Source organism: Lacerta agilis, chromosome 14, assembly GCF_009819535.1.
Source record: "Lacerta agilis isolate rLacAgi1 chromosome 14, rLacAgi1.pri, whole genome shotgun sequence".
Taxonomy (NCBI): domain Eukaryota; kingdom Metazoa; phylum Chordata; class Lepidosauria; order Squamata; family Lacertidae; genus Lacerta; species Lacerta agilis.
Window position 1 is genome coordinate 7727627 of NC_046325.1, and position 71401 is coordinate 7799027.

General features: G+C 43.3%; 3 protein-coding genes and 1 gene segment (V, D, J or C); 2 read left to right on the forward strand and 2 right to left on the reverse strand.

Annotated features, from left to right (window-relative positions):
• Positions 1–17500: 17500 nt before the first annotated feature.
• LOC117058966 (vomeronasal type-2 receptor 26-like) lies at positions 17501–31954 on the reverse strand. Its single transcript, XM_033170394.1, has 8 exons — positions 31664–31954; positions 27358–27585; positions 26939–27065; positions 24793–25691; positions 20649–20745; positions 20211–20540; positions 18713–18793; positions 17501–17826 (listed from the first exon to the last, which is right to left on the reverse strand). Exons 1-8 carry the CDS (start codon positions 31952–31954, stop codon positions 17501–17503), a joined length of 2379 nt encoding a protein of 792 aa, XP_033026285.1.
• Positions 31955–38205: 6251 nt separating this feature from the next.
• LOC117058967 (vomeronasal type-2 receptor 26-like) lies at positions 38206–45616 on the forward strand. Its single transcript, XM_033170395.1, has 5 exons — positions 38206–38496; positions 41106–41969; positions 42265–42492; positions 43609–43735; positions 44715–45616. Exons 1-5 carry the CDS (start codon positions 38206–38208, stop codon positions 45614–45616), a joined length of 2412 nt encoding a protein of 803 aa, XP_033026286.1.
• A 3093-nt stretch (positions 45617–48709) lies between these two features.
• LOC117058968 (vomeronasal type-2 receptor 26-like) lies at positions 48710–55756 on the forward strand. Its single transcript, XM_033170396.1, has 5 exons — positions 48710–49000; positions 50409–51272; positions 51568–51795; positions 52953–53079; positions 54855–55756. Exons 1-5 carry the CDS (start codon positions 48710–48712, stop codon positions 55754–55756), a joined length of 2412 nt encoding a protein of 803 aa, XP_033026287.1.
• A 5586-nt stretch (positions 55757–61342) lies between these two features.
• On the reverse strand, positions 61343–61901 carry LOC117058970. The segment is given in 2 exon segments: positions 61343–61731; positions 61808–61901. Coding segments are annotated over 2 exon segments (435 nt in total).
• Between the last annotated feature and the right edge of the window lie 9500 nt (positions 61902–71401).

Below are 71401 nucleotides of genomic sequence, written 5' to 3' on the forward strand. Positions count from 1 at the left end.
ACATGAAAATATATATATATATATATATATATATATATATATATATATATATATATATATATGAAGTATCTTATGAGGAAAGGTCTTGAACACCATTGAAATGCCCACAAAAATTATGCTATATCAAGTACATTTGTATAGTTTAAATGTATACATTTGTGCATTCTTTCACAAAATATGTACAGAAATCAAGAGGGGACAAACCTGTGACTGTGCAGAAGAAGAATAGGAGAGAACCAGGCCACAGTCCCTTTCTGGGCAGGAATGGGAGAAGCAATACTGTATGTATCCTGTTCACATATAACCTTCTCCTCAGATGAAGGAACAAAAGTTCATATGCTCAAGCCCTTTATCCAATTTCCATATCCTGGATTTTATGCTGCCTTTATTTATTGGCTGATTTTGGGGACCAGGGCAAGGTCTGGGCCCTGCACATATGCTGCACTATGTGTGCAAGAGATCTTCCAAAGGCAGCTGAAAGGCAAAAAAAGTAAAAAAAAAGTGGTGATGCTGTTTGCTGTTCCATGCAAAGGACTGCTACTTCTGCATGGTTAGGGTCACCATATTCCCCAAAGTGAAAACCTGGACAAAGTTGTTTGAGGGAACATCTCCCAAAGATAATGACATTTTAGGGCTTTTCCAGGATTTTTAAAGCATTTAAAAAGAAAAAAAGCCCAACTTGCCATAGGTCTGTGTTTTCCTGGACATTTTGCCGATTCAGCAAAAATCCGCCCAGATGCTATTTTGCAGCCTGATTCCCAGATATGTCTGGGAAAACGAGGACATTTGGCAGCTCTGTGCATGGTGCCACCTGTTTCTGGAGGCATCATGAGAAAGATGAAGTGGACCCATATATTGTAAATCTACCAAGGAACCAAATCAGGATTAAGGGGGTTTCCCGGGGTGGTGGAGGGTGTGTGTGCTGTTTACTGTTGGGGTATAGAAAATGCTTGGAATGGAGAGACCCAAAAAATGGGGAGTCAAGTTGGCGGGGAGTGAGAAATGTCCCTATTTTCATTTGAGGAATGTTGGAGAGTATGGCTCTAGCAATGGGGTTGTGCCTTTGGGACAAGGCACTGGCATATTCCTGGGGATGCACTGATACAAGGTCCATGTTGCTGGCCTCTCTTCCAGATCCACATGTGCAAGGAATTCAGCCCTACTCAAGCATTCAGATGAATGTGTGTGGGTTTAAACTATTTAGGGGGAATACAGATGTTTGTGAAGCCCACCTCCATGCCCTTGGTCTCCACCACCTTTGTGCTTTGGAAAAGGGCAGTGGCGTAGCAAGGGTGGGGCGATGGGGGCGGGGCGCCCCGTGTTTCAAGGGAGGGGGTGACACTTGGCGTCCCCTCCCACCACTCCCTGCCACCCGTGCTGCTCCACGGACGGACGGGGCAGCCCCATGAGCCGCTGCTTGCCCGCCGGCTCCCCCAGGCACAACAGGAGCAGCAGCGCCGGGCAGGATGCACTGCGCATGCCCAGAAATTCTAGGCATGCGCAGTGCATCTGAGTCGGTGGCGCTGCTCCTGCGGCGACTGAGTGAACAGCAAAGCGAGCGGCGGCTTGTGGGGCTGCCCCGTCTGTGCTACTTTGCGGACGGGGCAGACCAAAAGCCGCCGCCCGCCCAGCAGCCTGCCCAGTCACCGCGGGAGCAGCAGCGCCAGGCCAGATGCACTGCGCATGCCCGCAAATTCCGGGCGTGTGCAGTGCATCCGAGTTAGCGCCGCTGCTCCTGCAGCGACCGAGCAAGCTGCTGAGCGAGCGGCGGCCCGCCGGGATGGGGCAGCCTCACGCCCCGCTGCCTGCTTGGCGGGTCGCCGAAGAGGGTCACTGTGTCTCTCACAACTGGTCCACTCTACTCCAAGAGCACAGTTCAAATCCAAAGATAAAAAACAGGGCCATTTTCCAATTAAGGATTTTGCTTGAACTAACCACTTCATTCGCTGCAACCAGGAATGTTTTTTATCTAATAAGTTTGCAAAGGAAAGTTTTTGTCTGAGGTTAGATTTACTTCCTCTCATTGTGTCTCTTGCACAGTAATAAACAGCCGTGTCCTCTGGTTTCAAGTTGTTCATTTGCAAAGACAGCTGGCTGCTTGAATCATCCCGTGAAATTGTGAATCTTCCTTTGACAGAATCCAAGTAGTAAATGGGAGTTGAAGATGTACCTATAAGGGCCACCCATTCCAGGCCCTTTCCAGGAGCTTGTCTCACCCAGTTCATTTCATAGCCTCTGAAGGTGAACCCAGAGGCTTGGCAGGAGAGGCGGAGGGAATCCCCAGGCCTTTTGACGCCCCCTCCTGATTCTTTGAGCTGGATTTGTGACTGGACACCTGAAAGAAAGACCTACAATTAAAATCTGTGTTCATTATCCACTACAATATAGCAATTCTCCTATATGAAAGAAGAACAAATACCTTCAAATATTACTAAAAGGAAAACACCTGGAAACCAAGGTTTCATTTTTCCTTCTTTTACTATGAGGGGGGGTTAAGAAGAAAGTGGCAACCCAGGCAGGGACACTCAGTGGTTGTTTGAGTGGGTATCACAGGGGCAGGGAACGTATATGGCAGGTTTGAACAGGAAGCTGCCTATGAATTTGCATACCTGTTGGAATAAAAGAGCAGCGCAGGCCTTCAGCAACCCAATCTCAATACAGTGATACCTCGGGTTACATACGCTTCAGGTTACATACTCTGCTAACCCAGAAATAACGCTTTAGGTTAAGAATTTTGCTTCAGGATAAGGACAGAAATTGTACTCTGGCAGTGAAGTGGCAGCGGAAGGTCCCATTAGCTAAAGTGGTGCTTCAGGTTAAGAACAGTTTCAGGTTAAGAACGGACCTCCAGAATGAATTAACCCGAGGTACCACTGTAGTCATATGTGTAACTATGGGGTGTCAAAGAATTGCTGCTGATTTGCATGGTGAGGAACAGAGTGGGGAAGCTGCTTCAAGGTATTTAAGTAAAATTAAATGGAATCTAGCTAGGAATGAAACTGCTTGCATAATCTCTACTCCTGGTGCTTTTAACCAAATGGTGGAGTGGACACTCATTAAAGATAGTTTAACATCCAGCCTTGGGACATAATATTCCAAGAGACTAAGATCAACATCCGTCAAGCTGGTCCCCATTAATCATTGTGGACTTTAATTCCCATCAGCCCCAGCCAACTCAACCCACCCCCCCTCAAAACAAAGGGAAGTTTGGCTCATGTTACATTGAATAAGCTTCTGCTGGAGAACATCTGGGAGATGACAAGGAAGTGCCTTGGCTGAATTTTTATCAGTTTTTTTTTCCATTTTGGTGATTGAATTATCATTCCATATTGTTTTTACGAACTTATTCATTTATTGCCATTAAAAACACCTTACATTAGAACTATTGCTCAGTATTGTCAGTGCTCCCTCCCCCCCTAAAAATAATGTTTAGGGATACTCTCATTTTCCTACTGATATTGAAATACTGCCCCTCAATGAGGCCAAACTTAGATTCACAAAATGTTTAGGGGTATGCATTCCCCCGGGGAAAAAAGTGCCACGTATTGTTGATAGTTATTGCATAATATCATTTTTAGTTATGTCTGCTTTGTGGGTTTCTGATTCATGGTTCTCTGCTGCCCCCTCTGGGATCTCTTTACTAACGTGAATGCAGGGAACAGGTTTTTCCCCCCCTGCTGAGGTCTGCTAGGATATCTCATACTGTTGCCTCTCCCACACTTCCACTTGTTTCACCACTTTCCCCCAGAACTACCTGCTGTTTATTGCTGAATAGGAGCAAACGTCAATGGGGTTTTCTTCTGTAGAATGACATTTGTGATACACAACGGGCTTTCTTTGGGAAAGCGGTGCCGCAAACCAGAAACCCCTTCGTCCTATGCCTAGAAAGCACGGGACATGCAGAAAACCACTTAGACCCATCCTTGCTAAGTGCTGGACAAACAGAATTGTGGACAAGCCCCATGTCTCTCACATAGTAGTACAAGGCTGTGTCTTCTGCTCTCAGGCTGTTCATTTGCAAATGGAGGTTGGAGTCACCTTTGTTGTTTTTTTGTCATTTAGTTGTGTCCGACTCTTCGTGATCCCATGGACCAGAGCACAACAGGCACTCCTGTCTTCCACTGCCTCCTGCAGTTTGGCCAAACTCATGTTAGTAGCTTCGAGAACACTGTCCAACCATCTCATCCTCTGTCACCTCCTTCTCCTTGTGCCCTCAATCTTTCACAACATCAGGGTCTTTTCCGGGAGTCTTCTCTTCTCACAAGGTGACGAAAGTATTGGAGCCTCAACTTCAGGATCTGTCCTTCCAGTGAGCACTCATGGCTGATTTCCTTAAGAATGGATAGGTTTGATCTTCTTGCAGTCCATGGGACTCTCAAGAGTCTCCTCCAGCACCATAATTCAAAAGCAATCAGCCTTCTTTATGGTCTATAAAGGAGTCACCTTTAGAGGCCCATAATTGCCCTTGCATTGTAGAAGAATAAAAACTATACCCAGGAGTGGGATTATAATACCAAATAAACCATTCCATTCCTTTGCCAGATTATTTCCAACATCTGCTCTGAAGGGGCTTCTGGGGTTTTTGTAGAAGCAGGAAAGCAGAAGTTGTCACTGTGTGTCTTGCACAGTAATACACGGCAGAGTCTTCAGGCTTCAAGCTGCTCATTTGCAAATAGGCTGAGGTTTGAGAATTGTCTCTGGAGATGGTGAATCGTCCCTGAACCTTGGAATTATACCATTGGGTGCTTCCTGAAGGTTGGCTAATTCCAGCCACCCACTCTAATCCTTTCCCGGGAGCCTGACGAATCCAATGCATAACATAACTAGCAAAGGTGAATCCTGAAGCCTTGCAGGAGAGGCGGAGGGAGCCTCCGGGAGCTACAACACCTCCTCCAGTCTCCACCAACTGAACCTCTGAGTGACATCCTTAAAAAATGGAAGAAAGAGAGTCAGGGGAAACCTGTGTAGAAAAGTGTGCAAGTCCCCAGAGTTTCCAGTGAGAGAATTATTACCTGGGAGAGCTGTCAAGAAGAGAAGGAGGTTTAACAAAAGAATCATGTTTGTTTCGATCACCTTCTTGACTGGCTCAGTCTTATCTGGCTGGAGGTTGCAGGACTGAATTGGAAAGGGCAGGTTTTAAGGCAGTGAAGTGGTTCAACTGATTTGCATGTCCATCATATAATAACCTCCTTTCCTCTGAAGTCTTAATTCACAATTCTTTCCCAGCTAAAGCGCCACATAGAAGAAGAGGAGCAATTTGCATGTAGAGGTGCTGCTTCCCCACAGCCCTGCAGGTCACCGCTGACCAAAAGACCACTCAGGACTACATTGTATGGTTTAAATTGGGTGACAACCTTATTGAATGCAACTGGAAGAGGTTTGACAAAGGCACTAGGTTTCAACCAATATGATCCATAGAATCATAGAGTTGGAAGAGACCACAAGGGCCATCCAGTCCAAACCCCTGCCAAGCAGGAAACACCATAAAAGCATTCCTGACAGATGGCTGTCAAGCCTCTGCTTAAAGACCTCCAAAGAAGGAGACTCCACCACACTCCTTGGTAGCAAATTCCACTGCCGAACAGCTCTCACTGTCAGGAAGTTCTTCCTAATGTTTAGGTGGAATCTTCTTTCTGACTGTTGGATGATCAACCCAGGGGTCAAACCAATGTTGAGGAGGCCCTATCACATACATCAAATAGGTGCCACCTCACAAGGACCATCAACTCAAGAAGTGTTATTTCCCTTAGCCCCCATCCCCATGATACACCCAGAAATGCATTTATCTTGGGATACTTTGTGTCATAATGGCAATAAACAAACAAACAAACAAACAAACAAACACATTATTTTAAGGGGGAACACTTTGCATATACCGGTAGGCTAAATTGCATACATAAATGTATATATTGGAGGAAAATTGCACCAAGATGCTGAAAATTTTTCATGAGAACAAATAAAATATTGCAAACAAACCTTTAGTGCAGCTGGGACAAACTGATTCCCTCTGTTAAAGAAGAAACGGGTGATAGCCATTGCTAGAGTATCCGTTCCATTAAGTGTGAGCTTACAATGGTATTTCCAGGAATCGTTATATTGGAAGTGCATGCCTAGACATTTAATTTTTTTTTAACTGTTCCTACTGGTTTCCACTGATCTCCCATCTATGAGATTTCCAAGATCTTGAGAAAACAACATTGGCTATACAATATTCCTGGCAGTGGCACAGAAGCCACTTCAAGCCAACCCTTTTGCAAGACAAGATGACTGTGTCATCGGCATATAGTAATTTAGGAACGTGGATGGAGCTGAGCTTTGGGCAATCGCCACCCACCCCGTGTAAACAGGGTGCAAGGTCATTTAAGAAGAGTTTGAATAAATTCAGGGCTAAGATGCAATCCTGTTTCGCCCCTTTGTTGGCAATTATTTTGTTGGTGAGTTTGCCTGACTGAGTGCATCTCACCTGGCTGCATGTGGAGGTGTGTAGTTTTCTGATGAGAAAGAGTAACCTTTCATTGATGTTCAATATGGGCAGTTTGTTCCAGAGCAACTCCCTCAGGATTGAGTCAAAGGCTCCTTTTAGGTCCAGAAATGCTGTATAAAGTTTTTAATTAGGAACTCTAGAGTATTTATTCACGAGGTGGGAAAGTACGACACCATGATCCAAGGTGGTTTTGCCCTGGCAAAAGCCTACCTGCTCAGGGCCTGGTAACGCAAATTGGGATATCCACTCGGTAAGCTTTCCGAGAAGTTGTTTAGCATATAGCTTTCCCACTATAGAGAGGAGCTTTATTTGTCTGTAGGGACCCAGGTGGCGCTGTGGGTTAAACCACAGAGTCTAGGGCTTGCTGATCAGAAGGTCGGCGGTTCGAATCCCTGCCACGGGGTGAGCTCCCGTTGCTCGGTCCCAGCTCCTGCCCACCTAGCAGTTCGAAAGCACGTCAAAGTGCAAGTAGATAAATAGGGACCGCTCCAGCGGGAAGGTAAACGGCATTTCCGTGCGCTGCTCTGGTTCGCCAGAAGCGGCTTTGTCATGCTGGCCACATGACCCGGAAGCTGTCTGCGGACAAACGCCGGTTCCCTTGGCCTATAGAGCGAGATGAGCGCCGCAACCCCAGAGTCGGACACAACTGGACCTGATGGTCAGGGGGCCCTTTACCTTTACCTTATTTGTCTGTAGTTGGATGGTAATGTGCACTCTCCCTTTTTGTATATTGGAACGATGATTGCATTTGTCCATGCCTCTGGTGTAAGTCCAGACATATCTGTCTTTGTGAATCAGGGTCTAGTTTAAGAAAACTGGGACCTATGCCATCTGGGCCAGTGGCTTTCACGTGCTTTCACTGGCCTATTGAAATTTTTATTTCATATGATGAAACTGGAGGCCATTCAGGGGCATCGATTTGCATAAAATGATAACAAGCTGTCCCACTGGAAAGATTTCCATGCAAGGCACTTGAAAAACAGGGGCACCAACCACTAGACGAAATAGGTGGAGAGGAGAGGTCATAGGTGTTAAATGCCACAGAAACTAAGGACCAGAATTTCTTTCATTGAGGTTATGACATAGTGGAGTTGTTCCCATTGTTTGTTGGTATGTTCGGATCGCTCTCTTTTTTATAAGATGCTGCAGTAAGTTTTTAGACCGGAAATGTTCTAGGGGTAGGGTGGTACTCTCTTCCTAACAGTGTTGTTGGAAGATATTCCAGATGTGTGCTTTGATATCTCTGCATTCCTTATCAAAGCACATCTCAGCAAAGGGCTCCCTGGATTGTTTTCACATTTTGAATTGTTGTTTTGTAAAGTCATTCAGAGATGTTATTAGGATTTCAAATGATGCCGCAAAGCATCTGACACTTCTCTGCTCAATTTGCATGTTCAAAAGTGGTTTCCAGATTGTGAGGAAATCTCTTGAGAAGTGAAACTCTCAAGGGACCAGTACAAATGAAGCAGAGGAGAAAACAATTGTCTTTGTGGTAGAAAACACAAACCAACATACTGTTACACAGCACCCCAATCTCAGGGTGGTGCAAGATTCCAAGGGTTTCAGGCACTCACACAGGGTCCGTATTTCCTTTGGGAAATGAGGCACTGCAGAGACTATGGTGTCTTTATGATATATGGTTTATTTAAACATATATACACAACCTGAGCCTGTGATGGAGGGGCTCACAGCATTGACACCTGAATAGGATATTACTTCCCCCATAACTGTATGGAATCTAATCCATCATCCCAGTTGATGTTTACCTTCATACATACATAGGGGAACATGAGAACCTTTTCCCAGCAAATGCTTTCGCTCAATTTTTTGCAGTACCACTTTATTATTCTCATTGAATTCTTAATATCCATTGGGTTTCAAAACTTATTTATTTATTTATTGTGGTTGAATAGAACCAACTATCTTTTCACAGACAAGTTAGGTTCCATCATGGAAGCATCTCATACATTTTCATCGTTGCTGAGGAAGCAAAACCGTGATATTTGGCTGGATGCACAGAACCATAGAGCTGGAATAGACTGACACAGGAATTGAGTCCACCATCATGATTAGCTGCATACATACAGAAAAGAACCTGAGAATCTGTTACCTAGAAAATGCCTCAGTGCCTCTTTATTTTTCTCATTGAATTCTTTTGCATTGCGTTTGCTAAGTAATTTATGCAGGGGAAGGAGGAGAGGGATGGGGACAGAGGAGACTTCTTCTCCATCTCTTCTTGGAATCTGCATCCCGGCTGGGGGGGGGGGCTTCATCCATGCTTGCATAGTTCAGCTCAGCCTTTCCTTCCACGCATGGCATGAAGCAAGGTGGGGCCACCCCAGGGAGTTCAGAACGGGGACTCAATCCTGTTGCTTTTGCTCGAGCCACCATGGTCTGATGTGCATGTAAGGCCTTCAAACATCTCAGCAGTGCTTCTGCCAGTAAGCCAATGACAGTGATTGCTCCCCACATCAAATGGGGGGTGACATTTGCATGGTCGCGCACAGCCCCTTGAGTTCCTACGCAACACCTGGTAGTTTGGACTGGCTGCACCTTCCCCCAGGAGGGATTCCTGGGGTCTCCGCCTACCCCAGCTAAGCGCCCAATCCCGCCTGGGGGAGGCGTTGCCAGGGGATTGGTCAGGTAAGGGGAGGGACTACCTAGCTCACACTATAGAAGGTGGAGCTTACCAGGAAGCAGCAGTCAGGCTCCAGAGCTTCTCCCACCCTCCACTCCCTCAATTAATGCTTCTTTTTGCAGGTTAACCTATTCTCCACGGGTACGCAGGCGCTGCTATGTCAAGGCCGCTTTTGAAGGGCTGGAAAGGAATTTCCCTGCATTGGCAGGTTTTGCCTTTCCTGTAGCAATTAGTCACAACTTTGGCAGTATCATGCCTTGGACGGAATCATTTAGTCATCTTCCTAAATGGGGGGGGGGCATGGGGCTGTGACTCCACACCCCCATTGTGGCAGTGATACCAGGGTTCCCTGTTAAAGGGGTATTGGGGGGAGGCATTGATCATACGCCGAGAGCTTGTAATTGCTCTCCCACCAGTGCCGGCAAATAGGGAGGGGGTGTCTCTCTGCTTGAATGTATGTTCTCCAGATCCAGCCAAATCCCCACACATTCTGGATAATCCTGAAGTTTCCCAGATCCCCAGCTGGGGGCTGGGAAGGATAAACGCCCAATGCCTCAGCCAAGGTCTCCCTACAGCTGAATCTTAATAAAGTTGTGGCTAGTCTTAATCCCATAGCATGTTGTCTTGTGTCATTATTCCACTCAGGGGTCGCCTGGGGTTTGGGGGACTCCGCCTGTCCACCAATGGATTTATCAAGTTGGATTTGTTGCCTGTCTACAAAGATGGTTTGAAGAGCATGTCAAACATGAAAGCATTGACCGTATGAACCTTTCTCACCATACATGCTTTTTGTTGTTGTTCATTTATCCACCATCATTATTATATATGGAACATATATAACATACATACATACATGCATACATACATACATACATACATAGTTATGTATGGAAGCCTCATAGAATCAAGAAAAAATGCTTTCCCCTCCCCTAAGTAGTTTCTCTTAGGGATAAAGAGACCTCGAGTGGAAAGGGAATTTCCCTGTGAGCTGCTCAAGAAAGGAATGGTCAGTGATGAAGGCTTGTATTTTGTTCTGTGGAACAAATAAGAAATATTCAATATTGCACAAAGTACATATTTTGCGACTGTGGCGTTTGCCCACTCATTATGGAGATGTCGTACCGGGGGAGAGAGAGAAAGGGTTAATAGGCTGACCAATAAAAAAGCCCGGGGCGGAGCATAATTGTGTTTAAGGCTCAACACAGGGGTCTGGGCAGTTAATTGGAGCCATAGGAGCCAGAGTGATTTAGAAACAGAGGGGAGATAGAGAGCGTGAATCTGATTACAGTGTTTCAAATTTTAAAAACTTGTTTGAGTTCACAATAAACTGGAATCTTTGTTAATACATTACAACCTGACTGAGTCTGAATGTATTACTGGGGAAATCTGGTTGGTGGCAGTAAAAGCGGTAAGCCGTGGTGGTGCAGGGTCAATAGTACATGGAATGTCCGGGGGCTCTGTGTGAACGCCACAGCGAGCAAGCACACTGCTTTGACCCCACGATTGAGACATAGAAGAAGAGTTTGGATTTGATATCCCGCTTTATCACTAATGTAACGGACCAACCCTGTGCCTGGGTGTGAGCAGGTGCCCAGCACTCGAAGAGTTAACACCCACTCTAGATGACTGGCAGCACAATCGCAGAGGCGGGTCTTTTCCACCTTTTAAAAGGGGAGAATGGCAGTTGGGGCGGTTGTTTGTGGGTTGTGGGTCAGGGAGTGAGGGTGAGAGGGAGAGCGGGGCTGGAGGTTAGGCTTAGGTTAGGAAAGGAAAACGTTTATCTGATTTCAAGTTGTATCCAAGCTTATGTACCTAAATGAAAAACATTGTAACCGCATTCTACCTTAACATCCTTGATTTAAATGTTACCTCAATAAACATATTTTGTTTTGTTTAACGTTCGTGGACTCTGGCAGTGTGTCAGTACCTCTAGAGGTGTGGTTGAGGGGATAAGCACTAGAGGTTTCCTTGAGGAAAAGGGGACGGGTGGCTTATTTACCTAACACACAGAGGACTGGGCAGGGAAGCCAAAGGTGCCACGCAGTTGCCAGAAAGGAAAGGGCAAGCTGCAGGAGTTTGGGAACCCAGGGTGGGAGAATCCCAAGGTGTCAGGAGTTTCACCTTAAGAACGTGGAGAACTGAGGTACCCCGAGGACTTCTCTCATAACATCATTGTGGGGATTCATTTTAGTCGTCGGTGAACCCTAGGGAGAGACACAGTCAGGGGAAACGTTTTACAGTTGTGAGGGCTCTTGGTGGGACACTGAAAGGGCTCGTCACAATTAATTGGTGGCAGCGTCGCGATTCGAATTCAACACCCACACGCCTGTGTAGTTGAGAATCAGACGACTGTATTTTTTCTGTCAGAAAAATGGCTCACCTAAGGAAAGCTAGGGAAGCTAAGGGTGATGAGAGAGCCGATGAGGCAGAAACCAGAGAGAATCCTAACGCAGAGTTAGAGATGATGAAAATGAAATTAGAGATGGCCAGAATTGAAGCCGAAAAAGAGAAAAATAAATTAGAAGCTGAAAAGGAACGAATCGCTTCAGAAGAACGGGTACAATTAGCTAAAGTAGAGGCCGAAAAGGAAAAAGAGAAAAATAAATTGGAAGCTGAGAAAGAAAAAGAGAGATTGGCAGCTGAGGAACGAATGCAGTCAGAGAAATTTAAAATTGATGCCGAAAGAGAACTTCAGTTACGTAGATTGCAGGTTGAGGAATTGAGAGTGAGGTCAGAATTGCCTCAAAGTCAAGCCTCAACTGACGTTGCTTCGGTTAACCAGAAACGTTTTCCTAAGTTTGTGAAAGGAGACGATGTCGAAGCCTTTCTTTTTAGTTTTGAAAGAGTGTGTGCTGAGTTCAAGATTAGTGAAAATAACTGGATGATGTACCTCAGACCACAATTATGTGGGATTCTAAGTGAAATCTACTCTGACATGAGGGAGGATGAGTTATCTGACTATGATAAGTTTAAGCAATTGGTAAAAGTGAGATGTGGGTTAACGGCCGAACAGAGCCGAAGGGCGTTTCGTGAGGTAAAACGCAACCCTAAGGAAACATTCTCTCAGTTAGCCAGCCGGCTTGATAGATTACTGGAAAGGTGGATCCAGGGGAGTGGAGTAACGAAGTTTGAGGAGCTCAGGCAGTTAATTGGCTTAGAACAATTTTTTAAACAAGTTCCCGCCAATTTACGTTGGTTTTTGAGGGACAAGAAGTTACGAACAGTCTCTCAAGCTGCCGAGGTTCTAGATGAACTAGAGGTTGATTTTAATGAAATACCTTACACAAAATCACCTCAGAAGTTCAAACCGTGGAAATCTGGTGAAGGCAAAAATAAACCAGAAAATTTTCCTGTCAGAGAAGTTGGTGTTGACAAGACAGGGAACAAAAAAATCGTTTGCTATCAGTGCAACAGGGAGGGGCACATTCGCTCCAAATGCCCTCTACTGGCCAAAGCGCAAAGTACACCATCTACAGCAAAGCCAGTAAAATTGTTAATGCAGGCAGAGCCTGGAAATGGCCCTCAGTCCGTTTCAGAGGAGGCGAATAACTTGTCAGAGTCCGCCTCCAGAGTCATGCAGGTCTGGAGTGCTGAACCAAATACAACCCAAGATTATTTGGAGCCTATACGATTGAATGGCAAAGATATGTTTGGGTTGAGAGACACTGGCGCGCAGGTTTCTCTTGTCAAATCCCAATTTATTGAACCTCATCAGTACTTACCAGGACAAACTTTCAGTCTGAGAGGAATATGGGGTCCTGAGTTCGAAGTCCCCACAGCAGAGGTTTTAGTTCAATACAAGAATTATCAGGGCAAGTGGAAAGTGGGTGTATGGGATCGTTTGGAAAATCCAGTTTTGATTGGGAACGATCTGGCAAACCCCACACCACAAGTTAAGGTCATTACCAGAGCACAAGCTCAGGAAATGGCTAATCAAACACCTGCCTGTACTGAGACACCTCTGATTGCTGAGGAGAGTGACATGCTATTGGAGATACCCATTGCTCAAGAACACAGTGCCAAGTTCTTAGAGGAACAGAAAGAGGATGTTACCCTTAAAGAATTATGGGAGAAAGCCCAAACCTCAGACACAGAAGTATCCATTGAAAACCCCTGTGTTTTTAAAATTATTGAGGACAAGCTTTATAGGGTAGCCAAATGAAGGAAATCAACTGCTAGGTGGGAGGAGCAAAATCAATTAGTATTGCCCATGAAGTACAGGATGCAGGTACTTCAGATGGCGCATGATGCCCCTACCGCGGCTCATTTGGGCATAAACAAGACCCGAGATCGAATCCAGGCAAGATTTTATTGGCCTCGGATGGGAAAGAACATCAAAGAATATTGCAGGTCCTGTTTGAACTGTCAACTAGCTGGGAAGAGAGGGGATAAGACAAAGGGTTTGTTGCAACCCATACCTGTAATACAGGAACCTTATTCGCGTTTGGCAGTGGACATACTTGGACCCCTGTCTAAAGCACCACAGAGGGGAAATGGTTTAAAGGAAGATGAGGAAGAGTCTGAGATAAAATGTTGGGAGGTGACAGGGAAGCAGCAATGTACCATTCAGGAAATAAAAATGGCTCCTACCCTAACCCAACAGCAGCAGGAAGAGGCATTTACAAACCTGCAAGAATATGCCAGATCTTTCAGTAACCCCCCAGGAAAAGCCATGGGAGTGGTGCATTGTATAGACACAGGAGAGGCCAAGCCAATAATAATAAACCCCTATCGAATAACTGGGGAGTATATGTATTTAGTAAACAGTTTGAATTCCGGGATCCTGTGGGATGAGGAACGGGAAGCCCCATGTTTGGAATACGAGGTTTTTATATTTGACATTGAGGGGCAGGCCTGGATAGTTTATGACTGGTCACATATCACCACAGTGGCGATTTTTGGAAAATATGACCCAGAGCTTATGGGTTACGCCCATTCAAAAGGAGTCAGAGTTGTTTTAGAAAGTGAACTATCTGTGAGATCAGTTAGAACAACAATTCAAAGTTATGATAAACCATTTATCAGTTGGAAATATAGAAAGAAAAACATACTGATAGTTGTAGTTGCCCTGGTGTCCCATCAACTTTCTATGAAAGTGAGAGACTTTCCTACACTGGAGGTTGTGTGGTGGGAAGATGGGTACCATGCAACACAAATAAATGCCCAAGATGAACGTGGTTACACAGCATTAACGTGGCCACCACAACAAAGACATAAAAGAGTCGTCTTCAAATTGTTTGAAGTGGGAACTGATAATTCAATACAGACCAAATATGGACTGACAGCAAGGGAGATTGCTAACAGCAATAGGCAATCAAAACTTTTTAGTCTACTTTCATTAAGTAAACCCGGTTGTCCAAAAAGCTTCAGCAAGCTGACTAAAAAAGCAGCTATCCACAGACTTCTGAAAGCAGTTCCCAATGAATTCAAAAGCCAGACAACCAGTTCTTATGCAGCTTTTGATGACATGGAGATGTTTGTGCAAGGCATCGAGCTTGAGCACGTAACAGAGATCCTGAAAGAGGGAGAGGTGGATCCAAGAGAACTTTCGACCCAGAGAAACAAAGACTCTACACAGCTTGGAATCCACAATCGTTACAGACGTGTCGACTGCAGGGACAGGATTTGGACTGTGTCATCCGGCAGTGGAAGACAACCTACATCCCATCACGTGTGGCAGAGAAAAGACTGGTGCCCAGAGAAAGACACTTCTTGTGGCGGTTAAAGATAGTAAAAGGGACCTTGAACATCGTGGCTGTTACTTTGTCCAGGAGACCAGAGGAAGAAGACTGTTGGTGCATTAATAAATTGTTTATTAATAGTATGCTTATTTAATGCATTTAACAGAGGTATTTAAATAATCAATGTTATTGCTGATGCATTATCTCGTTTCTTTTAAAGAAGAAAGTTATTTGTTTGTGTATATTTCAGTTATAAAACAAGTATTTTGATCCTTTGCTGGTATAAAGAGGGCAAAGCCTAAGGGGGAACGTTTGTTTCTATTGTGTTATTAAAGTAACCTTGTTATTGAGACTCTTTGCACCGGCATTACTATCCTTCAGGTAGTGAATGCCTATGCAAATTCTCAGAGGTGGGGAGAAATGTAACGGACCAACCCTGTGCCTGGGTGTGAGCAGGTGCCCAGCACTCGAAGAGTTAACACCCACTCTAGATGACTGGCAGCACAATCGCAGAGGCGGGTCTTTTCCACCTTTTAAAAGGGGAGAATGGCAGTTGGGGCGGTTGTTTGTGGGTTGTGGGTCAGGGAGTGAGGGTGAGAGGGAGAGCGGGGCTGGAGGTTAGGCTTAGGTTAGGAAAGGAAAACGTTTATCTGATTTCAAGTTGTATCCAAGCTTATGTACCTAAATGAAGAACATTGTAACCGCATTCTACCTTAACATCCTTGATTTAAATGTTACCTCAATAAACATATTTTGTTTTGTTTAACGTTCGTGGACTCTGGCAGTGTGTCAGTACCTCTAGAGGTGTGGTTGAGGGGATAAGCACTAGAGGTTTCCTTGAGGAAAAGGGGACGGGTGGCTTATTTACCTAACACACAGAGGACTGGGCAGGGAAGCCAAAGGTGCCACGCAGTTGCCAGAAAGGAAAGGGCAAGCTGCAGCAGTTTGGGAACCCAGGGTGGGAGGAGGAGTTTCACCTTAAGAACGTGGAGAACTGAGGTACCCCGAGGACTTCTCTCATAACATCATTGTGGGGATTCATTTTAGTCGTCGGTGAACCCTAGGGAGAGACACAGTCAGGGGAAACGTTTTACAGTTGTGAGGGCTCTTGGTGGGACACTGAAAGGGCTCGTCACAACTACCCAAAAGAGTCTCAAAGCGGCTAACATTCTCCTTTCCCTTCCTCCCCCACAACAAACACTGTGAGGTGAGTGGGGCTGAGAGACTTCAAAGAAGTGTGACTAGACCAAGGTCACCCAGCAGCTGCATGTGGAGGAGCAGAGAAGTGAACCCGATTCCCCAGATTACGAGTCTACCGCTCTTAACCACTACACCACACTGGCTCTCCAGAGAGGGCCGGGGCCACCCAGTCTAAGCACGCCATTCACCCATGATGTGGGGCATGCTGACATCACTTACTGCCCCAGGGGCAAAGACGCGGAGAGCAGGCAGCAGCTTCCCCAACACTCTTTGGCTGTGCTGCATGTTCTATAATTATTTGCTTATATTAGCAGCAGCGGGCTGACCTTCTTTCGGTCACTCACGATTTGGGTCCACGCGCTTCCTCCTGTGCATTCGTCTCACAGAGCAGAGCAGCGCAGCCTAGTCCCTGATAATAAGGCTTCTGGAGTCTGGAGTCTTTCATCTACAAACTACTTTATTAATTACAAGCTATGTACAGATAAGCCTGGAGCACACTCCTCTTGCATGGTGCTCACAGAAACGAAACCGAAAGAAGAATGGTACAGACAATAGCTTCAATACATCATAAGTACATATCCAGTTGTGGGACATCACATCCTTTCCAGGCTTAACCCTGTGTTAACCTGATAGTACAACACTGCAGGGCATGATGGAGCTGCCAAGGCAGTTTCCTCACACCTGGCCGCAGCCTCCAAACCTAGGTCAGTCCTGGCCTGGCAGCAGAGACGAGGAGTGTTGGCTGCAGGGATAGGCAATTGTTACTGTGTCGTCTGCTGTGTCCACCCACAACTTAACAGTTTCCCCTTACATAAAGATATAAGTATGCAATAAACTTATGGAATTGCATATAATGCTAGAAATACTCAAAGTAGACAGGGCTGTGACAAACAATGTTTCCCCTGAGTCTCAGCAGGAGCTTTCTTTACAACTCTTCTTAAATGAACCTTTCACTGGACATGGAGAATGAGGATGGGAAGCTCCGCTGGATCAGTTGTGAGGCATCTCCTTGGTACCATATATCAAATTGAGACAAACTTTAAAATGGGGGCATTCACTAGGTAGAGGGACAAGCAAAAAGAAAGCAGGGAACAAAACTTAATCAGGACAGTAGACTGTCAGGCATGTTCATGGAAAGAAAGCTGCAGTAACAGGAAATTGCTTCCCCCTTTCATTGGAGATCCTGAAGAATGAGGAGGGTACATTCTGCACACAAAACATGTGTTCTATGGTTAATCCTCCTCACCAACATGCCCCAATGAATGTCCAAACATATATAATGTTTGAGAATTCCTGTGATATGTCTGTCTTCATATATATCACCCAGGTTGCCATTAAGACCGATTGATCAGGAGGTTAGGCTGAATGGAACTCAATGTTCAAGAGATCAGCTTCCTCTCTATGCAATTTAACATCTTTCTGCATACAGAGTAGAGTCAGAAATGTGTGTTCTAAATCAGTTTCCTCTTTTTGTACACATCCCCAGTCGGCCTTGTCTCACTGTGTATGTCGGGCACAGAAATACACAGCGGTGTCAGCAGCTGTCATGGAGTTTAGCTGGAGATAGAACTCATTCTTGGAGGCATCTGACGAAATGGTTGTTCGGCTTTTTAGAGAAGGGGCATACCATTTGCCCCCAGAGTTGTGATTTATTGCTGCAATCCATTCTAGACCTTTCCCAGGAGGCTGACGGAACCAGTCCCAAGCATAAGAAGCAGAAGTAGAAATAGAGAAACCTGTCACTTTACAGACAAAGCTCAGATTCTCTCCAGGTCTCACTGTTCCTGGTCCAGAAGATGCAAGCTGAATGTCCGAGAAGGCCCCTTGGGAAAGAGAGAAGATTGCAATGAGCATCGGAAACCATCTAATTCATACATTAAGTAAACAGAGATGTCTTAATCTTCCCCAGAAGGCATGCTTACATCTTTGAACAGCCGCAAAAGAAAACAAGAAGAGAATGAACTTCATAATTTGTATGGGTGGCCTATTGAGGAAAGATGATCTTTTGAACGGGAGAAAAGATCACAATCTTTATTGTGTTGAGTTTCCTTTTGAAGAGGAATTCTGTCTGCCCCCATATTTGCATGAGCCTCTCCTCCAATGACAGATGGAATATAAATTGGCTCTTATAAGCAATATCGTGCAGGCTTTTCCAGGTCTTCCTTATTTGTCATTGAGAATGCCTGGACAGAGAGATGGTTTCCCTTCCCCAGCACTTGCTCTTTGGTACATCATTGCTGTGGGCATTTCTTCAGGCATGTCTGCAAAGGTTCTGTCCCACAAACTTGATTCAGCAGAAAGAGGGGTGGCTCCAAATCCCTTTATCCTGCCTGCTGGGACTGCATAAATTGAGGGGGAGGGTGAAGCTCCTGAAAGCACAGAGTATATGATTGCATACCCTCCAAAATTCCTCAGATGAAAATAAGGACATCCATCACTCCCCAACCCCACAATTGACCCTCCTTGATCTCCTTTTTATTCTCCCCTATGCAGTGCATTTCCTAATCAAGAACAGTGAGGGCCACCACACAGCACACCCACCCTCCACTGTCATGAGAATGCCCCTTAATCCCATTTTTTATTTTATTCTTTGACATATTTACAAAAAGAAAAACACAACCAATGAATAATTTTTTAGAAAGTGGCAAGATTAGAAGCGGACACACATTACCATTTTGGTCACCTTCCCGTGCACACATTCTATCTTACCAACATCCCTCTTAAACTGTTTTGCCCAGAACTGGCAGGGGAGATAAAGACCTGCACTGGGAACAAGTGAGGAATAAAGATCTGCATCAGGAATAAGCGGGGAGGGAGTCTAGTTAACCTTATCCAATGGTTGACACGTATACTGTGTGTGTGTGTGTGTGTGTGTGTGTGTGTGTGTGTGTGTGTGTGCTGAGTTTCTTCTTTCTGTTCACAGTCCCAATTACCGTGTCTCACTGTTAAATCTCGAGCACCGAAATACACAACTGAGTCTGCAGCTGTCAGGGAGTTCAGTTGGAGGGAGAACTCATTCTTGGAGATGTTTTAAGAAATGGTTACACGTCTCTGAAGAGAAGCAGCAAAACATTTTCTCCCATCGTGGGGGTATATTCATTTCCTAATTTCTTAGTTCTTTCTGCTGACCTGCAGGCTCTCTCAGTGCACATTCCTTCCACAATGGTAACTTGACCATATAGAATGACAAGACTTTTACTCAGGTTCCATGTGCAGGTTCTGTTTGGTTGCCAAAAGGGTTTCTCCATTGAACACAGGCTGGCTGTGTAATTAATAAAGCAGCATTTACACCCAAGCCAAGGCAACCTGAGCGTTTTTTGTTCACTCCTCAGGCTGGAAAGTGAGGAGTCCAGCTGCGTCAGGTTTCAAGAATAAATCGTAGGGAAATCTCTTGGGGAGTCAAGCTCCTGAGAGATTACACAACACTGGTTCTGGGGTAAACGGTTGCAGAATTAGTCAGCTTTACATTTGAAACCACAAACTAATACTGTCAGGTGTCAGTTTCATTTCCCTCCTGGCCAATGGTCAAAGGTATTCTCTTTATACTCTGCTGCCCTCCTGTGAGGAGAAGCAGTAACAGCAGGAGTTTCTGAGGCCTGGCTTTACCAAGAGATGCTTGTGTAAGTAACATGGGATGAACTGAGTTCTGGAAAAGAGCTATGAGATTGATATTACATGGAATCCCTAGATATTGCTAAGTGCTTCAAATCTAAGAAGAGGCATGGTATTGAGAATGGTAGTTTTCCCACCAGAACTCCTTGCACACTTAAGAAACTGCAGATACATCTACACAACCGTCACAGCTGGGAGGGGCTGGATACGCATGTCCTGGTCCTTGCCTGGTCTACAAGTGTCACTTTAAAGAATTTTCACAGAAAATATTGGTTCCAGCATGGAAGCTTCTCGTGCATTTTCTTCCTTGCTGAGGAAGCAAAACCAAGATATTTGGTTGGATGCACAGAACCATAGAGCTGGAATAGACAGATTGTCACGGGAATCGAGTGCAACATTGTGGTTGATGATTACCTGCATACATACAGAAAAGAACATGAGAACCTTTACCTAGAAAATGCCTCAGTACCTCTTTATTTTTCTCATTGAATTCTTTTGCAATGTGTTTGCTAAGTAATTTATGCGTTGTGATTGAATACAGCCAACTTTCTGCATTCAGAATCAGTTTCTTCTTTTTGTTCAGAGCCCCAATTACCATGTGTCACTGTGCCATCTCGAGCACAGAAATACACGGCTGAGTCGGCAGCTGTCAGGGAGTTCAGCTGGAGGGAGAATTCGTTCTTGGAGTTGTCTGAAGAAATGGTCACACGGCTCTGAAGAGAAGCAGCAAACCATTTCCCCCCATTATAGGGGTATATTCTTGCAACCCACTCTAGACCTTTGCCAGAAGGCTGTCGGATCCAGTTCCAAGCATAAGTTGAATCAGTGATGGAGACACCAGTAACTTTACAGAGCAGACGGAGGTTCTCTCCAGGTCTCACTGTTCCTGGCCCAGAAGATACAAGCTGAACATTGGAAAGGACCCCTTGAAAAGAGAGAACAATAATGAATTGAGCATCACCTAATGAACATCATCTAATCACTGCATGAAATAAACTTATATTTTTGAACTTCTCATAGAATATACACTTACATTTTTCAAAGGCCACCAAAGGAAACAAGAACAGCAGGAACTTCATGGTTTTAACAAAGAAGTGTCCTACTGAGGCAGAAAAGAGGAGGGCATGGACCTGGAAGAAAGTCAGGAGTTTATATTGAGGGGGCAAGAGGGTTCCTCAAGACCACCTCCAGCCTTCTTGAGTGATTTGCATGTGTCCTTCCAATGGTAAGTTATGTTATATATAAGGAGACTGTGAGAAACTGGGCTGAGATCAGGGTTGGCCTGCTTTGCCTTCAAAGTCTGTTTCCAGTATGTAAACAAGCATGTTAACTGTAAAGTCAGTATTATAGATTATGAGGAACATAAATTTCAAGAAATCATGATTTGGATGTCTGCCTTGCATTCTGAACCATTTTCTAAGCTACATTTTAATGTGAACTGTGTGTTTACCTCAAAAGAAAAGTCCAGTCAATTTCCTTTCACATAAAACAGGCTTTATAATATCACTTTCTAGGTTTCCAGTCCAAATTCTACTCTGAAGGAAATGAAGGACAAGGCTCCTCTATCCAGCCCGTGTTTCAGCCAGTAAAGTTGAACACAGCCAGAAACTTTCACAGGAACATGAAATCCCTTCTGAAATTTCCTGATGCTTTCTTCCAATTCCTTCACCTAAGCCTGCATCTGGGCTTCAGGAATTCTGGATAGACAAATCACAATATTTCCAGTATGTCTCACTGTCAGAAGAACATTCTATTCTCTTTCCTGTGATGATGTTAATAATTATCAACTGCACAAGATTTCACATTTGAACATTTGACATTTCTGTATTCATTAGCCCTAAAATGAGTCTGCCAGAGAATTCATTATGATCAGAATGACCCTGGAGCCACATATCATGTTGGAATGGGCCAAAGAATAGCAGCTGTTCTTAATAGCTCTTGTATAATATCAATCCTTGTTATATCCGCTTGTCTCATTTGTGGTTGTCTTCTGCCCCCTTTGGTAGGTCTCTGCTAAAATTCATTCAGTGTTGAGGTTTTTTCTGAGGTCTAATTAGATCTCTCTCACTGTGTCTCTTGTTACAGATGGGTGTTGGTCTGCCATAGTCGAAACCTAATAGAAAATTCTTTCCAGTAGCACCTTAGAGACCAACTGAGTTTGTTCTTGGTATGAGCTTTCGTCTGCATGAAGTGTGCATGCACATGAAAGCTCATACCAAGAACAAACTTAGTTGGTCTCTCAGGTGCTACTGGAAGGAATTTTTTATTTTGTTTCGACTGTGTCTCTTGCACAGTAATACATGGCTGTATTTCCTTCTTCCAGTATGTTCTTCTGCAGATAGAAGTTGGGGCTGCTTTTTGAGGCCGTGAATCACCCTCAGACTGCAAAGACATAATATTCACTCCCAACATCATTATGCCGAATAATAAATTCCAGACCTTCACTAGATTTCTGTCTGACCCAGCACGTAGCATTGCTGTAAATATCAAACCCGGAAGGTGGTACAGGTTCATTTATCGGATTCTCCATGTTTTTTCAATACTGGTTCCGACGCCTGGGTCGGAACTATCTGGGAAAGTACATCTGGATCTGGAAAGGGGGAAAGAAGAAATAATTGAAATAGAAAGAGAAGCCACTGGTTATCATCTGGGATACAGTTCTAGTGGCACAATAGAATATAAATCCCATATACCAGAGGAGGAAGCAGCCAGTGCAATGAATACTGTCATAGTGGGAAGGCTATGTGAGGCAAAAGGTTTTGAGAGTTTTGAGAGGAAGTGGAAAAAGTATTGGCTTTGCATTAATCTGCTGATGTAGACAGTGGTGAAGCTGCATGCTCCGGCACTGGGGGCAGAAAGCAGGCGTGGGCGTGACTGATCCTGGGGGTGTGGCGCGCCACCGCGGGGGCATGGCGTACGTCCTGGGGGCGTGGCACCCGGCGCAGTGGGGGGGGGTGAGTGGCACGTGTCCGGGGGGGTGACCACAATGGCAAACCCCCTCCCCAGTGGTGCCGGGGGCGCTGAGTTCCCCCTGCCCCCCTTTCCTCCGCCAGTGGATGTAGAGGTGTACAGTATGAAAGTACCAAACTGATTGCAGGCCATATAAGGTTTCATTCATGCATGCTGAATAAGCCTGAATGTTAAAGACATCTGCTTTCTCTCTTTGCAAGATGGGTATAAATTCCGCTGTGTTGGAGGTGGCACTGAACAGAGCCAGAGATTTGAGTTCGGATTCAATTTCCTCTTTTTGTACATATCCCCAATTGTCCTTGTCTCACAGTGTGGTTCTCGGGCACAGATATACACAGCAGTGTCGGCAGCTGTCAAGGAATTCAGCGGGAGGGAGAACTTGTTCTTGGAAGCGTCTGAAGAAATGGTTGCTCGGCTTTTCAGAGAAGGGGACATATACCATTTGTTCCCTGTACAGCACACTTATTAGTGGCACAGAATTGGAAAGGGTAAGAAAATATGTGTATCTCTGATTGGGAACAGCATATCAGAAAAAATAACAGAGAGATTACACACTTTCCGTAATACAAATATTATGGACAATTTTGTTGAAATATGGCATCGATTTATAAAATACTTTACTGATAACCCTAAAAAAAAAAATGTCAACCACTGAAATCACAGAATGGATTTTGGCAAACTCTACTTCTCCTTTACACCTGCAGGTGTAGCAGTGGATGTGCTGGACCCCTGTCTTGCCTCGGTAATGGAATGGATGAGAGCCAACAACCTGAAGCTCAACCCTGATAAGTAGGAGAGACCGCTAGTGGGCACTTCCCGAGACTGGATGGATGGGAGATTGCCTGCTCTTGACAGGGTTACATTCCCTCTGAAGGAGCAGGTACCCAGCTTGAGGGTACTTCTGGATCCTTTGCTGTCGTTTTAGTACCAGGTGGCATGGAGTTCCTTCCATCATCAACTGGTGGCCGAGCTGTGCCCCTATCTGGGCAGGGATAGCCTTACCACTGTTGTCTCTGCTCTGGTATCCACTAGGTTAAATTACAGCAAGATGTAATGTTAAATTGCTGCAAGATATGTAGGGCTGCCGCTGAAGACGGTTTAGAAACTACAGCTGGTGCAGTATTTGGCTCAGGAATGCAATACTTCAAGGATCATCTCTCCACATACGAACCTTCCTAGACCCTGTGTTCATCATCTGAGGCTCTTTTTCATGTGCTTCCTCCATATGAGGTCTGGAGAGTGGCAACACAAGAACGGCGCTTTTCTGCAGTGGCTCTTCATTTGCTGAATGCTCTCCCCAGGAACATTTTGCTGGCACTTTCATTATGCACCTTACGTGCCAACCTTTGGCTGATTAACATCCGATAATGTTTTTAAATGTGTTTTGGGGGCATGGGATGGTGGGTTATTAGTTTGTTATTGTTATTGTTATGTATTTTGTGTGGGGGGTTTTATTATCTTGCATTGTTATGTTGTGAACCACTCTGCGATCTATGGAAGAAGGGCAGTATACAAATTTCACAAATAATAATAATAATTCATGTAGTTTGGAATTTTATTGTACTTTGTGTTCATTTTAATTCTTCTTGGCCAAGCTGAGAGCTTCATAGGCACTGGAAGAACGTGATATAGATAAATATTTAAACTGTGAAACAGATACAATGCTGAAGATCTAATTAACAAGGGGGTATCAACTTGAATAAAATATTCGGGGAGAGATTAGCACTGCCCCACATAATCAATCACCAGAACTGACATGCACAAAACATTAAGAATGGCAATGCCAATTACCTTTTGGGGGGTCCTGCCCCCCTCAAATATTTAATGGGGGGACTGAAGGGACCTCAGCCCCTAGGACTTGTCTCCTATGTAATTTATGCCGCAGTAGCCCATTTGCTGATGAAACCTTTTTACTACAGAGGCAGCAATATATCAACAGAAAAGCCAGACAGATTCTTTACATCAGGGGTCAGCAAACTTTTTCAGCAGGGGGCTGGTCCACTATCCCTCAGACCTTGTGGGGGGCCAGACTATATTTTATGAAAAAATATGAACGGATTCCTATACCCACAAATAACCTAGAGATGCATTTTAAATAAAAGCACACATTCTACTCATGTAAAAACATGCTGATTCCAGGACCATCCACAGGCCAGATTTAGAAGGTGATTGGGCCACATCCAGCCCCCCGGCTTTAGTTTGGGGACCATCTTTCTCCTTACTATTTGCTCCCTGTTGTTCAATTCAGGCTTCAGCAAAATAATGTAACATTTAGGGGAGAAGATGCAACCCAATAACCCAGCGCTGGAGGCCAAGATGGAGAAGATCTCCACTGCCACCATGTTTTTTCCTTTTGTGCTCAGATAAGTTGGAACAAAGGACACCCACACACTGCAAAAGGCCAACATGCTGAATGTAATGAACTTTGCTTCATTAAAACTATCTGGTAACTTGCGTGCTAGGAATGCCACAGTGAAGCTGGCAATGGCCAAGAGGCCCATGTAACCCAAGACACAGTAAAACATGGCGACTGACCCTTCATTACATTGCAGAACGATTTCTTCAGTTGCTGAGTGAAGGTCGAAATCAGGGAATGGGGGAGAGGTTGCTAACCACACAATACAAATACATGCTTGAATAAGAGCAAAACAAAGGACAATAGAATTGGATAGTCCTTTGCCCACCCATTTCCTCATGCTGGACCCGGGTTTGGTGGCCATGAAAGCTACAACTACAGTGATGGTTTTTGCCAGCACACATGAAACAGCCACCGAGAAGATGGTGCCAAAAGTGGGTTGTCGGAGGAGGCAGGAGACCTTCCCTGGTTCTCCAAGGAACAGTAAAGAAGAGTGGAAGCAGAGCAGGAGGGAGACCAAGAGCGCGTAAGTGAGGTCCCTGTTATTGGCCTTGACAATGGGTGTGTCTTTGTGCCTAATAAAAATTCCTAACACTATGGCTGTGATCAGGCAAAAAAAGAGAGCAGCTGAGGCCAAAGTGATCCCTAAAGGTTCATCAAAAGACAGAAAACTTATAACTTTAGTGATGCACTCATTTCTGTCCTTGTTTGGAAATTCATCTTCTGGGCACTGGAAGCAGTCAGCCACATCTGTAGAAAGAAAACACCTTTCAGTGCCAAGTCACATGTTAAACTACACACTGTTCTCTTCTCCATCTCCCATATTGAGATTATATTATTTCATTGGATTACAGAATTGTAGAGTTGGAAGGGACCCTGAGTGAAATCTTGCCCGATGCCCCTGCAATGCAGGAATAGTGTAATATGCATATGTAATATTTCCACTATTCATTTCCCCAGTATGTTATACAGTCTTGACTGGCCTCAACCAGATGTTGGGCATTCAGTGTGACTGGTCCCCTTAAGCAGGACAACTTAGAATACCCTTTATTCCAATGGGCCTATGCAGTTGTTTAGAATGTCCATGAATAGGCAATCACCTTATTAGCTGCTTTGTATTGTTTTTAAATGTTTTTATGCTGCTGTACACCATGCTGCGGGAATGCAAGAGGGTGGTACAGACATATTTTTGCAATTAATTATGAAATAATTATTCTATCTTTAAAAATATTCAGTTAAGATTACTGTCATCATGATCTATATTTTTATGACCCATTTTAGTTCTGCTATATATTTTTCAGTAGATTTCACCTTCTCATGCTCTATAGTCATGAAGGGATATTTTTTATGCCACTGCAAGTAGGGATGCAAGATAGCATGGTTATGTATTAAATGATTTGCTTATAACATTCATGCTTTCACATGGAATGTACAGGTTATCTGTAACCATGGAGGGAATTGACCATCAGAAGTTTATCTCTCATATGGCTAACTTTCCCAATAATTTCAAATGTAGATCCAGCTGCAGATATCTTGTTTTTAACTTTTGTCTTATTAAACTAGCTACTACAGTAACGTTTGAAGTCTTCTTGCAACCCTGACACTGGGCAATGGACTGGACACATATTCGGCATATTGAATGCCTACTTTGGAGGCAATTTTATAAGGTGTGCCTCCTATAAGGGTTTCTATTATTTTAAGTGGGATATTATTTTAAGGGTTTCTATTATTTTAAGTTAATGGTCTGCTTCATGTGTTTGTGTTTATTGGAAGGTAAAAATGAAAGAATGGATTTGCATATAATAATTGTTATCCATTTACTCTCCTATTCATTGATTCCTATAGCAATGCATGACTGAGTCTCATTCATTCATTTTACCTATTGCCTCAAAAGTAATTATTCATGTCTTCCCTTAATAACTTACTACCCAGATGATAATACGCAAATCATAGGAATATATATTTGTGCAGTGGAAAAGAGAGAGAAAGAGTATTACCCTTCTTGTTTGAAATCTTCCCTTCTGCACAAGGAATGCAATCGTAGCAGCAAAATTTTTCTGTTTCCTTCCTTTTCTTCTGACTACCAGGCTGGCAGTGTTCGTTGCACACGGAAAGGGGGAGCGTCTATCCATAGACATGAAAGGAATTACAATTGGAAAAGTACAGTAGATTGATGGATACATGGATAGATTCATTTCAGTTCTCTGCAGAGAAGCGATATGGACTGCCAATGGGTGGCACAAGGGCTAGAGAAATCTTAACATCAGGGGCAGCAATGTTACAGGTGGGCACCAGCTACAATACCTAGAACACACAAAAATCCCAGCTAGACAAGTAATGTGGCAAACCTCACTTAGAATGCTGCTGTGCCCACTGAGATAGTTTGTCCTTACTCTGGCCATAGCAGAATCCATACCTTGTTTAAATCTTCGTACCACACAATTTTATATTCATTAATGATTAATTCTCTTCCTTCAGGTGCATTGGGATCCATCCTACCAACTTTCACTTTCTGGTAGGACTGATTTGGAAATATTATAATATTCATGATGTCAAATCCACCCTCTGTTTCCTGCTTATCATTAAAGGACACAGTTTCTTCGGCTGAATTGTTAAAGGAACTGCCTTGAAGAAAAGGATGGAGCTAATTGAAAGAAAGAAAGAAATGAAGGCAATTGAAAGGAGGGGAACAAATGGGGATTAAAACAAATGAGAGAATTCATATTTACCAACTATTATAAGAAGAGTTTGGATTTGATATCCCGCTTTATCACTACCCAAAGCAGTCTCAAAGTGGCTAACATCCTCCTTTCCCTCCCCCCCCACAACAAACACTCTGTGAGGTGAGTGGGGCTGAGAGACTTCAAAGAAGTGTGACTAGCCCAAGGTCACCCAACAGCTGCATGTGGAGGAGCGGAGACACGAACCCGGTTCCCCAGATTACGAGACTACCTCTCTTAACCACTACACCACACTGGCTCTAGGCAGGCATAGCAAATTTGTTGTCCTCCAGATTGTTGCCTACATTTCTCACGATCCCCACTCTGAATGGCCAAGAGTGAGGTAATAGGGGGATATATTATGCATTGTGTTTTCAGGCTACATAAATCACTTCCCATAAAGCCCATAAATCACTTCCATGCATTATATATATATACAATCCCATCTCATCAATTTTTAATGGAGTAGAAATTGGATGTATCTCAATTCATACTGATCTGCTCACTGATAAAAAGAAATCTAATGTGGAGACATTACCTGCCAAGGCTGCAGATCTTGAAGAACTGGTTGGTTAACCCTTGAAATGCCTCTTTGGCAGGGTTGAGAAGGGACCATTGCATGCAATGCATGAGCCACAGCATAAACCCCATTGTAGATACTATAGCTTTGGCCAGTCATGGGCACTTCAAAATAGGGTGCAGGAAGATTCTCCATCTTTTCCTCCCCAGTACATGCCCCATCAACCTCCATTGCCTCACTGGGATTTTGAAGCTGACAGTTAAATGCTTGCTCCCAAAAGTCATTGAGGAAAGCATCTTTCTGCATCCCATAGGGTCTAACGTGCTGAAGAAATTCCTGGAATCCCAAAAGCCCTTTTGAGTGAATTGCAAAGGAAATGGCACCATGAAACTGCTGAAGCCCCCACCCCCTTTGAAGGCCTGTTAATATGAAATCAATCTGGATTGTCGTAATCCACACCTTGCGAAATGATGCACTTTCTGTTTTTCCATAAACTTGAAAAAGAATAATAGTTTTGAGCCATGAAATCGTTAATGATTCTCCATAAATAAGGAGTGCAGTCACTTTGTTATCTGCGAAACGTAGATGAAGATTTGAGACTATATCAGTAAGCTTATCCAAGTCATCAAAATGAGATATTTGTGGGATTCTTTGTGTGAAGGCTGAACAGATTTCATGCTGGGAAAGCAAGGGCTCCAGGGTCTGTAAGAAAAGTTCACCACTGTTGTTATCCACAGGAAGAAGTCCTACCCATGTCCATCCAAAATACTGAAGTAACTGGATAATCCCCATATATTGAAGTCTTTCATTTGGAACCATGTAATAAAGGGAGGGAAACTGACTGATAAGCATATCCTTGTGGGGAAACGAGCCATACGTAAGCTAAAAGAAAATTATTATCAAATATCACCATCACCATCAATGACATTTATTCACCAGTTTTTACACTGAAGTGTTTCAAAGTGATTTACAGGCTGAAAAAGAGCAACAGCAACAGCAAAAATATATATGTTAAAACCAAATATAAAAAACAACAATAAAACTAGAACTACACACCGGTAGTCGTTTCTGGAGAAAAGTTGGGAGGAATGACTTTTTGTGCATTTTCCTACTCATGCAACAAATATTTATTGAAGCAATTTGTGGTTCTGCTGACAGAACAATGCTTCTGTTGGAATTTTCTTTTCTTGGTTGTCAGGATATGATCCAATTACTGGGATTTATTAATTGTCATTCCTATTATTCCCTTTCTGAACCATGAAATTGCTCACAGCATGACAAAAGAAGAGTGTTAATTTACTATGACTGTGTGTGTTTGTGCTCCAAAATCTCCTAGTATCTGTAACTGTGCTTAAAACAAACAAATAAATATGAACAATGTTTCTGAGTTTTTTCGTTGCTCTCTTCATTTTTATCTGTTCCAAGCCACTGTGTTGGATGTGAAGGTCTGTGTTCCCTTTTCCACTGTAACGTGGAATTGAAAAACGGTTATAGTTCTCTCTCCCTGCTTTTAGCCAAATGGCATGGGACTTCCATGTACAGGAGACCCTGCACATTGGATTAGCATGCCACATTAAACAAAAATAGATCCAGGTGCTATTGGAGGAAATGGGATTCGCTTTATAAACTCTTATGTAGCAGTGGAAGCAGGGGGCTGTCTCCTCCTTACCTCAAAATAAGTTAAGAGGAAAGCTGATTGATATGTTTTCTGGCTTGTATATTTCGTAACACTGGCTGGATATTTGTGGTCTAGCTTTTACAGGCCTGCAGATTTCTGAAGTGTTCTGGATGTTTTTTGTTGAAGCAGAGCAGATATTTTATTTTATTTAAAAACCCACTGCTTCTTGAACTAGTTACAGGTAGGTAGCCGTGTTGGTCTGCCATAGTCAAAACAAAATAAAATAAAAAATTCCTTCCAGTAGCACCTTAGAGACCAACTGAGTTTGTTCTTGGTATGAGCTGAAGTGTGCATGCACACTTCAGCTCATACCAAGAACAAACTTAGTTGGTCTCTAAGGTGCTACTGGAAGGAATTTTTTATTATTTTGTTTTGCTTCTTGAACTGTTACAGATTATTTCCTTTAAGTGGTGGGCAGCATATCGTGGAAGCTTGGGCACGTTCAGAGCCAAAATTCAACTCTGTTTTAGAGAAGATTCCTCACGAGTCCTTCAGAAAGCCCAAGACACTTCTCCTTACTTGCCTCAAATACTGTATATTCTGGCGTATAAGACTACTTTTTAACCCAGGAAAATCTTCTCTAAAGTCGGGGGTCGTCTTATACGCCCAGTCGTCTTATACGCCCGAAAATACGGTAGTATTCTTTTGCTTTCAAGTCTTAATTGCAACTTGGTCATTCTCTGCATTCCCTCTCTCTATTCTTTGAATTGCATCACTTATACTTCTCATATTTCTTCCATCCCACTTTAATGAGTGCATATCTGCTTGTTTGTTTGTTTGTTTTTTGGTTTTTTTTGGTGTGTGTGTGTTCCCATCCTGTGTTGTCATAAAGACTCCCAAATGTGATGCTCAGTATGCTGCAGAGACTCGCAACAAAACTGTTCACTTGGCAGCTTATTTACAGGAAATAATGGGGCCTATGTTCCCAGCTCTTTTTTTGCAACTTAAACATGAAATCTCTGTTATTGGCTATCTTTAGGGTTTAAATCTAGAGAAACCTAGAATTAAATAAGGAACATAGTGCAGAAATATAGAATATAGTTATGCTAGCCCCAGGGGTTTGTCCGTGAAGCGAGGTCCAAGTCCAGTCCTGGGTCTAGGGGTCCAAAGGAGGTCAGTCCAGCGGGGAACGAGGCAAGGAGCAGGTCAAGGTCCAAGGCAGGTGCAGGCACGAGGTTGCAGGTCAAGCATACGTTTGCAACTAAGTTGCTCATGCAACTTGGGCTGGGTCTGGCTGGCTTTTATCTGGCCCTATGCTTAGGGCGGCCCCGATCTTCTGGAGACTCGCCTCTCCTCGGGCCTGGAGGCGAGCACTCCTCCTGTAAGCACTTAGCTCTCTTCGCCTCTCTGTCCTGAGCCTCTGCAGCTCAGGAGAGGCTGGTGGGTTACTGGACCCAGGAGCCGCCTCAGCTTCCTCTGAAGAGGCTGGGAGTGGAGCAACTGCAGGCAATGGGTCCTCCCTCCCATCAGGAGCCAGAGCAGTCTCTGCTGATGCCTGCACCTGGGGATCCAGCACAGGTGGGGATCCTTCAGGCTCAAGCCCTGGCCCCGGCTCAGCTGGTTCTGGAGGCGGGGAATTCTGTGCAGGCTGGGATCCCTCAGGTTCAGATCTGAGTCTGACTCCCAGGCCATCACAACAGTGCAGAGTGACAGCCCTGAAAAAACTTGGTTTGTTGTGCTTTGAGTAAAGGGGTAATGGCCCATAAATCACTTCAATTTATCTTGTTATACAGTGCCCAAACAGAGCTTTAGAACACACATGCATAGACAAAGAGAGAGAGAGAGAGAGAGAGAGAATTCCTACCTGTGGAATCTTATAGAAACCTAAAATGTCTGCCATAAAGGAAGAAATATCAGAGCCAAGACCACCAATGACGGCTATGACATTTTCCCGTGTGTCACATATGTAATTGGGAACAAATTTATGTGACTTGAAGAGGAGATCTAAGGTGGTACGATAAGTTGCCATTGCATCATAGTAGCTGTCATAGATGTGGAAGCCAAGTGTAACATTGGGCAAGAGCATGGGGTTCTTGTTGATCTCATCCACAGCAAATGCCAAGGAAAGGATGTGCTGGTAAAATTTCGTTATCATTCTGCAAAGAGAGGGAGTTTATTACAATGCCTTAAGTTGCTGTATCACCACACCAATAATTTCTGTGTGCTTCTTACTTCAATTACAATAAGCATATCCTTTTATTTCTGCTCTGTATAGTACTTTGTTCTGCCAACTGTCAGAAGAAATAAAGAAAAATGTGGAAATCTAGATGTGGATTTGAGTTTCACAGGAATTACAACCTAAATGCCCAATTTCTTTTGGACATTATAGTGTCAGAACTGCCTAAATTGTATGGGGTTTTATTTATGTAGGCTACTACAGCAGCAAAAATGTTATTTGTCCAAAAGGGGAAAGAAGCAGAAGTCCCAGCAAAGGAAGAATGGGGACAAAAACTTACCAGGAGAATAATAAATCTATCTATCTATCTATCTATCTATCTATCTATCTATCTATCTATCTAAAATGGTATATTAAATATTTACAGATAAATAGTAAACAGATAAAAACATTAGCAGGATTATTGTAATAACATGCAGTTTTATAAAAGTATATATTTACAGTAGATAATTAAATGAGCAAGTTGAATGAACCTGGAGATGCAGAAGATATTAAAAAAAATAATGTAAGGAACCGCAGAAAGAGGGGGAAGGAAGTCAAATTTTGAAATGTTAAATTGATTGTAAAACTAATAACATGTATAAATTAGAAAAGTATAAATAAAAAACTAAAAAAAAGAAAAAAAAGAAAAAAAAAAGGAATTGGAACCTAAATGAATTGTCTTACGAGGAGAGGAATTACCTCCAGCCTCAAGAACATTGTGTGCTGATCGATAAAATGGGACTGGGCTTAATTTTCTTGCTGTTATCAGTTATTTAAAATGAATTTGACACCCTCAAAATATACCTGACCACATTCACCACTGTGTGTGTGTGTGTGTGTGTGTGTGTGTGTGTGTGTGTAGAAGCAAACCAAAACAAAACTATTCAGATATATTTTTGTAGTTGCTTGTGCAGATTCCTAAGTCTTCATTTAAATTATTTTGCTTTCCCCCAAAACTTATCAGCATGAGACATTTTGCTGTAATTGTGGTGTGTGTGTGTCTGTGTGTGTGTGTGTGTGTGGTGTGGTGCGTGTCCCACTTAAACATTTCTTTGTGAACTTTCCAATGACAAAACGTGTAGAGGGGTGGGAGAAAATTGCAATTCCCTACTCTGGATCTCGAAACAGTGTCTGAGAAGGTGGTTCTTTGAAGTCAATTTCCAGAGAATGGTAAATGATCTGAGAAGCAATTCCACCAATGATGAGGCCTCCTGTCTGGTGCCACTCATGGGGAACAGGGACGGGTTCATTTGTGGGGCACCCCATGCTATCCACTTTGTACACGGTGTGAGGCATCAGAAGCAGGAACACAAACAGAACCATCCAGTCAGCAAAGCCTTCCCCTTGACACTCCTCTGCTCATTTTCTGTAACAGCTTGACTTTTTCGTTTTGTTTTGAGCTTGACTTAAGCAAAACACATTGGTTGGTACCTCACTCAGCCTTCAGTATTGCTGGGAAACAAATGTGTTGAGCTATAGCAGGCATTGTCAACATCATAATTTCAAGTTGAGGCAGACCCTACCTGCCTCTCGCCATTCCTCCCAGCGGTCTATGCCACAGGGAGTTATTTATCACCACTTCTAAACTTGCTCGGATAGAAATTTTTTGTCTTTTGGAAAAACTGTTCGAGCTAGGGGCAGATGAACAAATTATAGTGATTTCAATATTTCCCCAGATATAATTATTCTTCATCATGTGCCTTCGGAGTGACTCCCGCCAAAATAGCAAATCTTAGTTCTTTGCACATCTTATTTTTTATTATAATATTTTATTTAAAAATTTCACAAGATAATGAGGTTTAGCAAAATACAGTGTAGGGAGTTTTCTCCTAAAGGCAATTATCAGCCCCCACATCCCACAGAAGGCAGCAGCCCCTCCCAGATTTCACCTGTAATTCTGCCTTTCTCCTCCCAACCTCTCACCCTGGGAGACTGACATTTCCCTGTCTCCCACCCAGGGCGCTCCTTCAACCATCTACCACACCCCCATGAGTACACAATCCCTGGACCTACCAATTCACTTCACTTGACTCTAACCATGTCTATTCAGAGGTAAACCCTATTGCATTCAATGGGGCATACTCCCACGTCAATTGCGATAGAATTGCACACATAGGAACCATTCCTACACGCAAGAAGTTGGCATAGAACAAGCCAGTGTAAATTAAGGCAGCTTCAAGTTTCAACAAAATCCAAAGCTTGTTGATGCTCTGCATTGGCCTGGCAGAGGGGAAACAAGCCTTTGGAAAACTGGCTTAGGCTACAGTGAAGGTCTCCCCACCCTTGCCATAACCCCCAGAATCCCCCCTTTTGGAGAATTACACCAAACTGCCTGTCATACTGCTTAAAGAAAGATCAGACATACCTCATCCCAACTTAGAATAACTTTATGCCACCTTCTTGTGCATAGGACTGCCCTCCCTGTGTATTAACCTCACCTCACAAATACTAAGTGGAAGGGAGCAAATCTGTACACAAGAAACTGGCACAAATCAAACCAGTGCAAATTAAGATGGTATAAATTACAGCAGCTCTAATAATTAGAAACCTCCAAGGAAGGAGAGTCCACCACCTTCTGAGGCAGTCCATTCCACTATTGAATAGCTCCTACTGATGTTTAGCCAGTATCTCATTTCTTCTAACTTGTATCTATTGGTTGACATCTTAACCTCTGGAGCAGGAGAAAACAGGCTTGCTCCATCCTCCATGTGTCGCTGACAACCCTTTAGATATTTGAAGATTAAATTTGGATGCTGGAAGGGATCAGATGGGTGGGAAGCATTCTGGTGGAGGCTCCTTTGGAAAACTTGGGTGTTTCTCACAACAGGGACTTCTCACCCTCCCTCAAGTTCTTCACCCCTCCCAGTGGTGATGGGCACTCCTCCATAACCTGCCCGGTTCTTCCCTTGACATCAAGGTTGCAAGGATTCTTCCACAGATGTTCAGGATGATTCAACACTCTAGCCAGTGGTCTTGTCGCATGGTCTTGAATTGACCAGCTCCCAGCTGGTCATGAGGTGCAGCAGTTTGCTCTGATGGTGCATCAGAAAGTTTCAAAGAATCTGCCTTGTTGTTTTCTTCTACTCTGTGACTGTCTTCATAAAGTACAGAGGTTCCTAAAATATTGATTTTCTTTAGCTGAATAGAGGAGGGCCCTGCCTCAAAAAAAAGGGACAGGGGCAGAAAACCCCAGAAAAGGTACATTATGTATTTTCAGCAGCTGACTTTTGCACAATGGATGGGGTGTTTCGATAAAGGGTGGTATATAAATTGAATAACTAAAATAGTAGTAGAGATAGTAGTTAGTGCAGTTGCTTAACGATGTTAAAAATGTAACATATGAGTATGGATGGAACTAGACACAGGGGAAAAACCGCTGTAAATATGTCAGAATTTAGATCATTATAACCAAAAAAAATAAATTTCTATGGAAAATAGTGTTTTATAATTTCCTGCTCTCTGGTGCCATCTGGTGTTGCACGTTTATAGGGCATTCAAATTGCGGTTTCTTTACTAATGTAGCTGAGTCCTATGATTGTATAACAGCTGCACAAGTGTATACTTTGTGTATACTAAAGATTGTAGTGGTTTTACTGCTACTTGAAATCAAATAATAAAGTCAGCTGTGAATCAATAAAAGTGTACAGATCACTTTCTGTTATTGTTGTTGTTGTTCAGTCGTTCAGTCGTGTCTGACTCTTCATGACCCCATGGACCAGAGCATGCCAGGCACGCCTATCCTTCACTGCCTCCCGCAGTTTGGCCAAACTCATGCTAGTCGCTTCAATAACACTGTCCAACCATCTCATCCTCTGTCGTCCCCTTCTCCTTGTGCCCTCCATCTTTCCCAACATCAGGGTCTTTTCCATGGAGTCTTCTCTTCTCATGAGGTGGCCAAAGTACTGGAACCTCAACTTCAGGATCTGCCCTTCCAGTGAGCACTCAGGGCTGATTTCTTTAAGGATGGACAAGTTTGATCTTTTTGCAGTCCATGGGACTCTCAAGAGTCTCCTCCAGCTCCATAATTCAAAAGCATCAATTCTTTGGCAATCAGTTTTCTTTATGGTCCAGCTCTCACTTCCATACATTACTACCGGGAAAACCATAGCTTTAACTATATGGACCTTTGTCGGCAAGGTGATGTCTCTGCTTTTTAAGATGCTGTCTAGGCTTGTCATAGCTTTCCTCCCAAGAAGCAGACGTCTCTTAATTTCGTGACTACATTAAGGGGATTTAGAATGAATTAAAATAGTGGCTCACATTTGGTCTTCCTTTCTTTGCCAGTTGTCAAAGTGGTATAATATAGGGTCTTGCTGAGCCCAATACACAGGCAAGCAGGCTATAGGGGGGTCTGATTCCATGAGATAGGGTTCTCTGAGAGACATAAAGTTTAGCTTCCTGTTCTCAGGAATTTGAATAGCAACATTTCCTGTAGACTAAACTTTCTTAGCAGCATTACTCCTAAAGTTCTCTGCAGATGGTCTTCTCATGAGCTGGAGGCGTCGCATGGGGAGAGGTGATGGAACTGTGTTGTGATGCTGGGGAGGGGGGGGAGCCCTGTACATTAGTTACATGATATCCCAAAATTGAAACAAACAAAAAGCACCAAAAAGGGCTCTCTCACGCCTTGCTGGAGCAAGCTCCACAGTCCTACACTTGAAGAATAACTCCTTAAACATTTTTGAATATCACTGTCCAACACTGTTCCTTCCTGGTGTTCAATTCCTATGGGGATTTCCATGCCACCTGCTGCTCTTTGTGCCACAAGGAACAGTGGATACTTATTAGCAGATCTGGGAAAGGAACTAACATATTGATTATGGGGTGGGCGGGGGGAGGAATGTCACTCAGGAGCCAAATGCTAAAGTACCAATTATGGACCACTGGGATCATGGAAACCCTTATTATTTGTTCACCTGCCCCAACACCCAAAGGCTTTTGAAAATATCTACTAGTAGTCAAGGCATGTGTTTGTATCTCAAATGCATGACTCATCTATTTCCCTTAAGAGAGGTATTGCGAGAATTAGCTACCAACCAATGTTAAATCTGGCAGTGTCCGCTGATGAACAGAGCAGAGCCTCAATCTAGAGAGAAGCTTTGCTGATGGGATGTTTTGCCTTCTGATGCTCCTACCTTTGCTGACTGCTATGATCTCCAAAGTATGGAGTGTGCTGAATATGATCTCCACCCTGTCCCTCATGAGTGGTTGCAGCCAGGAGCTCTTTTCATTGGTGCAATTGTTTCTCAGATAGTTTTCCATCCTCATGAATTGTCCTTTGAGAAGCATCCTTCTCACAACCAGTTTGATGTTCCAGAGTAAGGAATTGCTTCTTCTGTTTTGCATGTTCTGAAACTGGTCACACATGTACAAATCTCTAAAAGTGACCGAATGCCCAATCCCTCCCCCAAAGTGAAGGTGTTGCCAACCCATATAAGTCAGTCTAATACAAATTATAACCAAATATAAATAATCAAACAGAAAGTTGGACAATGGATTCCTCTCCCTGCAGTTCTTGCAGCTGCCTTACTGGTGGAACCAATTTATTTTTGTTTGTTACAGTCCATGCCACTCTCACAGTGTATGGATAATGTGGAAGATTATTGTGATTTCGAGGAGATTAGTGATTTGACATGGTCACTTCTTCCTGTTTCTGGTTATCTCTTCCTGGATCTTGTTATGTTTTATTACTTTCTCTATCCCTTGTAAAAAGTCTTTTGACGTGTGGTCTGATGGCAAATGACACTTGTCAATAAAAGCCTTTGATGTACGGCCTGCCTTTTTGTCTTTCATGTAGCCTGTACTGGCCATAACAGGGCTCATTATCTGTAAAATATCTACTTTTGGGGCATGCCAGTCAGAAGTTCGGGCACAGGCTGTTGTCTGCAGAGCTGTGCATCAAAGGCTACCTGGGGATCTTCTTCAGGGATTCTCAGTGGCAGATTGAAGTGCTTGCTTGGTAATGTATATATTGCTTGCTGTGGGGAATAAAATCTGTAATCTTCTCACCCACTTGCATTTGTATTTCTTCTGAATCTAATTTTAAAAGAACCACCTTGCATTTGGCAAAACAAGCACAAAATTCAATATATTACAATATAAGGTAGAAATCAATAATATTGTGATATGACAGCAGTAATCGTCCTCAGTATACAAAAGGATTAACAAAATCTACCTCTATATGCAGAATGGTGACAAAATTCTACCAGCACATCCTTGCCTTGGCATTTGCTGTGAACGAAATCAACGAGAACCCTAAGATCTTACCCAATGTCACACTTGGATTCCACATCTATGATAGCTACTATGATGCAAGGATGACTTACCGTACCACTTTGGAGGTGCTCTTCAGATCACACAGATTTGTCCCCAACTACCAGTGTGACAGACAGAAAAACCTCATGGCTATCATTGGGGGACTTGTCTCTGATACCTCTAACTTTATGGCAGATATTATAAGTTCCTATAAGGTTCCGCAGGTAGGAATTCTCTCTGTATATTTGAGTTTGTGTGTGAGAGTGATTTAGGCTCTTCTTTCTTATGCTAAGCTTTATTTTGTAATTCAAAAGGAGGGAGTTGACAGAAGCAGGGATTGACCAAAAGAGAGAAATATTACAAGCCGAACTGCTAAACCGAGGCTCACATGAGTATTGTGTCTGTTTTCATCCTGTGGGAAAGCCACTAGTCCTACCAGCTTTCCCACACACGTGATGTTTGTACTGTACTGTTGTATTTAACTTTCAGTTCTGGCTCGAGAGATGCCAGACGCTATTATGGACAGCTCTGAAATCATGGGCTGGCAAGAAGAGGCATACTCTGCATTTTAACTGCAATAAAGTAGTTTAGCCTTAATGGCTTGTGTGTGTTGTTCTTCAAGCTGGGGAACAATCACATATTACTAATGTGCCCCTGGACTTGAGTAGCCAGGAGGGCATGCAAGCTTTGTCCCTACCTGGGGGTCAGTCTAACAACTTGCCCCCCCCCCCCGGGACGTATCATAACAACAAACCCAATGCATTTCATTTATTCTTCAATTATTATCTAACATTTATTTATGTAAGGCCTTTGGCTCTTAATTATCTATGGCTTCTGTGAGTGGGTGGGATGTTTTAATCCTGCTTCTTTCTTTCTTTCTTTCTTTCTTTCTTCTTCTTCTTCTTCTTCTTTAAAAAAAACTCCCCACTAACGTTGCCTCTTATATTTATCTTTGTTTTTCTATTATGGTGCTTTTAATGAACGTGTTTGTTTTTATAATGGAATACATTTTGAGTTACCCTCGTAACAAAGCAACCAATAAATTAAATAAATAATTTATTGTAAAACAATAGATTCTATATCCTTGAGAAATTGCACTTCAAGTGTTATCTGTAACTCTAGGTTTCCAGACAGTTTCAAGATAAAATAGTTGCGTGTCGAGGTCCCAAACCACCCCTCAAATAAATTCACACCACAGTCATAATTTTGGTTTTTGGTTTTTGGCATGATTTTGGCCACAACTTTATTGACTTACAAGAGACGTGAGTGGTTGCTTAGGCATTGGTTCAGACTATCTGTCTCTTAAGGACAGAACTGACATTTTGTCAGTAGGGGGAAAGCCTTTCGGGAAGAGAAAGTGAGGGGGAAACACACTTTCCCCTCTTCCCACAGGCTCCCAGGGGTTGTTGCGTGGGCCCTGGCCCCCAACTGGGGGATACGGACAAGCATGTCGAGCCCCGGGGTTCCTTTAACGGAAATCCCCACACACCATGATGACTTTGGAGGGCCGCACGAATATGTCAGCAGTCCCGTCCACCAACTATCATCAATTTGGAGGGGGGGAAAGTATGTCAACAGCCCCTCCACCAACTAATCAAATAAGAACCAATGCCTAACCGCCAACCTTACAAGTTGTGACTAGTTGCTATGCAGTAGGCAAAAACCAGATGGCACCAGCCAATCAGCCAAATGGAAAAATTCCTACCAGGCCCCTGCCTCAAAAGCAGACGACCCCATGACAGGCACAGCAAGGTCAACACAGAGGCCTAAAATAGGGAGGGAAAGGGCGGGTGATCCGAAGCTCGCAGTCAAAGAGGCGGAACCCACTGCGAGCTAACCTTTTATCTAAGTTGGGCTGTCCATCACGAAATGGCAACATATAAATCTCCCCAACAACACCCAGCAGTGGCCATCCAAACTAACCCTCCCAGCAACTAAGGGGTAGTTTGCAGGCCCCCACCGGAACACGTGCTCTCCATGATGGAGAACCTGCTTTGTATAATCAGGAAAAGCGGGTTCTCCTTCATGGAAAGCACATGTTGCGGTGGGGGCCAGCAAATTACCCCTTGCTTGCTGGGTGGGTTAGTATAGATGGCCATTGCTGTGATTGGACCCAGCGGTATTGTTGGGGAGATTTGTATGTTGCAATTTGTGATGGACAGCTCAGCGTCTATATATTGGCCTGTGTGCAACTTGATATCCCTCTTCGGATCAACCTCCCTCCCTCCCTCATTTTAGGCCTCTGCTTATTGACCTTGCTATGACTGTTATGCTGTTGGGGCAGGGGCCTGGTAGGAATTTTTCCATTTGGATGATTGGCTGGTGCCATCTGGTTTTCGCCTACTGCGTAGTAAATAGTCACAACTTGTAAGGTTGGCTGTTAGCCATTGGTTATTATTGTTGGTTGGAGGAGCGGTTATGATTGAATGTGTCTGCCTCTCCATTTGTTGCTGGTGTTTGGGGAATTCCGTTAAAGGAATCCAGAGGCTCGACATGCTATTGTCCGTATCCCCCAGTTGGGGGCCAAGGCCTCACAAGAGCCTCTGGGAGGAAGGGAGAGTTGGATCCTCTGGCTCCCTTTCTATCCTCAGAGTGTTTTCCCCTTACTGATGGCTGTCAGTTCTGCCCCTAGTGGGACAGGTAGTCTTAACCAATGTCTAAGCAACAACTCACATTATTTGTATTTTAATAAAGTTGTGGCCAAAATTATGCCAAAAACCAAACCAAAATTCTATCTAATGTATGAATTTATCTGAGGGGTGGTTTGGGGACCTCAACATGCAACATAATCACTCCTAACTTTTCCTTGCAATAACTGTCAATTCTCCTTCAGCTCACATATGGCTCATTTGCCCCACAAGAGAATCATATCACTCAAGGAACATCCTTTTTTCACCTCGTCCCAAATGAAACACAGCAGTATATGGGGATTATCCACTTACTCCAATATTTCAAATGGACATGGGTTGGGCTTCTTCCAGTTGATAACAGCAGTGGCGAACATTTCTTGCAGACGCTGGAGCGATTTTTCCCCCAGTATGGGATCTGTTCAGCATTCACAGAAAGAATACCACAAATAGCTCACTGGGATAGCTTGGAGGAACTTGGTAACATAGCCACAAAGGTTTATGTACAATACACAAATAATAAAGTGACTACCTTTATTATATATGGAGAATCATTGACTATATCATGGCTGAGAACTATTATATTTATACGAGATGCTGGAAACAAGGAAAACACATCACTCAGAAAGGTGTGGATTACAACAACCCAGATAGATTTCATATTAACTGGCATTCAAAAAGGCTGGGGTCTTCAGATGTTCCAAGGTGCAATTTCCTTTACAATCCACTCCAAAGAGATTGCAGGGTTTAGGGAATTTATTCAAACCATAAAACTTTATGGGCCCCAGACAGACGGTTTTCTGAAGGACTTTTGGGAGCAAGCCTTTGACTGTGTAGCTCCTAACCCCAATGCCACAATGGATGTTGATGAAATATGTACTGGGGAGGAGAGGCTGGAGGGTCTTTCTGGGCCACACTTTGAACTGCTCATGACAGGACACAGCTATAGTATCTATAATGGTGTTTATGCTGTGGCTCATTCTTTGCACGTTATGGGCTCTTCCCGATCCAGACAGAGAGCCAATGAGAAAGGTTTCAGTACTGAACTTCAAGATGTTCAGCCTTGGCAGGTAATTTCATTCAATAAACAAATTAGTACAACGTGAGGCTATATTCAGCTTTCTCCTGCATTAATCACAGAGAATATGAAGTTGTATTGGTTGGATGTATTTTATACGTTGTGGCTGTTGTTGAAGTCACTGGAGTTTGAATATGCAATGCAGGATGAATTCCCACAATCCCTGATATTTAGTCATGCTGAATGCTTGATGAGAATTGTGGTCCAACAACTTTAGAAGTCACTACCTGACATAAGATGAACTCTCCAATTTGTTTACATTCTTTTTTGTATTCCTTCTATCTTAGCTCTATCACGTTCTTCACAAGATTTCATTTAACAACTCAGCTGGGGAAACCATTTCCTTTAATGACAAATGGGAAATGGGAGGCGGCTTTGACATCATAAACATGGTCATATTTCCAAACAACTCTTTCCAGAGAGTGAAAATTGGTTGGATTGACCCAGATGTTCCTGAAGGAGAAGAACTCATCATTCATCAAGATATAATTGTTTGGCACAGTGGTTTCAACCAGGTATGAACTGTGGTGTGGATGAGCAGGAAGGAGCTGCAGTCAATGTCCTTATAGCCTAGGATTGCCTTGTTGTTTTCCAGGCAGTATTCTGGCCAATCATGTCATGAAAAAAATAATACTGATAGAAGACTTTTTGTTTCTGGACAGAGATTGATGTGACAACTATGTCTGAAATTTTTGGAATAGCTCTGGCCACAGAGATAACTTTACACCAGCACAAACATTACTTGGAGAAGAGATTACTTACTTCATTTTCAGTTTTTTCCTTTCCTTTTGTTCCTGTTGATTTGTTTTTCCCTGGTGATTAGTTTCCATAGGTGGGGAAAGCTTAAATTATAGTATAGCTGTGATTGGTAGTAGTATATTCACATCCAAACACAATGTAGCAACTATCAGAAGGGTTTATACCCTTTATAGTTCATTCATTCATGTGTGTGTGGGGTGTGTGTGTGTGTGTGTGTGTGTGTGTGTGCTCATGCACACACACACACAAACACACTTTTAGTGTTAACTCGTTTTAGGAAGAGTCCGGTTTAAGAATGATATGGTTTACCAATTGGGCAAAACCAGAAATAATGTCTTGGTTTGAGAACTTTACCTTGGTCTAAGAACTGATTCCGAACAGTGGAAGGGAAACGGCGGTGGGAGGCCTGATTATGGAAAGCACGCCTTGGTTTAAGAACAGTTTTGGTTTAAGAATGGACTTCCAGAATGGATTAAGTTCATACACCAAGGTACCACTGTGTGTGTGTGTGTGTGTGTGTGTGTACTAGATATATATGAATGAGAAAGAGAGAGAGAGAGAGAGAAAGAGAGAGAGAGAGAGAGAGAGAGAGAATGGTATGGGTTTCATATTAGATCATCGTCTTTGCCATCTCCTCTGTAGGCACATTAGGAAACTGAAACAATAGTGACTAACTCACTATATTCAAATACCTTTGTGAGTTCTCTGCTGGCCCAACTATTGGTATTCCCAGAGGTCTCTTCTTGCCTGCCCAGTTAAGTGCCGCTAGGTGCTTAAAAGATTTGAGGTATTGGCCAAGATAAACAACAGATGTATATCTCTGTCTATCTAACTAAATTACACTTTTTAACGCCTTTCATGGTTATGGATAGGTGATGCCCATTTCTTTGTGTAATGACTACTGCAATCCTGGTAACCAGAAGAAAAGGAAGGAAGGGGAGAAATTTTGCTGCTATGATTGTATTCCATGTCCAGAAGGGAAGATTTCCAATAAGATGGGTAGGTTATGTAGGTTATGATTAGCTAAATCAACATCAGTATAGGCAGAAGGCAGAATGGAATCTATCTCCCTATTTTGTCCAAAGGCAACAAAACCTTGGTTCCATGTTACATAATAGAACATGAATCAACCCATGTTCAACTTGAGAGGCTCATCCAGAGGTGTGCTCATTTGTTTACTGCACCCCTCCTCTGCTGTCCTGTGGTATTCTTGGAGGACCCTAAAATGATAATATTGGTTGACTTCAATATCCATGTGGAGGCTGCTGTCAAGCCATCTGGAGACTTCATGTCGTCTAAGACAACCATGGGTCTGTCAAAGATGGCCATTGGTCTCACAGACCGGGAGGGAAACACACAATGGCCAAACAGTGAGGATCTAAAGGTTACTGACTCCCAGAAAAGGGGAGGGCCCTCAGGGGCATTTGAATACCCATTGTGACCAACTAGCTATGCATTTTGAGGATGAAGTCACTTAACTTCAAAGTGATCTTGATTCTGCACTTGTTGCAGCCCTTGTTGAGGTTCCCAATGACACTACTGGGGATGTTTTGTGGGACCAGTTCCATGTTATGCAATCAGCTGATGTGGACAAGGTGCTGGGGACAATGCATCCAACTTTATGAGCCCTCTTGACTCAGGTCCCTCCTGCCTTACTAAATCTAGCAGAGCTAGCTGATGGGATGGATCCAGGGTATGGTTAATGCTTCACAGCATGAGGGATTTCTCCCTACGACATTCAAATCACTCCTAAAGAAACTGGCTTTGGGCATTTTGGATCAGAACAACTATTGACCATTTTCAAATAGCCCCTTTTAGGGAATGTAGTGGAAGGCCGTGATGCCGCAGCTGCACGTATTTTTGGAGGACACAGCTAATCTGTAGCTATTCCATTCTGGGTTCAGGTTTGGCAATGGAACTGAGTCCATATGAAGCAGATAATTAATACTGAATGATAAATTTACTCTCTCTTTTTTAGATACGACTGAATGTTTCACATGCCCAGAAGAGCAATTTCCAAGTAAGGACAACGATGAATGTATACCTAAAGCTATAACCTTTCTTTCTCATGAAGAACCTTTAGGAATCACTTTAGCCTTCGCTGCTATTTTTCTTTCCATTATTGCAGTCTTGGTGCTAGCAACTTTCATTAAGCACAAGGATACACCCATTGTCAAAGCCAACAACCGAGGCCTCACCTATACCCTCCTCATCTCCCTCCTGCTCTGCTTCCTCTCTTCATTGTTTTTCCTCGGCAAACCAGGGAAAGTGACCTGCCTTCTCCGACAAACAGTGTTTGGCATCATCTTCTCAGTGGCTGTTTCTTGTGTATTGGCCAAAACCATCACTGTAGTGATAGCTTTCATGGCCACAAAGCCAGGATCCAGCATGAGGAAGTGGATGGGGAGAAGACAGGGACAGTCTGTTGTTCTTTCCTGTTCCCTCATTCAAGCAAGTATTTGTACCTTGTGGTTGGCAACCTCTCCCCCTTTCCCTGATTTAGACAAGTACTCAGTAACTGGAGAAATCCTTGTGCAATGTAATGAAGGGTCAGTCGCCATGTTTTACTGTGTCTTGGGTTACATGGGCTTCTTGGCCATTTCCAGCTTCACTGTGGCATTCCTAGCCCGCAAGTTACCGGACAGTTTTAATGAAGCCAAGTTCATTACCTTCAGCATGTTGGTCTTTTGCAGTGTGTGGTTGTCTTTTGTTCCAACCTACCTGAGCACAAGAGGGAAAGACATGGTGGCTGTGGAGATCTTCTCCATTTTGTCCTCCAGTGCTGGGTTACTGGGCTGCATCTTTGCCCCTAAATGCTACATCATTGTGTTCAATCCCCAGCTGAACAACAGAGAACAACTAATTAGAAGAAAGTTTTAAAGAATCTCCCTTGCTGTTTTCTTCTACTCTATGACGGTGTTCGTAAGGTACAGAGATTCCTAAAGTTTTAATTTTGTTTTGATGAGTAGACCTGGGCCCTGCCTCAAAAAAAGAAAAAAGAAAAAGAGAAAAGAGAAAGAAAGGAAAAAGAGGGGGGGAGAAATCCAAGAGAAGGTACATCATGTATTTTCAGCAGCTGACTTTTGCACAATGGATGGGATGTTTGGATAAAAGTGGTATATAAATTGATTAACTAAAATAGTAGTAGAGGTAGTAGTTAGTGCAGTTGCTTAACGCTGTTAAAATGTAACATATGAGTCTATGGGTGGATCTAAACACAGGGGGGGGGAAACCACTGTAAATAAGTCAGAATTTAGATCATTATAACTAAAGAAATAAATTCTCTATGGAAAATGGTGCTTTATAATTTCCCGCTCTCTGGTGCCATCTGGTGTTGCATGTTTATAAGTGTATTCAAATTGCTGTTTCTTTACTATTGTAGCTAAGTCCTCTGATTGTATAACAGTTGCACAAGTGCATACTTTGTGTATAGTAAAGATTGTGGTGGTTTTAAAGCTACTAGGAATCAGATAATAAAGTCAGCTATGAATCAATAAAAGTGTACAGAGGACTGTCTGTTATTACAACATGCATTCTGGGAATAAGTGAGGATTCTTTTGTATCACTGAGAATCACAATAATAATCAATGTTGACTGTGTAATGTTGCTCCGCTGTGATGTTACCTTATGGGGATTTAGAATGAATTAAAACAGTGGCTCACATTTGGTCTTCCTTTCCTTGCCAGTTGTCAAAGGGGTATAATATAGGGTCTTGCTGAGCCCAATACACAGGCAAGCAGGCTATAGGGGGTCTGATGCCATGACATATCTGGACAGCTGATTTCTAGAGGAATGTCTGTATTCCTAGCTACCAAGGGTTTTCTGAGAGACATAAAGTTTAGCTTCCTGTTCTCAGGAATTTGAATACACATATTTTCTGTAGACTAAACTTTCTTAGCAGCATAACTCCTAAAGGTTCTCTGCAGATGGTCTTCTCATGAGCCAGAGGCGTCCTATGGGGAGAGGTGATGGAACTGTGTTCTGGTGCTGGGGGGGGGGGAGCCCTGTACATTGGGTGCATCATACGCCAAAATAGAAACACACAATTGCACACATTTTCACAGTCCATTAGACAAAAATATAGAAGGGACCAGGGCTTTTATTCAACTGCATTGTGCAGAGAGCAGCTCCAGCACTTTTCAGGTGGACAACACAGGAAGTCCCTGAGCTGAGCTTCCTGTCTAACCAGCTGTCGAGCAGAGAAGCACAGCAACAGAGGAAGGCATTGGGATGTGTAAGCATTTTAAAGGCTCTTATTCATTTTTGCCTTAACTGTTGAGTATCTATGAGAGAGGCAAATGGAGCTTCCCAGAAATATAGCTTCTCTGGGAGCCTAGCACAGCACCAAAAAGGGCTCTCTCACGCCTTGCTGGAGCAAGCTCCACAGTCCTACACTTGAAGAATAACTCCTTAAACATTTTTGAATATCACTGTCCAACATTGTTCCTTCCTGGTGTTCAATTCCTACGGGGATTTCCATGCCACCTGCTGCTCTTTGTGCCACAAGGAACAGTGGATACTTATTAGCAGATCTGGGAAAGGAACTAACATATTGACTATGGGGTGGGCGGGGGGAGGAATGTCACTCAGGAGCCAAATGCTAAAGTACCAATTATGGACCACTGGGATCATGGAAACCCTTATTATTTGTTCACCTGCCCCAACACCCAAAGGCTTTTGAAAATATCTACTAGTAGTCAAGGCATGTGTTTGTATCTCAAATGCATGACTCATCTATTTCCCTTAAGAGAGGTATTGCGAGAATTAGCTACCAACCAATGTTAAATCTGGCAGTGTCCGCTGATGAACAGAGCAGAGCCTCAATCTAGAGAGAAGCTTTGCTGATGGGATGTTTTGCCTTCTGAAGCTTTGCTGATGGGATGTTTTGCCTTCTGAAGCTTTGCTGATGGGATGTTTTGCCTTTGCTGACTGCTATGATCTCCAAAGTATGGAGTGTGCTGAATATGATCTCCACCCTGTCCCTCATGAGTGGTTGCAGCCAGGAGCTCTTTTCATTGGTGCAATTGTTTCTCAGATAGTTTTCCATCCTCATGAATTGTCCTTCGAGGAGCATCCTTCTCACAACCTGTTTGATGTTCCAGAGTAAGGAATTGCTTCTTCTGTTCTGCATGTTCTGAAGCTGGTCACACACGTACAAATCTCTAAGAGTGACCGAATGTCCAACCCCTCCCCAAAAGTGAAGGTGTTGCCAACCCATATAAGTCGGTCTAATACAAAATATAACCAAATATAAATAATCAAACAGAAAGTTGGACAATGGATTCCTCTCCCTGCAGTTCTTGCAGCTGCCTTACTGGTGGAACCAATTTATTTTTGTTTGTTACAGTCCATGCCACTCTCACAGTGTATTGATAATGTGGAAGATTATTGTGATTTCGAGGAGATTAGTGATTTGACATGGTCACTTCTTCCTGTTTCTGGTTATCTCTTCCTGGATCTTGTTATGTTTTATTACTTTCTCTATCCCTTGTAAAAAGTCTTTTGACGTGTGGTCTGTTGGCAAATGACACTTGTCAGTAAAAGCCTTTGATGTACGGCCTGCCTTTTTGTCTTTCATGTAGCCTGTACTGGTCATAACAGGGCTCATTATCTATAAAATATCTACTTTTGGGGCATGCCAGTCAGAAGTTCGGGCACAGGCTGTTGTCTGCAGAGCTGTGCATCAAAGGCTACCTGGGGATCTTCTTCAGGGATTCTCAGTGGCAGATTGAAGTGCTTGCTTGGTAATGTATATATTGCTTGCTGTGGGGAATAAAATCTGTAATCTTCTCACCCACTTGCATTTGTATTTCTTCTGAATCTAATTTTAAAAGAACCACCTTGCATTTGGCAAAACAAGCACAAAATTCAATATATTACAATATAAGGTAGAAATCAATAATATTGTGATATGACAGCAGTAATCGTCCTCAGTATACAAAAGGATTAACAAAATCTACCTCTATATGCAGAATGGTGACAAAATTCTACCAGCACATCCTTGCCTTGGCATTTGCTGTGAACGAAATCAACGAGAATCCTAAGATCCTACCCAATGTCACACTTGGATTCCACATCTATGATAGCTACTATGATGCAAGGATGACTTATCGTACCACTTTGGAGGTGCTCTTCAGATCACACAGATTTGTCCCCAACTACCAGTGTGACAGACAGAAAAACCTCATGGCTATCATTGGGGGACTTGTCTCTGATACCTCTAACTTTATGGCAGATATTATAAGTTCCTATAAGGTTCCACAGGTAGGAATTCTCTCTGTATATTTGAGTTTGTGTGTGAGAGTGATTTAGGCTCTTCTTTCTTATGCTAAGCTTTATTTTGTAATTCGAAAGGAGGGAGTTGTCAGAAGCAGGGATTGACCAAAAGAAAAAGAAAAATCCTTGTGAGTCGAGTTCCCCAAGCCACCCCTCAAATAACATATACTTCACACAGTTATTAAGTTTTAGTTTTTCGGCATAATTTTGGCCATAACTTTATTAAAATACAAAATGTGAGTGGTTGCATAGGCATTGGTTCCGATTATCTGTCCCCTGCTAGGGACAGCCTGAAATCTGCCCCCCTTGCGGAAGTCAGTAAAGGGAAAACACTTTGGGGATAGAATGGGGGCAGGGGGTCTCATCCTCCCTCTCCCCTAATGTTCCCAGGGGCTCTTGCATGGCCCTAGCCCCTGACCAGGGGAACGGACAAAAGCATGGTGAGCCCCTGGATTCCTTTAACGGAATTCCCCGCGCAGCAGCAGCATTGGAGGGGCAGGCACAGCTAATCCTTACCCCTCCACCAACCAATTTAATAATAACCAATGCCTAACCGCCAACCTTACAAGTTGTGACAAATTGCTACGCAGTAGGTGAAAACCAAATGGCAACAGCCAATCAGCCAGATGGAAAAATTCCTACCAGGCCCCTGCCCCAAAAGCAGACGACCCCATGACAGGCATAGCAAGGTCAAAGCGCAAGCCTAAATTATAGGGCGGGAGGGCGGGTGATCCGATGCACACAGCGAAGTGGGCTCATGGTGGGTGGACGGTGAATATATAGCCTTGGGCTATATATTGTCCATCAAAACATTGCAACATATAACTTTGACCAACAACCCGCAGAACCCAATCACAAGCTTCGGCCATCTATACAATCCCGCCCAGCAACAGAGGGGAGTCTTGCTAGTCCCCACCGCAACACATGCTCTCCATGAAGGAGAACCCACTTTCCCAAACAAACCCATTGCATTGCATTTATTCTTCAATTATTATCTAACATATATTTATGCAAGGCCTTTGGCTATTAATTATGTATGGCTTCTGTGAATGGATGGGGTGTTTTAATCCTGCTTCCTTCTTTTTTTGAAAAACCAAAACCAAAACCCACCAATGTTGCCTGTTATATTTATCATTGTTTTTCCGTTATGGTGCTTTTAATGAACATGTTTGTTTGTATAATGGAATGCATTTTGAGTTACCTTCATAACAACACAACCAATAAATTAAATAATTAATTAATTGTAAAACAATTGATTCCATATCCTTAAGAAATCCCACTTCAAGTGTTATCTGTAACTCCAGGTTTCCAGACTGTTTCAAGATTTAATAGTTGTATAATCAGGAACATAGTCACTCCTAACTTTTCCTTGCAATATCTGTCCATTTTCTTTCAGCTCCCATATGGCTCATTTGCCCCACAAGAGAATCATATCACTCAAGGACCATCCTTTTTTCACCTCGTCCCAAATGAAACCCAGCAGTATATGGGGATTATCCACTTACTCCAATATTTCAAATGGACATGGGTTGGGCTTCTTCCAGTTGATAATAGCAGTGGCGAACATTTCTTGCAGACGCTGGAGCGATTGTTTGCCCAGTATGGGATCTGTTCAGCATTCACAGAAAGAATACCGCAAATAACTCATTGGGATAACTTGGAGGAACTTGGTAACATAGCCACAAATGTTTATGTACAATACACAAATAATAAAGTGTCTACCTTTATTATATATGGAGAATCATTGACTATATCATGGCTGAGAACTATTATATTTATACGAGACGCTGGAAACAAGGAGAACACATCACTCAGAAAGGTGTGGATTACAACAACCCAGATAGATTTCATATTAACTGGCATTCAAAAAGGCTGGGGTCTTCAGATGTTCCAAGGTGCAATTTCCTTTACAATCCACTCCAAAGAGATTGCAGGGTTTAGGGAATTTATTCAGACCATAAAACCTTATGGGCCCCAGACAGACGGTTTTCTGAAGGACTTTTGGGAGCAAGCCTTTGACTGTGTAGCTCCCAACCCTAATGCCACAATGGATGTTGATGAAATATGTACTGGGGAGGAGAGGCTAGAGAGTCTTTCTGGGCCACACTTTGAACTGCTCATGACAGGACACAGCTATAGTATCTATAATGGTGTTTATGCTGTGGCTCATTCTTTGCACGTTATGGGCTCTTCCCGATCCAGACAGAGAGCCAATGAGAAAGGTTTCAGTACTGAACTTCAAGATGTTCAGCCTTGGCAGGTAATTTCATTCAATCAACAAATTAGTACAACGTGAGGCTATATTCAGCTTTCTCCTGCATTAATCACAAAGAATATGGAGTTTTATTGGTTGAATGTATTTTATACGTTGTGGCTGTTGTTGAAGTCACTGGAGTTTGAATATGCAATGCAGGATGAATTCCCACAATCCCTGATATTTAGTCATGCTGAATGCTTGATGAGAATTGTGGTCCAACAACTTTAGAAGTCACTACCTGACATAAGATGAACTCTCCAATTTGTTTACATTCTTTTTTGTATTCCTTCTATCTTAGCTCTATCGCGTTCTTCACAAGATTTCGTTTAACAACTCAGCTGGGGAAACCATTTCCTTTAATGACAAATGGGAAATGGGAGGTGGCTTAGACATCATAAACATGGTCATATTTCCAAACAACTCTTTCCAGAGAGTGAAAATTGGTTGGATTGACCCAGATGTTCCTGAAGGAGAAGAACTCATCATTCATGAAGATATAATTGTTTGGCACAGTGGTTTCAACCAGGTATGAATTGTGGTGTGGATGAGCAGGAAGGAGCTGCAGTCAATGTCCTTATAGCCTAGGATTGCCTTGCTGTTTTCCAGGCAGTATTCTGGCCAATCATGTCCTGAGAAAAATAATACTGATAAAAGACTTTATGTTTCTGGACAGAGATTGATGTGACAACTATGTCTGAAATTTTTGAAATAGCTCTGGCCACAGAGATAACTTTTCACAAGCACAAACATTACTTGGAGAAGAGATTATTTACTTCATTTTCAGTTTTTTCCTTTCCCTTTTCCCCTTTTGATTTGTTTTTCCCTGGTGATTAGTTTCCATAGGTGGGGAAAGCTTAAATTTTAGTATAGCTTTGATTGATAGTAGTATATTCGCATCCAAAAACAATGTAACAACTATCAGAAGGGTTTATACCCTTTATTGTTCATTCATTTATTTTTGTGTGTGTGTATACAAACACACACACACACACACACACACACACACAGACACACACACACACACACAGTGGCAACTCGGTTTAGAAGCAGTCCGGATTAAGAACGATTTGGCTTACAAACTCCACAAAACCCGAAGTAGTGTCTTGGTTTGAGAAGTTTACCTTTGTTTAAGAATGGACTCCGAATGGTGGAAGGGCACCAGTGGCAAGAGGCCACATTAGAGAAAGCACACCTTGGTTTAACAACATTTTTGGTTTAAGAACGGATTTCCAGAATGGATTAAGTTCATAAACCAAGGTTCCTCTCTCTCTCTCTCTCTCTCTCTCTCTCTCTCTCTCTCTCTCTCTCTCTCTGTGTGTGTGTGTGTGTGTGAGAGAGAGAGAGAGAGAGAGAGAGAGATAGAGAATTAGATATATATGAACTACACATACACAGACATATATAATAGTATGGGTTTCATATTAGCTCATTGTCTTTGCCATCTCCTCTGTACGCACATGAGGAAACTGAAACAATAGTAACTAACTCACTATATTCAAATACCTTTGTGAGTTCTCTGCTGGCCCAACTATTGGTATTCCCAGAGGTCTCTTCTTGCCTGCCCAGTTAAGTGCTGCTAGGTGCTTAAAAGATTTGAGGTATTGGCCAAGATAAACAACAGATGTATATCTCTGTCTATCTAACTGAATCACACTTTTTAACGCCTTTCATGGTTATGAATAGGTGATGCCCATTTCTTTGTGTAACGACTACTGCTATCCTGGTAACCAGAAGAAAAGGAAGGAAGGGGAGAAATTTTGCTGCTATGATTGTACTCCATGTCCAGAAGGAAAGATTTCCAGTAAGATGGGTAGGTTACGTAGCATGCCAATGTTTCCACCACACAAGGCAAAATGAAAAAGTTATATCAGATTTCTATTCACAAGTGGAAATTTGTATATCAATTGATTAGCTAAATCAACATCAGTATAGGCAGAAGGCAGAAGGGAAAGTATCTCCCTATTTTGTCCAAAGGCAACAAAACCTTGGTTCCATGTTACATAATAGAACATGAATCAACCCATGTTCAACTTGAGAGGCTCATCCAGAGGTGTGCTCATTTGTTTACGGCACTCCTCCTCTGCTGTCCTGTGGTATTCTTGGAGGACCCTAAAATGATAATATTGGTTGACTTCAATATCCATGTGGAGGCTGCTGTCAATCCAAACAGTGAGGATCTAAAGGTTACTGACTCCCAGAAAAGGGGAGGGCCCTCAGGGGCATTTGAAGACCCATTGTGACCAACTAGCTATGCGTTTTGAGGATAAAGTCACTTGACTTCAAAGTGATCTTGATTCTGCACTTGTTGCAGCCCTTGTTGAGGTTCCCAATGACACTACTGGGGATGTTTTGTGGGACCAGTTTCATGTTATGCAATCAGTTGATGTGGACAAGGTGCTGGTGACAATGCATCCATCTTTATGAGCCCTCTTGACCCAGGTCCCTCCTGCCTTACTAAATCTAGCAGAGCTAGCTTATGGGATGGATCCAGAGTGTGGTCAATGCTTCACAGCATGAAGGGCTTCTCCCTACGGCATTCAAATCACTCCTAAATAAACTGGCTTTGGGCATTTTGGATCAGAACAACTATTGACCATTTTCAAATAGCCCCTTTTAGGAGGGCTGTGCTGCAGCAGCTGCACATATTGTTGGAGGACACAGCTAATCTATAGCCATTCCATTCTGGGTTCAGGCTTGGCAATGGAACTGAGTCAGCCTTGTTTGCCCTTATGGATCACCTATGCTGAGAACAGGAAAAGGGAATGTGACCTTAGCCTAGGACCTTCACACCTACAGGACCGCCTCTCTTGGTATGTCCCACGGAGGACCTTACAGTTTTCAAATAAAAAACATCTTGGAGACCCCGGGCCATAGGGAGGTTAGGCTGGCCTCGACAAGAGCCAAAGTTTTTTGGCCGTGGCCCTGATCTGGTGGAATGCTCTGTCACAAGAGACATCTTTCCACATATCCTGCAAGACGGAGCTGTTCTGCCAGGCCTTTGACCAAGGCACAATCTGACACCCTCTCTCCTTCTGTAATGCTCATAGAACTCTAGCCCAATGGTTGCCATTAATTTGATTTTGAATTGATTTCAGAATGTATTTTAATTATTTGACTGTGTGAATTCATGTACATTGTGCTACTTTTACTTGTTGTTAGCTGCTCTGTGCCCAGCTTTGGCCAGGGAGGGCAGGATATAAATAAAATTATCATCATCATCATCATCATCATCATCATCATCATCATCATCATCTGCTTTTGATATCTTCAACCACAGTATCCTTCCAGATCAGCTCTCTGGGGAGTGGGAATTACACGCACTTTATTACAGTGGTGCCATTCCTATCTTCAGGATTCAGTCCAGAGAGTACATTAGAATATATTATTATTATTATTATTATTATTATTATTTCCTTCCACATTGGTAATAGATACTGAAATGAGAAATTTCCAATTTTTAGATATGGATGGAATCTTTAAGCAAAAGTTATATGAGTTATAACTGATGTATGAGAGGTAGAATGGAGAACAGTCCATATGTAACAGATAATTAATACTGAATGATAAATTTACTATTTTTTTTAGATACGACTGAATGTTTCACATGCCCAGAAGAGCAATTTCCAAGTAAAGGCAATGATGAATGTATACCTAAAGCTATAACCTTTCTTTCTTATGAAGAACCTTTAGGAACCACTTTAGCCTTCGCTGCTATTTTTCTTTCCATTATTGCAGTCTTGGTGCTAGCAATTTTCATTCAGCACAGGGATACACCCATTGTCAAAGCCAACAACCGAGGCCTCACCTATACCCTCCTCATCTCCCTCCTCTTCTGCTTCCTCTCTTCATTGTTATTCCTCGGCAAACCTGGGAAAGTGACCTGCCTTCTCCGACAAACAGTGTTTGGCATCATCTTCTCAGTGGCTGTTTCTTGTGTATTGGCCAAAACCATCACTGTAGTGATAGCTTTCATGGCCACAAAGCCAGGATCCAGCATGAGGAAGTGGATGGGGAAAAGACTGGGACAGTGTGTTGTCCTTTCCTGTTCACTTATTCAAGCAAATATTTGTACCTTGTGGTTGTCAACCTCTCCCCCTTTCCCTGATTTAGACATGCACTCAGTAACTGGAGAAATCCTTGTGCAATGTAATGAAGGGTCAGTCGCCATGTTTTACTGTGTCTTGGGCTATATGGGCTTCTTGGCCATTTCCAGCTTCACTGTGGCATTCCTAGCCCGCAAGTTACCGGATAGTTTTAATGAAGCCAAGTTCATTACCTTCAGCATGTTGGTCTTTTGCAGTGTGTGGTTGTCCTTTGTTCCAACCTACCTGAGCACAAGAGGGAAATACATAGTGGCTGTGGAGATCTTCTCCATCTTGTCCTCCAGTGCTGGGTTACTGGGCTGCATCTTTGCCCCTAAATGCTACATCATTGTGTTCAAGCCCCAGCTGAACAACAGAGAACAACTAATTAGGAGAAAGTTTTAAAGAATCTCCCTTGTTGTTTTCTTCTACTCTGTGACTGTGTTGGTAAGGTACAAGGATTCCTAAAGCATTTATTATGGGTTGCTGAGTAGGTGAGGGCCTGCTTCAAAAAACATCCCACAAAAATGTGCATGATGTATTTTCACAGCAGACTTTTGCACAATTAAAATGATTTTTCTTTTGCATTGGCTGCTGCCTAGATTCCTCTCAAACAGCTTTCACAGATGGCTCTCAGTTGCTCATAGCTATGCTCTGATTATTTATTTACTTCAATCCTTGGCATATTTCCTGTTTCTCCTGGATTCTGGCTCTTATTTACTGTGTATTTTATGCATAATATTTTCAATACTTATACTGGTAAGAATGGCTTGATGTTTAGTACGTTTTGTTCAGACTTTCGTAAAGGATTTTGGCCACACACAATAAAGGTTTGATGAAGCATAATTAGAATAAGACCCCCTTGCTTGTTGAATCTGTTGGCAACCCTTTCAGTACTGAATGGAAGGTGGGAGGGAATGTATAGAATTCCAACCCAGCCCCCCTTTGCAGGTGGTGCTGGCAAGACACACAAGTAATTGCGGAGAGCACCAAATTTACTCTTCCTCAAGTGTCCTTAGTGTAAGGTTACTCTGCTAATGAAGTTACACTGAGGGGATTTAGGAAGGCTTCTGGGGCTTTTGGAATTGTCCTTTTGGAGGTTTTTTAATATTTTAATTTTCTCATTTATGAGAATCATATTTCTGCAGTTCACTCTTTTTGTACAGAGCCCAAGAGACTTTGTCTCCATGTGTGTTGTCGGGCACAATAATACACAGCAGAGTCTGCAACTTTCAGGGAGTTCATCTGGAGGGAGGACTCGTTCTTTGAGCTTGACGGATCCAGTGCCACCATTTATTCTGAGTAGTGATGGAGAATCCCATCACTTTACAGAGCAGGTTGAGATTCTCTCCTGTTCTCACCGTTCCTAGGCCAGATGATGCAAGCTGAACATCCGAGAAGACCCCTTGGAAACAGAGAGATATAAACGAATGCTTGGACATCACATAACAACCATGTGGAAGAAACCAATATTTCTGAACTTCCCACAGAATATGCACTTACCTTTTGGAAAGGCCACCAAAGAAAACAAGAACAAGAGAAGTATCATAATATGAATGAAGAATTGTCCTAATGAGGCAGGAAAGAGAAGGCTTTGGATGGGTAAGAAAGTGAAGATTTTATACTGAAGGACACAGCAGCAGCAACAACAACAACAACAATAACAACAACCCACAGCATCATGGAGTGATTTGCATGAGTCCAGGAGCAAGCAGTATGTATAATGAGGCTGGATTGGCCTCAAAGTAAGCTACTGCCTTCCTCCACTTGTTGTGTCTTTGTGTCTTCCAGGTAGAAGGGCAACCCAGAAGCTTGGAAGGAGAGGCAAATGGGATCTCCAGGCCTTTTAAATCTCCCTTCCAGAGTCACTGAGCTGGGTTTCTTACTGAACACCTGGAAAGAAAGATGTACAATTCAGGCACATTATAAACTAGAATTCATCACTCCTCTTTATCTAAAAGAAGAAGAAATATATTTGAATAAGTACTTCTTGAAAGAAAAGACGTTCAAGCCAATGTTAGATTCCCCTCCTTTTTCTTTGATATTTAGTAGCCAGGTGTTCACATAGGCTAGCAGGGTTGTGTCTATGGAGAGGGATTTGTAGGTAGCAGCTTGAAGAGGAAACTATATGTGTACAAAAAAATGTGGGTTGGAGGAATTTGACAGAAAGATTGAACTTAATAGTAAGCAGAAATCCATTCACAAAGCAATGAATGGAATAGCTTTCAGAATCTCCACTCTTGGCTCTTTCAACCAAAGGATAGACAGAGATGTTGGTTTTAAATTTTTGTTTTAAAAAATTAGATTTCCCTGGATGCCTATATCCAGGTTTGGGGCAAGTACTCACAAACATGCAACAAATTAAAGCATGGAAATATAGGCTGTTACACATCTAAAATATTCCTTTCTAATTTTCTTCCAAAGTTTCCCACTTACATTAGCACAGAAAGAGACCACATATTTGGTAAGTTAAAATGGCTTACTTACAAACTCTTCAAAGGTCAAGTTCATGTGCTTTTTCATACAGCAACAAGAAAAGAAAGGCAGCAAAACATAGTTTAGTTCCAAAAGGTAAGTGTTACTAAATTATTTGTATAGAAACACAAAGAAGACTTGCTTAATTAGAACAATTTACCGGACTCATTCAATTAGAAGACTCATTCAGTTAGAATCATTTACCAACTGTAACTCCCGAGGAGTCATTTATGCAATTCAATGCAGCTGTGGCTTATGGTATGTTGGTAGCACTGTACAATTGGTTAAAACAAGAATATAAAGAATATATAAAAATCACATTTTAAATAAGGTCATGGAGGCACCCCTTAGCTCTCATTTTGTTGAAGTTAACCACAAAGCCACTGATTTTAAATGGTTTGTCATTTACACGCATAATATTCCTGATATAAATGTAGAAGTTTTTTTTTAAAAGAAGTTACATCAAAAAGAGTCTTATTGGATTTATAGGTTTGGTTCTCTAGCTCCTTCAGGCCTTAATCTCTATATTGATTATAGTTCATTTGTGTAACCAAGTTATATATATGTATTCAGACTTTATATATGTATTTGATTTTGTACCTTGAATCCTTTGTATTGTGGTCACATTATATTGTTCTGCCCCTTTAAATGATTCTTAGCCTTCGTGTATTTAACCCTGAGAAATCTACCGTTTGTATTAGCTTTTGCCGACTTTGAAGGATGAAAGTAATGCTGGAGCTTTTTAGCTATGGTTTAAGTCTCTTGTTATTTACTTCTACTGGTGAGTACTAAGAATTATTTTGTACAAATATTTTAGTATGTTACATGGAATGATGACAGAGTATATTCTTGCTATTGTTATTGAAGATAGATTTGTTCCCCCGAAGAAACTGGAGTCCAACCAGTGAAACAGGAAGACTTCCAGCTAGCAACCCATCAGACAGATGAGGACAACTGAGGAACTTTGCTTTAAACCAGTGTTTTTCAACCTTTTTTGGGCAAAGGCACACTTGTTTCATGAAAAAAATCACGAGGCACACCACCATTAGAAAATGTTAAAAAATTTAACTCTGTGCCTATAGTGACTATAATATAAAGTAATTCTCTTGAATAGGAATCAAATAAACAATTTTCCCATGCCACACCAGGCAACATCTCGCAGCACACTACTGTGCCGCGGAACAGTGGTTGAAAAACACTGCTTTAAACATCATATCCATGAATATTCACTGTATACTCACCTGAAATATACAGGATTCCTAAGTGAACTTTGGCACTTTAGCATTCATAATCCTTGGAATGTTTGCATCAGGCTATAGCCATTGAATTGACAATTGTTATCTTCTGTTATCTTCTTTTACACTTTTGTTACATTATACAGTGGTGCCCCGCTAGACGAATGCCTCGCTAGACGAAAAACTCGCTAGACGAACGCATTCGTCTAGCGGAAGGCTGCCCCGCTAGACGAAAAAGTCTATAGGGCTGCCTCGCAAGACGAAAAATTTTCGTCTTTTTTTTTCGTTTTGCGGAGCGCAGCTGTCATTGCCGCTCCGCAAGACGAAAAACCCGCTAGACGAAAATTTTCGCAGAATGAATTATTTTCGTCTAGCGGGGCACCACTGTATTCTATATCTTTCATTGTTGTTTTTCACGGTTATCTGTGGTTTTTTGGGGGGTTTGGTAATAATTTCCGTGATTGTCTGTTTGCTATTGAATAAACACAGAGAGCAGCTGGGCTTCTGATTCACTTCCTCTCACTGTGCCTCTTTTCACACAGCCATGTCCTCAGGTTTCAGGTTGTTCATTTGCAGATAGAGGAGGCTGTTGGAAATGTCCCTGAAGATGGTGAATCTTCCTTTTACTTTATCCAAGTACTAAATCCTATCTGAATCGTACTCTATGATTGCCACCCATTCCAGGCCCTTCCCAGGAGCCTGTCTCACCCAGCTCATTCAATAGCTACTGAAGTCAAAACCAGAGGCTTGACAGGAAAGGCGGAGGGACTCCCCAGGTCTCTTGACATCCGCTCCAGATTCCTGGAGCTGGATTTCTGACTGAACACTGTTAGGATATTGGTACAGACCAAGCTGCAAAAGCAGCAGCGAGGCTGATATGACTTGTGTTTCCCCATGAGAAAGACAGCTGTTTTGACTTTCTCTCAACCATGTGATGTTACTGTATATCTTTACTTTCACTTTCAGTTCTGGCTCAAGAGAGATGCTAGATGCGTTATGCACAGTTCTGACTTACTGAGCTAGCAAGCAGAGACATGCTCTGCATTTTATCTACAATAAAATAGTTTAGCCTTAATGGCTTGTGTGTGTTGTTCTTCACATTGGGGAATCACATATCAATGTGCCACTGGACTGGAGTAGCCAGGAGTGCACCCAGGCTTCGTCCCTACCTGGGGGGTCAGTCTCACAACTTGCCCCAGCAGGACGTTTGCTAACAGACACCTGGAAGGGAAAATACGATAATTATACTGCAGGCACAAGAATAGCTAAAATCTAACACTCCTGTTCACTTGAAAGAAGAGAAATTACCTTCAAATACTGCTAAAAGGAAAAGACAATGAAGCCAAAATGTCATTTCCAATTCTTCTGTTTTCCAATAGATTAAGTGGAATCTGGACACCAAGGAAAGGCAGATTGAGGTGTGTCTTTGGGTGTTGCTGGGTCAGAGATAGTATATACGATAGGATATGAACAGGAAGTTGTCAGTGCATTTGCATATTTCTCAGGATAAAAGAGCAAGAGGCCTTTGGCAGACAAATCTCATTGAGCCTAAGGCTGATTTATAGTAATAAACAGGGAATAAAGCATTGGTTCAAGATGTTGACACAAGCAGACACATTTTTCTCCCGTTCATTGAAACCCAAGAACTGAAGAAATAGAAAGAAATGGAAGACACTTTCTCAGGGAGTCAAAGTCCCCAGGTTTCCCCCCTCAGAAGAAAACAGCTGAGGGAATAGTCTCACGGATGAAAACAGCAATGGTCTTTGGAGAACCATTTTATTCCAGACATGGGTGGTGCCATTTTGTGTTCTTCAGACCATGTCTGTCCTCTTGTGAGACATGAATTGTCAAAGATGGGTTACCTTTGGTTTTGCCTATCTGTAACAAGAAAATGGTGGAATGTGGTGAGAAGAAAAGTGCAGCCTTTCATGGCTGCCGATTATTTCCCATGCATGCAATTTGTCTGCAGTGTTGGGTACTGCTGCAATGAGTGTTCTGTAGAAATGTGTGTGACAAACTGGGGTTTGGAAGCTTGCCAAAAGGCAGAGAGAGAGAGGAAAGTTTAGTGTTTTCTGGATAGACCACCTTTTCCTTCTTAGGTCCATGCTAGAGGAAGAGCAGCACCATGAAAACAGAAATTGCAACTGCCCTTGTTGTGATCATTTTAGCTTGCACAGAAAAAAACAAACCCTCAAATATGACTGTCTATGGTAGGGTAGCTTTCGCTGTGTAAATGGGAACTCCGGAAATGTAGTGGTCAGACTTTTGGTTTCTGTTATCTTCAGTCTCTTGCAGTTTGCAGAGAACATATGTGAGCAAAGGAAGGTTTTTGCCTGGCTTCAGATTCACTTCCTCTCACTGTGTCTCTAGCACAGTAATACACAGCCGTGTCGTCAGGTTTCAGGTTGTTCATTTGCAGATAGAGGAGGCTGTTGGAATTGTCCCGGGAGATGGTGAACCGTCCCTTGACTTGATCCGAGTAGCGTTTTTCAGATGAATCTGTACTTATATCTCCCACCCATTCCAGGCCCTTTCCAGGAGGCTGCCTCACCCACTCCATGTAGTAGCTGCTGAAGGTGAACCCGGAGGCTTGACAGGAGAGGTGGAGGGACTCCCCAGGCCTCTTGACATCCCCTCCAGACTCAACCAGCAGAACTCCAGATTGGGCACCTAGAAAAAGAGGCATTTTAAGAGACCTGTGACATGTTATCAACACTCATCTTGATTTGAGAACGGATGAATTTACCTCCAAGAGCTGCAGAAAATAAAACAAGTTGTAGCAAAACTATCATCTTCCTTATCTAATGTTAGAGAGCTGAGTGAAAAGTGGGCTCAAGGTATTCAGGGTCACTGGTGCAGGGAGGGGGTCTGACTGTCTTAAATAGGTGTGTCTCTCTGAAAATTTGCATACCCAGCAGGACAAAAGCAGCAACAGAGACTTCAGGCAGTCTCTGACTGTAGGCATATCTAGTCTTTGTTAAACTCTGCTTCCGCATTAACGTACATCTTCAGTACTTCTTAACAAGGGTGATAATATATATCTTTCTGGGGATAAAATGAATACACAAACATTTGGGGGGGGAGAGTCCCCTTGAACCTGTCATGTACTCCTGGTGAACAATTTCTTGACATTGTTGCAGGGAGGAATTGTGCCACAATGGTACGTTCAAGTGAAGGAGCAGAAGGGAAAGCTTAGATTAACCATCAAGCAAAAATATAAACCACAGTTCAGCAAGTAATGGAAATCCTTGTGGAGTGCCCTCATTTAAAGCTTCCAAACAAATAGATAGACACATAGTTGTTGTTGTTGTTGTTTTACAAGTATCCTTACTTGAAATAAAGAATCAGAGCAAAAGACAAGGCCCTCTCAGTGTCCCTTATTTCTGGCCTGCCCATGGTTACCTGTTCACACACAGAGCCAGTCCCTGCAAAGCACAGCTCCCAGCCCCGCCTCAGCTGAAATTAGGCTTCAATAGATTTTAGTCAACCTATGCAGTTGGTGCAAAGGTTTTCAGCACAGGGGCTATAGATTTACAGCTTATATATTGGTATACTTCCTTAAGGTAGAATATTGGAGAAAATGACAAGGCATTCTCATAGAATCTTGTTTATTCCATTCTCAACGCATTTGAGATCCCCTCTCATTTGCAAAATGAGATTTGGCATAGATTTGTGGATGTATCCTCTAGTAACATTGGGAAGAGCAAAGCAGCAACGAACAGGTAGTTTCACCAAAAACACATTTTATGAATTAGATCTTGATATTTTAAAGTTTTGATTCTTTCAGTTAATTCACATGTTAACATGCCACAGTACACACCATTGCTGAACAGACCTGTCAAACCATATGTGGTCCATATGTGATTCTTCTCCTCACCACAATGGAGAGGTAATTGTGTGGACATGAGTAATCTGATCAGATCTACCCACTTGACTGTGGTATGCATGCATACACATAAACATCATCGCCATGGAATTTATTCTCTTTATTCAGAGCATTTTATCCCAGTTTCCCCCTCAAAGAATTCAAAGTGCTATACATCTTTATATTCCCCCTCCTCATATATTCCCCACAACACCCCAGTAAGGTAGGTCAGGTTGAGAGGCTGTGAATGACCTAAGGTCATCTACTTAGGTTCCTGGACAAGTAGGGATTTGAACCCGGGTTTCCCAGGTTCTATGTGCTGCAGATAAGGTTTCGCATCACGCCAAGAGATGATGGGATGATGAAGAAAGCCACAATGACCAATTTACAATTTTGTAAAAAGTCCACATTCCACCTTGAGGTCTATTGCCAGCAGCCTTAAGCATAACTCAGAGGTATGAGCAGAGAAAACACAAATAATCATCTATTTGCAAAATGGGATATTGATTTTACGAGGTAGAAAAAAATGCTACAGCAAAGTTATTTTGTACAGTGCTGTACTGATCCACCTTGGTCTACTTCCAAAATGTGTGTCACTTCTGCAGGTTTCCATCAGTATAATCATTTCTGGATTAAGTTACAGATTGAAGAGGCAGGCAGTTTAGATGTTGTTCTGCATCATCTGTGGAATGTAGAATTGCTCTGTCAAAACTTTCACAGTTTATTTTTTTTTTTATAGAAGCAGGACTTCTACTTTTTGAACAGGGCCAAATAGGCTTTGTCTCACTGTGTGATCTCGGACACAGAAATACACAGCGGAGTCTGCAGCTGTCAGGGAGTTCAGCTGGAAAGAGAACTCGTTCTTTGGGACATCTGAAGAAATGGTTGCTCGGCTCTTTAGAGAAGGGGCATATGCTTTCCCTCCATCATAGGGGTATATCCGTGCCACCCATTCCAGACCTTTCCCAGGAGCTTGACGAATCCAACTCCACCAAGAGTACTGAGTAGAGATGGAGAAACCTGTGACTTTACAAAGCAGGTTGAGATTATCTCCTGGTCTCACCAGTCTTTGTCCAGATGATACAAGCTGAATGTCTGAGAAGACCCCTTGGAAACAGAAAAGAGGGCAATGAATGGCTGTTCGTCATCCAATTGCCACATGAAGTAAATTAATATTGCACAATTTCCCTTACCATTAGTAAAATCCACCAAGGAAAACAAGAGTAACAAGAACTCCATAATGTTGATGAATTAATGTCCAAGAGATACAAGAAAGAGATGCTGGGTAGATTTTATATTCAGGGCTTTTCATCTGAAACTACTCTCAACTTCTGGGTGGCTGTCGGAATACGTTTCACGGATCCGCCATGGATTCATATTTATTTGGTTATTTTATAAGTTTTTCGAGGTCTACTTTTGGTATAATTGCGCGTAAAAGCGAAAGTGAAAGCATGAATGAATAGTGTGGTTCACTTATGAGATTAATCCGCCTTTATTTTGTAGATCCGGTCATGTTCAAAATTGTTAATGAGCGTTAAACTTGCTTCCCGCCTTTTTGGAGGGCAGCAACAGTGATTTTATTGGTTAAAGTACTAATGATGATGTCACGTTTGTTCCCTAATAAAAGGCAGAGGCACCCCGCTTAGGCACGTTCTTTTGCGGAGACCGCACGTTCTTCTTATGTTCTTTTAGTTGGGTTTTAGTTGAAGTCAAGTTTAGTTTAAGGGATCAGGAGCGGGTTGGATGGGTTGGATGGGTTTTTCTTTAGTTAGAGTTAGATCGCGGAAGATCATTCGGTTTTAGTTTAGTTAGGTTTTCTTATAGGTTAGCCTAGGGTTAGGCCCGCGGAAGATATTTCGGTTTTAGTTTATTTAGTTAGCCTCGCGGAAGATTGGGCGCGCAGGGTCTTTAAGCTTAGGAGAACTTAGCTTAGGGGACGAGCCTACGCGGGTTCTGCCGAAGCCACTAAAGATACAACCGGTGTCTGTCTTCCTTTGGGGTTAACGGGGGGAGTAAAGTAAAATTTTTAATTTTCTGTAAATTGGTCCGTCTATTCAGAGTCAGGGTACATATTTTATTTCACGAGGCAACGTTTCTTTAAAGAAGGCAATTAGGAACTCACACACCACCAGAGTCTTCAATTGGCTTACTCATCATCCTTCAGACTGTGAGGCTTGGCCGGCGACCGTGCTCAAAAGCACGCTGAACGCTGGCCGCTTTCCCCGCAACTGGTACCTCGTGCATAACCAGCCCAAGGCCGTGCACGAGGAGCTCCAGCACCCATACCCCGACAAGTGGTGCCCCGTGTGAGGCAAAGCGTAGTCGAAAATCGCTTCCACGAAGACTCCGGTTAAAGGCAACATATCGGAAGTGGCTCGGAAACAGACGTTGAGAGGTGAGGTATAACGGCCCGGTTCATCCAGGATTTCGCTGCAGTAGCACGAATCCACCGCTTGCCCAAAGTACTGTAAATAGAAATTGCGCGCGTGTATATTTTGCCCCAAGGGGTCCCCGGGTAGAGCGGCAAGGAGTTTAGTGTAAGCCTACGGGCAGAGTAAGGTCTTCCCTAAAGCCTACGGGTGGGAAGGGTCTGGCAAAAGCCTACGGGTGCCAGGGTTTTCGGTCAAAGCCTACGGGTAGGGCCGGTGTCTCCCGAAAAAGCCTACGGGTGGGAGGGAAAGGTTTTCTGGCAAAAGCCTACGGGTGCCAGGGTTTTCGGTCAAAGCCTACGGGTAGGGCCGGTGTCTCCCGAAAAAGCCTACGGGTGGGAGGGAAAGGTTTTCTGGCTAAAGCCTACGGGTGCCAGGTTTTTCGGTCAAAGCCTACGGGTAGGGCCGGTAGCCCCTAGTAGAAGCCCACGGGTGGGGGTGGAGGTTTTCTGGCTAAAGCCTACGGGTGCCAGGTTTTTCGGTTAAAGCCTACGGGTAGAACCGGTGTCCCCTAGTAGAAGCCTACGGGTGGGGGAGGAAAAGTTTTGGAAAAGTGCTAAAAATGGGCTCCTCACTCTCAACTGCTCAAGTTAAATTTTGTGAAGATTTATTGTACCTTTTGAAAAGAAATGGTCACCCTGTCTCTGAATCAGAAGTAGAGCTTTTAGTTAAAACTATTGGGGAAATTTGCCCCTGGGTCCCTAAGGAGGGAACGAAAGATTTAGCCTCATGGGAAAGGATCGGGTTAGAATTTATGGCCAACCCGAAAATCGGAATTCCTGTACAATTGGTATGGAGCAAAGTAAGAAACTGCTTTCAACAAATCGCTCCAAGAAATGTTTTGCTTAATGGAACAGTGAATTTAGGAAATACTGCTTTTAATAGTGCCCCTGTGCTGCCGCTTGCGGTTGTGCCATTTTCGGCCCCCTCGCAGCAGCCAGTTCAGGCCCCGTTGTCGTACACGCACTCGCCCTTGTCCAATTTGTCGTTGCCAGATTCATTGCCGCCTGTGCCGGTGCAGCAGACGCCGTCGGCCTTTCAAGCCCCGCCGCGGACTGCCCCACCGCCAGTCGCTCAGCAGTCATCGCAGGCCTTTTACCAGCCAGCAATCTCAAGTCAGCAGCAGCCGCGGACCTCGCTCCAAGCAACGGTCCCGCTTCCTCCATCGCAAGCCGCGCTTTTGCCAGCGATCCAGCAGCAGCAGCAGCAGCAAGCAGCCTTTTTGCCAGCAAACCCTGCTGCCCTGCAGGCCGCGCTCAAGCCAGCAGCTCCAGTTTTGCAGCAAGCTGACTTCCAATCAACAGCAATCCAAGCTTCAATGCAAGCAGCACAACAGCAATTTACCAACCCTTCAGCACCTCCGATGCCAATGCAGATTCCAAGACAAGAGCAAAGCCAAACAATGATGATCCAGATGCCAGGACTTGCAGTACAGAGCCAACAACCTTATGCTCCAACTCCAAGTCAGCCATCTTGTCTTCATCCAACTTCAAGTCAGCCATCTTGTCTTCATAGTCAGCCATCTTCAAGGCATCCAGATGTCAAAGACTCTTTAGCGCCATCTAGTGGCTCATCATTTGGAAAGCATCAAGAAGATTTAAACTCACTGATGCCACCTACAGATCCAACAGCAATGCAACCCATCTGCAGAACTCAAGCTTTGGAAGCAGCTTTGGGACAAATAGACTTTAGTGCTGATCCAATGCACATCTTTCCAGTGATTCGTGCCAATGGAGGACAACCTGCAAGATATCAAGCCATTCCTTTTGAAACACTACGTGAACTGCGGAAAGCCATACGCGAAAATGGACTTCAAGCTCCTTATACTAGAAGTTTACTTGAAGGACTGTCCACTAGTAGACTTCTGCCATCTGATTGGAAGTTGATACTTCGCACCTTTCTGTCGCCTACAGATGCTCTTCTGTGCCTGCAAGAGTGGAAAGAAGTAGCAGCCAGACGTGCAACGCCACTCGCCACAGAAGATATGCTCACAGGATCAGGACATTACTCCAATCTCAATCAACAGCTAGCCATACCTGATGCTGCACTCGTCACCATAGCAGACATCGTAGTCAAAGCTTGGCGCAGATTACCCAATCGCACAGATGCCAGCTCAGTATCAGGATTCGCTGCAGTTAGGCAAGGTCCAAAAGAGCCTTATGGGGACTTCGTGGATCGCCTGATTGTTGCAGTGGAACGCCAGATAGAAGATCGTCATGCCAGAAACATGCTGACAAAACAACTTGCCTTTGAAAATGCTAATGATGACTGCAAGAATGCCCTAACAGCAGTTGCAGCTCGTCCAGATGCCACATTGACTGAGATGCTACGCGTCTGCCAGAATGTTGGTACCCACTCCTACAAAGCACAGCTCTTGGCAGCTGCGGTACAGATGCCACGTCAAGACAGCTCTACGCCAGTCAAGAAGTGCTATGGGTGTGGAGGCGATGGGCATTTCAGGTCGCAGTGCACAACAACGCCAAGGCCTTCTGCCAAGCCACCAGAGAGATGTCCTATCTGTCAAAAAGGATTTCATTGGGCGAACGATTGTCGTTTGAATCCACAAAATACATCACCTACCTCATCTCCAGTTCAGGGAAACGGTTCTGCGGGCCGCGCCCCGGCCCCGGTAAAACAATAGGGTGCAAGCTCAAGAACATCATGAAGGTCAACCATCCCAGAAAGATGAACAACGCTACTCCTTATCCAGGTCATCAGGAAAAAAGAGTGATTCAGAGAGATATCTACTCTTCAGATGTCCAGAGAAAAGATGTGACCTCATTAAACATTCAGGTTCCAGAGATTTCATCATCTGCCTTACCTATTCAAAGGATTCCAGTAGAGAACACAGCATTCAGTTCACCTTCTGCTAACTGCCCTTCAGCTCCTGCTGATGTCACCTCTGCTTCACAGCAAGCAATCACAGTCAAGTCTCTGATCGCAGAATTGCCTTCAACGTTGAGAAAACATCCTACTGAGGTCAACCTCGCAGCACCTGAGCTTTACTCACCTTTGAGTCAAGGTCAATCTGTCATTGAAGGACATTTGCCCTTGATGAAACAGCAATATCCAGGTAGCAACCCAGCTGATGATCACTTTCCATGTGGCCAAAGAATGCAAGTGAGTGAGACAGCTCCCTCTTGTGGAAGCTTAAACATCACTCCAGTTAACAATGTCCACACCTTTGTGTCACCTCCAGCTTTTAAGCTCAACCCGCCACAACCAAACAATTATCATGGACAACAACTTCAACTGTCTTGTGTCAAAGAAGAAGCTCCATCCTGTCAGTTTGATGCACAACTGACTGAATGCCAGCAGGTTCAACAGCGTCAGCAACTCTTACTAATGGAAGAACCTCAAGTTTGCCAACTCAACGCCAAGCAGCTTCAGAGTTGCCAACTTCAGCAATGCAAAAAACCCGAAGCCAAAAAGATGTCTTCAGACACTGCTGACGAAGAACAAGAAGCTTCTTCTGTCCCAGGTATACCACTCTTCTTAACAGAGGACTGTTACTTTTCAAATCCATGGTTTGCTCAGCAATTGCCAACATCCATTCGTGGTCCATTCCCAGACACTTCGATTTGCCTTATTCTGCCTAGGATGGATCGCCTCCCTGCCACAGTCACGCTGACTGCAGGCCTAGTTCGAATCACAGATTCATCGCAGTTGCTGATTCCAGGATTTTCAACTGTTCCTTGTGTTCTAACAAAAGGTTTAGAAATTGCCAAACTCTATTTGCTTACTTCTACACCTACAGCTCCTGTAGACTCTTTGCCTCCTCAGGCAGCAATGGCGCTAATCAAGATTACAGAAGAACGCCCTCATCTCGTCTTAGAAATGGGTGGACGAAAGATCAAGGGTCTTCTTGATACAGGCGCAGATGTCACAGTGATCGCCAGAAAAGATTGGCCTGACCAGTGGGCAACGACTGTCACCCAGGAAGTCTTCGGAGTCGGAGGTTTCGAACCCGCCCACCAGAGCGTGCATCCGATTACCTTCCAGTCAGACTCAGGCTCCATGGTGCAGCTCCGTCCACTTGTTATGGATGTGCCTATCACCCTTTGGGGTAGAGACTTATTGTCTAAAGCAAGAACTGTTGTCCATACGCATTTTTGATGTGGGCCTTTGCATCAGCGCCAGTACATGCTCTTCCACTCACATGGAAGGAAGGACCCCCTGTATGGGTCGACCAATGGGCGCTGACGTCAGAAAAGCTCGCTGCAGCAGAGGCCCTAATCAAAGAGCTGCTTCACCAGGATCGTGTGCAACCCTCTAATAGCCCTTGGAACACTCCAATCTTCGTCATCAAGAAGAAAAGTGGAAAATGGCGTTTGCTTCAAGACCTGAGAAAGATCAACGAAAGAATTGTTCCAATGGGTCCCCTTCAATGTGGACTTCCTAATCCTAACCTCATTCCTAGAAACCATCAGCTTGCAATCATCGATCTCAAAGATTGTTTCTTTACTATCCCGCTAGCACCTGCAGATCAAGAAAAGTTCGCTTTCACTCTACCTGTGTTTAATAACACCAGACCAGCTTCCAGATACTCTTGGAAGGTACTCCCTCAAGGAATGGTGAATTCACCGACTCTCTGCCAGAACTTTGTAGATAAAGCATTACAGCCTTTCAGAGCACAATATCCAGCTTTAGAAGTTTGTCATTACATGGATGACATCTTGATCCATGGAGAGAAGGTCTCAGAGCATCATATTGAGCATCTTACGCGCATCCTGAACTCTTTTGGGCTTTGTATTGCCCCAGAAAAGGTACAGCGCACTGCTCCATTTCATTATTTAGGTCACAGACTGCTTCAAGATACAGCCCTGCCAGAGATGCCAAGCATAGTCATTCCAGAATCCTTCACCTTGACACAACTGCAGCATCTCTTGGGACAGATAAACTGGGCTCGAAAGTCTCTAGCAGTTCCAACATCTGACCTCTCACCATTGTTTTCTGCTCTTAAGGGACACACATCTCCTTCAGATGTTATTCCATGCACCTCTGAGATGCGTCTTGCTTTACAAGGGGTAAACACAAAACTGCACCAAATAGCTGTAGATCGTGTGCCAACAGCTAACTGCGCTCTTTCATGTGCTATCTTCACTACACCAAGATTGCCGACAGCAGCCTTATATGTTCCGGATACTTCCTCAAAAGTGGCAATCGTGGAGTGGATTCATCTTTCGCACACGCCTCAAAGGAATGTGTACCCCAGTATGGACGCTGTTGCTGATCTCCTTGTTAAGTGCAGAGGCCGTGCAATTCGTCTGAGTGGAAATGATCTGCTTTCCATCTACCTTCCTTTCTCTCAAGAACAAGTGCTAACTTTGATTCAGTTTTCAGATAGTTTCCAGATTGCTATTGCTGATTTTGTCGGTTCATTCTTGTATAATCCTCCTAAGGACAAAAAGATTCACTTTATTGCAACAAGTAAACTATCACCTCTCATCCATGTTGGTGCTTCAACCTATTCCCACTGCAAAAACTCTGTTCACAGATGGCTCCTCTTCCTATGGTGTCCTTGCATGGCGGGAGGATGGACAATGGAAAACTGTGTTTACAGAGAAACAACTTTCAGCACAGAGATCGGAACTGGCTGCAGTAATTCTTGCTTTTCAAACTTTCACTACAGAAGCATTCAACCTCGTTGTAGATTCTCAGTATGTATATAGACTGTTATCATCGCTTCCAGTTGCTTATCTGTCTCCGTCCATGGACGAAAATCTCTTTAACTTGTTCGCGCAGCTTCAAGAACTATTACAGAGACGTTCATTTCCCTTTTTTGCTGCACACTTGCGCTCTCATTCTAACCTCCCAGGATTCCTGGTGGAAGGAAATGCAGTAGCAGACGCTGCCCTCAGGACTCTAGCTTTCTCCTTGTTCGATAATCCTGTGACAAGCCATGAAACTTTCCACCAATCAGCAAAGGTTCTACACAAGACCTTCAACATTCCAATGTCACAAGCAAGGGACATTATTTCATGCTGCCCTTCGTGCTCCAAGTCTCTTATCTGCTTGCCATTTGATGCTGTAAACCCTCGAGGCA

What these genes read in the sequence shown, in the direction of transcription:
- LOC117058967 (XM_033170395.1), top strand. Translation starts at nt 38,206, where the DNA reads ATGGTGACAAAATTCTACCAGCACATCCTTGCCTTGGCATTTGCTGTG. An exon ending in GTTCCTATAAGGTTCCGCAG is followed by an intron (nt 38,497 to 41,105) that starts GTAGGAATTCTC and finishes ATTCTCCTTCAG; the next exon opens with CTCACATATGGCTCATTTGC. An exon ending in AAGATGTTCAGCCTTGGCAG is followed by an intron (nt 41,970 to 42,264) that starts GTAATTTCATTC and finishes CTTCTATCTTAG; the next exon opens with CTCTATCACGTTCTTCACAA.
- LOC117058966 (XM_033170394.1), bottom strand. Translation starts at nt 31,954, where the DNA reads ATGATAACGAAATTTTACCAGCACATCCTTTCCTTGGCATTTGCTGTG. An exon ending in GGTACGAAGATTTAAACAAG is followed by an intron (nt 27,066 to 27,357) that starts GTATGGATTCTG and finishes GTCTATGGATAG; the next exon opens with ACGCTCCCCCTTTCCGTGTG. An exon ending in AGATGGCACAGTGACACATG is followed by an intron (nt 18,794 to 20,210) that starts GTAATTGGGGCT and finishes TTCCTGATGCAG; the next exon opens with ATCTTTATTCCTCACTTGTT.
- LOC117058968 (XM_033170396.1), top strand. Translation starts at nt 48,710, where the DNA reads ATGGTGACAAAATTCTACCAGCACATCCTTGCCTTGGCATTTGCTGTG. An exon ending in GGCACAGTGGTTTCAACCAG is followed by an intron (nt 51,796 to 52,952) that starts GTATGAATTGTG and finishes GGTTATGAATAG; the next exon opens with GTGATGCCCATTTCTTTGTG. An exon ending in AAAGATTTCCAGTAAGATGG is followed by an intron (nt 53,080 to 54,854) that starts GTAGGTTACGTA and finishes TATTTTTTTTAG; the next exon opens with ATACGACTGAATGTTTCACA.